A 71,164-nucleotide genomic window follows, 5' to 3' on the forward strand; every position below is an offset into this window, starting at 1 on the left:
GGCCACGCTACCGCCTCACCATTACCAGAAAGACTTGGCGATGGTTGGGGATGGCGAGCCGGCGGTTAACGAGGGTCGTTGGGCCTCGATCAGTGGTCGGCGACCCCCACCCAGATCTAGCCGTGCCCTCCGCCTGATCCTCGCCGACCGTTGGTCAGCCAACCCCAACCATCGCCGGCCTTTTCTGGCCGTGCCCTTCTTCTTCCTTTTTTTTTTTAATTTTTAATTTTTTTAATTTAGCTTATTTATTCATTTAATTTAAACAAAATAACTAATAAAAAATAGATTTTGATCAAAACGACGTTCTTTTAGCCTTATGTTTCATTTTTAGCCATGTCAGTGCTACGTAGGAGAGAGAAATAATTAAAAAAAACCCACAGTAACATTTTCTATTAGCCGAAATGGACGAAGTTAACAAAACAACTTAATTGCACAAATTTGACAAGTTTTAGGACTTGATTGCACTTGTTGAAAGTTTTAAAGTTTAATTGCACTTTCGTGACAAATTTTAGTACTTCCAGTGCACTTACCAAAAAAAAAGAGAGGTTATCACGTAACATTTTATAAATTTTATATATATTTATTTCGAGTAGCCGATAAATTATTAAAGTTCAATTCTTTAAAGAAAACTAGACTTAGGTATGCTTTTATTCTACGTGTCTTGTAGAATATCCGACTTTTTCCAGTACCCAGATTTGATCGGTGAGATCGAGTCTTCTTGTCGCTAATCGTCTTTTTACCCGACCGGCCGACGTGGCATGGATGATGGCACGAGGAAGTGCTCGATAAAATGGACATGTCGCCCCACGTCGGTAAGTCCCATAAAAAAAAAAAAAAGAAACTTGGGAGATCGAGATGTGTGTGGCCGACGCACGCGATCCGCAAGGGACACGAATCACGCCGGCCGTCGGTGTCGTTTGCGCTGGTTAACAGAGACACTAACGTTAATGGATGGTGAAAGTTTGCCTCAAAAGCGTCGCATCATGGACCACATACTTTACCTTTTACATGGAAAGTGTGGTTTGGTCCAAGTGAAATGAACCATGTGCTTTATTCCATCCATCCATTCATTTAATTAATATCTTTCTTCACATTATTCCACATTCCTCATCTATATTTTCTTTTTCCGTATTTGAATTACCCGACGGGAGATTGTCATGATATTAGGTGTACCGATCTTTTAAACCGTGTCTTTAGCATTTTGAATGATCGTATTTATGAGCAATCTCTCGACGTATGGGCATAAAGGAGGCAAAAATAATGACCTTTGGTCGAAGAAATATCCAATTTTTTCCGGCTTCCAATCTGTGATTGTAACTGCTTTTCCACTTTTTCACAAATATTCCCACAATACTGTTCGTAAATCTCGCCCGTTAATAGTAAAACCTTTAAAATTTTGTGTCATAGTTGGAATCAAAATAATAATGATAAAAATTTGTAATTTGGAATAAGGGCACGATTCGACCAAAAAAAAAAAAGAAGAATAAGGGCACAAAATTGGAGGGAGAAATTGTTCTTAGAATGCTTTTCCTTGGTTTCGATAGATATATACAACACCCACAACAGCTAAACACCTAAAATACATTTAATGACGAAGACAAACAGCCCACCCACTTCTAGTTCTTATCCTAAGGACAAAATGTCAACACAAAAAACACACGTTAATGAGCCAATAGGCATGAAAATCTTTCGAGCGGCTGCTTTTGACAATTGGTGAAACTTCACGTTCTTTGACAAAACCAACAAGAGGTCCTCTTTTCCTTACTAACAACCCAATATAGAACCCAGCAACCCACATGCTCAAAATCTTCAACAACCAATTTTATATTATTTTAACAAAATTACGACCCGTTATGACTCGAGAACGCATCTCTCAATGGACCACGGGAATGCCCCTTTTGAACTCCTTTCAATTGCTCGACCACGAAAAAAAACTCCTTTCAATTGAATTAAAGACAACAATGAAAATTGAAATAATCTTTCACTAAATAAAATACTGAAACAATGTTGCTATACTTTTACAGCAAACAATTTCCCTAGAGACTTTTTCATTGGACATTTACAGGAGACGATTCTAAACACTAACTGTACAAATTGTTTTCACTGTGCTACTGGATGCACCTCAACACTTGCTTCTCTCTCTCTCTGGCAAACCCTATGAAAATCCTAGGACTAACTCTGGTCTGTAGCCCCAAATGAGCAATTTGTCCAAGACAGAGATTGTCTTGAATGATCACCATGCAAGGTGGATCATGCAATTTCAATGTGAAGCAACCATGGTTCAGGCCACTATGTAAGGAAAATCCGACTTCTGCGTTCCTCAACGGACTCGTTCAAAATGGCTTCTGCAAGTACATGGACATGTCCTGAAGAGGCGCGAACTGATCCAACTGATACTGCCCTTGCGAGAACGCATCGTCCAAGAAGTCGTCGATTGAACCGAACTGGAAATCGAGGGCCCTCTCCCAATCGCCCCACTTCGCCTCGCTCTGCACTTCCTTCTCCCACGCCAAGTTCGGGGACACCACGTGCTCCGAGCAGCTAGAATCCGTGTGCAGCCTCGGCAACGACTCCGACGAGTCCATGTACATGTGATCTGTAGTCATTGGCGAATGCCCATATTGGGGAGGCGTGAATGGGTTCAGGGCCGCCGGCATAACAATCTGCGGTTTGGTCTCCATTTCGGGGAAGTCTTCCGTTTTACTGTGTGCGGAGGAGAAATGCTTCTCTATGGTGCCCTTCTTGTTGTATATCCGGCATAGAACCCAATCATCAAGCTGCAATAATGGCAAATATCGATGTTAATCGTTGAGTTTCGTTTACGAACTCGTCCAATTACATGTGCGGGAATACCAAAAACAGTGACAAGAAGGGAAAGAAAGTAATTACCCTCCTGTTGTTCTTCTTCTTGCCGGCGGATCGATCGACATTGGCGAGGCGATACTCGTGCATGATCCAATTGGTCTTTACTCCTCTCGGAGCTTTCCCGGCGTAAAACACTAGCGCCTTTTTTATGCCGAGCGTCTTCGGGCGGCCGATCGGCTTATCAGCCCCGGTTGCCTTCCAATACCCGGTTCCAGCTGCCCGGTTTGGCCGTGACCCGTTGGGATACTTGCGGTCCCTCGGAGAAAAGAAGTACCATTCTTTTTCGCCGTAGAGAGCCATTTCTGCAATTCCAAGCCAAACTCCATCAGAAATCATGACCCTCAGCAGACAACCAAATTGTTTCAAATTCACACGAGATCTTGAAAAGTAAAAAATCACAGTCAAAACCATCATGCTCGATCCGTGACAACGAGAAAGCAAATGAAGAAATCAACCCCCTTTTTTGACTAACATGTCAAAATGAAAAGTTCAAACTGCCAAACATCGGACCTCCCTAGAGGCATCAGATATGAACTAGAGGAATACAATTTCGTCTTACAGTGGCAAATCCAAATAAAGAACGAAATTTTCACAACAAAACCACCCAAAAGAGTGGCAATACTCGCCGACCCATTTCAGAGAATGGGATGATTCACCAAAATGAACACAAGCAGAAACGGAAACTGTTCAGGAACAGAGCCTGTAGAAGCAGAGGAAGGGAGGGAGCGTGTCAAAGTACCTGGAAGGTCCCAAGGGTCGAACTTGTAGAGATCGATCTCGGCGATGATGGAGACGGAGATGGGGTGGGAAGCGCACTTGCGGATCAAGTAATGGTTCACCAGCTCGTCGTCCGTGGGGTGGAACCTGAACCCCGCCGGCAACTCCAATTGCGCCGTCTTCATCTTCTCCCTCTTCTTCAACCCTGTCAAGACTCTGTTCCTGTTCACTTCCAAGCTTTGAACTCGTTCAACTTTTGAACTCGAATCCACACAGAAACACGAGCCGACCAGGGGTGTATATATAGAGGCACGAACTCTTTGAATTTCTTTTTTCGCTCTTGCTTTCTTTAAACGGGGGGGTGGTGGGAATTCAGACACGTGAGGACAACGACAGGTCGCAGTGTATCTGGATGGAAAACGTGGGGAGGAGGGCAGGCACGACAGGGCAACAACGACCTGAAGCTTCTTCAGCAACAGGTGGCGAGCGCAGCCGAGACAGTCAATCGGAGACCGACGCGTGCGCCGGGGGGGGAACTCTTGGGTTTTGTCATGGCGTCCGTCAGCTAACTTGTCTTTTACTCGACTAGTGTGTAGAGGAGGAGGGGGAGTAACAGTAATTATATGATCTCTTGCGACTCCTTGACCGTCGCTCCCCCTTGCCTTTTTTTTTTTTTTTTTTTGGTAAGGATTGGAGCAGAATCTCCCCCTTGCCTTTTTGCCCTTCATTGAGTCCAATCCTTAATTTCCTTTGGTAAAAAATCCAAAACAAATATATCATAGGGTGCGTTTAGTTCAGCATTCTCAATGAATTTTAGGAGAATGCAAATATATTTTAACTTAAAGCATTTCAGGAAAATGCAAATTGCGTTCGGTAAAAAATCATTTGTAAAGTTATTTTGAACCAAGTAGTGTTTGTCAAATCTTATTTTGCAAAAAGTTTTGAGATTTTTTTTATTAAGAAAAAAAAACTTACACTTTACCGGAGCCGGCGATATGCTATGGCCGCCGGCGAGGGGCTACGGCCGCCGGTGCCAGATCTGGCTCGCCGGCGGCTGTCACCAAGGTTGGTTGACCTCACCGGCACTTCGTCGTCCCGATTTGGCCTCGGGCGGTTCTGGCCAACCGCCCTCAGCCCAAAAAAGATGAACAGTCACGAGGGGCGAAATTGGAATATTAAAAAATCAGTGAGGGTAGTTTGAAAAGAAAAAAATTGGTTTTCAGCATTAGGCAAATGCCGAAAGCTCGAAGCTGGTCTGGCTAGCCTTGAGCTTTCAGCATTCTCAATCTAGCTTTCGGTCGAAAGCCCATTAGAAATGTTTACCAAACGCCTCAGCATTTCCCCAAGGGGCTTTCGAGGCCGAAAGCCCCTTGGGAATGCTGAACCAAACGTATCCGCAATACGATCTTGATCTCGACTTTTCGAGTGACCGTGTTCTAGTTTCCTAACCACATCAATCTACCTTTTAAGGCTCTCAGGTCTCAGAAACTTTCTCATCTATAGAATCCATAGAATGGCGAGCGAAGACCATGTCAAGGAAATCCTCTCTTTTTATCGAACATATTGTATTTTCATATCATGTCTATACTGGTATACCCAGTCGCAAACTTCGAAATAAAATCACATTTACTTTCATCGGCTGTTGTGATGATTTGTGAGTTAGTATTTAAATTTCGTTTTTTCGGCCAATCATCTCATTTGGTCTTTGCCAAATCGGCTATATGAGTATAGGTTATAGATCACTAAAACATATGTAGCTATATGAACTACCCCACTAGATAGCAAAGAAGTCAAAGAAAGCTGATATTCTAGTGTCTCCTGCGAATTAACTGGGGATGGTTTGATAACTTTCGGCCGCTTTACTTTGAAGCTCAAGCAACTTTAGAAGGTAGTGTGATTTTGACCACATTTGACAAGGGTTGCACATTAAAATATCTAATATATCAAGTATTTTTGGGGTAATGAAAGTATCAAATCACTCGTGCTATTAAGCAACGTAAATGGCATGATTACTGCTCGCTTTGAGAGTGGCTCGTTTAGGGGACACCAATCATATCTCAAAAGTCAACAAGTTACCAAAGCCAAGTACAAGGTCAAAAGTCAAACACTTTGGAAGGCTATGGGAAAATCTAAATTAGGGATCCATTGGGGATTAAAATCCCACGAGCAGAAAAAAGTTTTTCTCCTGAAAGATTTATATCTGGAGCTATATTTATATATTGGTACTTGGTAACACCGCATCCTTTTTCATGATATTAGCAAGGTAAGAAAAAATGCACGAGCCCGACGTGTTAGAAATATTTACCATTCATTGATTCCTCGAATATTTATATGGCCTGTGTTTTTCTTCATCTCTTATTGAAAAAATTCCTTCTCACAAATCTCTTAGTGGGTTATAAACATTAATATTGCCGTCATGCAAATTTAACTAAATATAAATAAAAGTGATTTCTTGTAACTCGCTCAATTAGAAAATTGGTTTGAGGAGATTTTCTCCGATCAGGGACAGAAGAAAATATGATTTTCTTGAGGATCAATGTTATCGCCATGAAAGACTTAACAAATTTAATAAGTTTATGTGTTAAGTTTTGTTTTGTTAAGTTTATGATCGATCACAAAAAATTTAATAAGTTTATGTAATCTGGCCTAACCTAAAAATGAATTGAATTCTATAAGAAATAAAACCACACTTTAGTTGAAGACGTACTTATGCCACGAGTGTTGGTCTAACCACCACAAATTCCAAATGATTCCATGTAGGGACTTTCATCCGAATTTTAACTCGAGTCTTAATTATCCATTTAATAAGGTTAGGACAGTTTTGTTTTATTGTGATATTAGTTCATCATTGTCTTAACCAACTTTTACTCGAGTCTCAAATATGGCTTCCGTGATGTAACATTTTCAAACTGTTCGGGTCAGATTTAGGATTTAACTAAAAATTGGTGATTTTTTATGAGATAAAATAAAGTTCGGATCAGAATTGTCACTCAGGGTAAAGTTGATGTTTTTTTTTGTGGAATTAGACCTAAAAAAATGCCGAATTTCATTTAATAAAAAAGGGAAAAGTGAAAGATAATAAAGACACGTGGCTCAATAGTCAATGCGTATATGGTGTGAGCATAAGCTTTAGTCTAATTAGGCTGACGCAACCGGGAGCAGCCGGTCTGGTCCCGCTCAAAATGGCAAGAAAAGTCGTTTTGCTTGGGCCTCACGTCATTAATAACAACAAACCCTTAATTAGATACAAAGGCAAGCTTATTTAATAATAAAAAGAAACATCCTCGTCTTGTCTTAGGTGACGTATTGCATGACGTTGATGACCCACGCACGTGACGTGGGCGTCCATTCGCCTACCGCAAGACAAGATGAACCTCGGATCCGTCTATTGACTCTTTGAATCTCCTTTCCCATTGACGTTACTTGCTACGTAGCACCAACACGCGACGCACGAAACGATATGATACGAGACACGTTATTTCTAAAAAATAGATAATTCCGACACACTGGAACATATTGTATAGTAAATGTATATATTTATATATATATGATAAATTAATTTAACTCAAATCCATAAATAAATAAATAATAAAAAAAGAGCCTAGAATAAATTGACACTAAAAACATTAATCCATCATTTCTTAATATCATTCATTGTTTTAATTTGACAAATTCATCTACATTCAATTCCAATAATCCATAAAACTTGGAGGAAAAAAAAATCAACTCAAATCCAATCCCACTTGATCCTTGCATATTAATCTCAATCTAAATAATATCAATGATATCGCATATCTTCCAACATTATCGCCATGAAAGACTTAACAAATTTAATAAGTTTATGTGTTAAGTTTTGTTTTGTTGAGTTTATGATCAATAAAAAAATAATAATAAGTTTATGTAATCCTGCCTAACCTAAAAAAGAATTGAATTCTATAAGAAAATAAAACCAACCTTTAGTTGAAGTCGTACTTATGCCACGAGTGTTGGTCTAACCACCACAAATTCCAAATGATTCCACGTCGGGCCATTCATCCAAACTTTAACTCGAGTCTTAATTATCCATTTAACAAGGCTAGGAGAGTACGTTTTATTGTGATATTAGTTCATCATTATCTTTCTTTATCGTGATTAATCCCAGCTTATCATATACACGAACTCATATTCATCAAACACACAGGCACATTCAAATAGATATATCGTGGCGATGAGGGCATGGAATAAGGCAGGAGACATTAATCCTCTCCTTCATTTTAGTAAATTGATATACCAAAGGTTATTGTAAATTGCAATTTCAGGTCATAATGATTCCGAGAAAGGGAACTAAAACAAGTAATTAAGGATGTGTTTGTTTTTGCGGAAAATGAATGAAAAATGTTTTTATTATCAACAACAATTTGTATTTAATCATTTTCATGAACAATGAAATGTTTTTTCGTTCATTCATTTTTATAAGCGATCAATTTTTAGAAAAATATTTTTCAAATCATTTATTTTTTACGAAACAAACGAACTTAAGAGGACCTCAATTTCGTCAGAATGATTATTGGGTCTTATTGGTTTAACGCATATGCAATTGGGCTTTAGTCAAAGTGACACTTAACGAGATGGCAAAGACAATGAGGTTGCTTGCTTGGGGCTCGCTAATAATTAAGTATGCTTGGCCAAACAAATTTATAATTAAGCATGATCCAATGTGGGTTTTATATAATCAAGTAATGTATCATTTTTTTCGGGTCAATCAATATTAAATATATCCAATGTAAGGGAGTAGATAAATAGAAAAATAGGGAAATACAGTGATGTTCAAGCTTGTGCTCTGACCAGTTATTTGTCGATGCTAGAAGAAGTGTTTGCTTCGGCCTCACATCATTGATAACAAAAATGAATGAGATTCCACCGTCCCGATATCATGCAAAAAACTAAAATGGGCGAAACCTAAATAATTTCTCTTGTGTCACATTCCAAATTGCCAGATTTAGGATTTAAATGAAAATCAGTGATTTTTTATGAAATAAAATAAAGTTCGGATCGGAATTATCACTTAGGATAAAGTTAATTTTTTTTTTTTCTGAAATTAGTCCTACAAAAATGCCGGATTTCGTTTAATAAAAAAGGGAAAAGCAAAAGATAATAAAGACACGTGGCTCAATAGTCAATGCGTGCATGGTGTGAGCATAAGCTTAAGTCTAATTAGGGTGTGCATGACAATGTTTCTATGCCGGGGAACTATTTCTACTCAGAAATGGTTCTTTTTTATTCTGTGCCCGGAAACAATTTCTAAGCATTTGAAGGCGTTTGGTAACTGTCTAAAATTTCTATTCCTGGAATAGAAAAGAACAAAAATGCGTTTGGTAACTACACAAAATTTCTTTTTATTAATAATATTTTAATAATATTTTGAATTGTTTAAATTTTTTTTTCTTTCTACCCACTCTCTTCCTTGGCCATGGCCGGTGACCGGCCACAGCCCAAGGCCAGCGAGGTCGTCATGGCCCTCGCCAGCCGCCGGCGGAGGCGAGGGTCCCCCTTGCCGGCGAGGGCGAGGGCTGGACCCTCGCCGCCTAGGCGAGGTGGCTCCCGTCGGTCATGGCGAGGTCGGCCTCGCCCAGATCGGGTGAGGCCGAGCCTCGCCATGGGTCGCGACGGCGAGGCTTGGCCTCGCCCAGATCTGGCGAGGCCGAGCCTCGCCGTCGCGACCCACGCGAAGCCGACCTAGGCGTGGGTCGCGATGGCGAGGCTCGGCCTCGCCAGATCGGGCGAGCCCGGCCTCGCCGTCGCGACCCACGGCGAGGCTCGGCCTCGCCCGGATCTGGGAAAGGCCGAGTCTCGCCGTCGCGACCCACGGCGAAGCCGACCTCCGGCGAGGCCGAGCCTCGCCGTCGCGACCCACGGCGAGTCGGCCGCCGTGGGTCGCGACGGCGAGGCTCGGCCTCACCAGATTTGGGAGAGGCCGAGCCTCACCGTCACGACCCACGGCGAGGCTCGACCTCACTCGATCCGGGCGAGGCCGACCTCGCCATGACCGACGGTGAGCCGCCTCGCCCGGGCGGCGAGGGTCCACCCTCGCCCCTTGCGGCAAGGGGACCCTCGGCGGCCGGCGAGGGCCGTGACGCCCTCACCGGCCCTGGGCTGTGGCCGGTCGCTGGTCGCCGGCCGCTAGCGACCGGCCACAACCCAAGAAGAGCAACACAAAAAGAAGAAAACAAAAAAAAGAAAAAGAAGAAAAAAACTGATTCTCAAAATTATGCCGAGAAACAAGAAACAACTTTTTTTTACTTCTTGTTTCTCTTCCAAAACTGTTTCTGGGCACAAATTTTTGCAAAAATGTGTCCGGGAACAAAAAGTTTACCAAACGCATTTCTGTTCCCAAACTATTTCTAGAAACAAAAAAACAGAAATTTTTACTGTTTGACACGTTACCAAATGGGCCCTTAGGCTGACGCAACCGGGAGCAGCCGTGTCGAGTCCCGGTCAAAATGGCAAGAAAAGGTCGTTTTGCTTGGGCCTCACGTCATTAATAACAACAAAAACCTTAATTAGATACAAAGGCAAGCTTATTTAATACTAAAAAAGAAACATCCTCGTCTTGTCTGAGGTGACGTATTGCATGACGTTGATTAACCATGCACGTGACGTGGGTGCCCATTCGCCTCCCGCAAGACAAGATGAACCTCGGATTCGTCGATTGACTCTTTCAATCTCCTTTCCCATTGACGTTTCTTGTTACGTATCACCAACACGCGACACGTCATTTCTTAAATAATAGAGAATTTTGACGCACTGAAATACGTTATATATTAGATGTATACTTTTATATATATATATGATAAATTAATTTATTTCAAATCTATAATAAATAAATAATTAAAAAAAAGAGCCTAGAATGAATTTACACTAAAAACATTAATCCACCATTTTTAAATAACATTCATTGTTTTAATTTGACAAATTCAACTACACTCAATTCTAATAATCCATAAAATTTGGAGAAAAACAACAAATAATCCACATTCCACCATTAAATTTAACATTTAACAATAAGTCGAAAAAAAAAATCCATATTCCACCAATAAATTTAACATTTAATAATAAATCGGAAAAAAAAGTCCATGCCTTAAACGTTCAGTTGACTCCCCCACACAAAAAACAACACAATTTACTCCTCCCCTATTTTAATACCACCAAACCCTACTCCCCCTCCCCCTCCCCCCGCTTTCTCTCTCTAGCCACCGAGCCCTAACTACGGCGATCCCTCCCCTCCCTTTTCTACGGCCGCCTGCCCCCGGCGATGCCCACCCTGCCCCCCGCCTTGCAGTCCCCAATCCGGCCCCACCGGGCCCGCCCCCGCCACCGCCATCTTCTTCGCCTCCCCTTAGCATGTGGCCGCCGAGGCCGTGATCTCGCTCCACCGGTGAGCTAGGGCGGGGAGAGGGGAGGGGGGAGAGAACGAGCCCGACGGTTGTAGGGGGAGAGGGGATCGGGGCGGCGAAAATGTATAAGAGCCAGCTGCAAAGGCTGGCGCAGAGGAGCTGCTTCAACTTGCCTTCTTACATTTGCAGTGTCGGAATAGCAGAGGAGCTGCTTCAATATGTTACGGTGGGTGCGTGTCGGATTCCGGACTCGCGTGTCGGCGACGTGTCCTGGACGTTGACCGCGTGTCAGATACCAACACTTGTCCGACACCGACACAGTGGCCGACTAAACATGTCGGTGCTTCATAGGTTTCTTGTACATTTGCATGGATTTAATTTTATAAAAAATCGTGGGCCCCCAAAAATCAAGACGATAATTTAGGAAAATAAAGTAAACAAAAAGGTACCTGCTATTTTCATTTCTTTATTGTCTCACGACATATCATATCAAATTGAATTGATTACATTTTTTCTTACTGATCCTAATCTTATCTAATCTTAATTACAATTATTTCTTACCTTTTTTCTTCTTCTTTTTTTTCACAAATTTACTGAAAGAAAAACTTGCCTTATCCCTTCCAAACAACTTTCCTTAACCCTAGCCGCCTCTTCCATACTTATTACATTTCAACATTTCCTTTATGTTTGTCTTTTTCTGAACTTATTCTCCATTATTATACTCTAAGCAAGCACTAATCATATATTGGAGTAAAGAATGCTAGTTTTATCTGCAAATTATTTACTTTATTTCCCTATATTATCCTCATGATCATGAATTTTCGACTTCGATTATTGGTACAAATTTACGAGAATTTACTCCAAGATTGAATATTGTGGTTGATGTGTTCGTTGTACACAATTTACTCAAAGATTATCCTCTTACTTGTGCTTAAGTTATTCTTTCAATAATAGTTTCCTAGTAAAAAAAAAAGAAATATACTACTCATTGACAAAATAATTAGTTTTTGTTTGTCAGAAACACAATAATTAGCCAGTAATCCACCAAATAAACTATTTTTTTGGAAAAGAGGTACACCAATTTTGTTGCAAATGGAGAAAGAAAAGGAAAAAACCGAAAAAAAAGGCAAGCATTAATGTTAAATCAAGAGTGAGCCCTACATTTACCCTTAATAAATGTTGTTTCAAAGGAGTATGGGTAATTTTGTCTCTAGAAAATTAAAACTTAAGAAAAAGAAGAAAAAAAATGTAAGAAATAATATGAAACCAAGAGTGGGACACGCAAAGAATAATTTAGTCAATTCAATATAAAAGGGGTATCATGAATCAATAAGGGGATGGAAATAGAGCGAGCCAAAAAAAAGTTGTTGCTTAACTTAAACTTTCACATCATCCGTAAAAGGGTTATATCACAAAAACCCCAAATTGATATATTTGTGAATTTACCCTAAAATAATTTTTTGACCATAAAATATCTCAAACTGGTATATTTGTGACAAATTTTACCCTTTGTTAGTTTCCGTTAAATTTGATTAATACAATGAAAAATCACAAACTGGTAGACTTGTGACAAATGGAGGTAAAATCCCAAACCGGTACACCTGTTAACTACTACATGTCATCCAACTCAGAAATTTAATGGTAAAATTTAATAAAAATTAACGGAGAGTAAATTTGTCACAAATATACCAATATGGGATTTTTTGTGGTTAAAAATTAGTTTAAGGCAAATTTATCATAGACATACCAGTTTGAGGCTTTTCGTGGTATTAACCATTCGTAAAATTAATTAGAGATTCCATAAATCTTGATATACCTATTTCAAATAGCCATACAAGATCTTGATTTGCATTACTGACCTTTCCACTAATAGAGTTTAGAAAGTTATTTTAGTATACGGTTGTTGACACCTAATTTTTAGTTTTTTTTTCATATTTTCAAAAATCTCAAAATTAGGACTAGGAATCTTGGCCAAGCTTAGAAACCTATTTCTAAACCAAAAATAAATTTTTTAGCATTTTCCTGCATTTTTCTTTAATTTCTTTTAGTCAAAATGGGTAAGAAAATCAAGAAAAATAGTAAATTGAATCAGAAAATTCCATAAAAATAGTCATTAGTCTTATTTTAAATTTAATTTCATTAATGGATCATCAATTTTGAAAAATCTTAATCGGGTATGTGTTTTTCCCAAAATTGGGCAAAATCAAACCCGAATTGAACCAAAAATGCAATTAAATCTTTTCTAGTCATTTTTAAGTCATAGTGTCTTCACAAAAAATGATTTTGGGACCTTTAATTACATAATGATCGGTCCAATTGCACAATTTGTTAAAGAAATCATAAAATCCCAAAATTCAATTGAAAATTAGGAATTTTGAACCCAAATTGGGAATTGTGTCCAATTCGAAATTGTCGAACCATGAGACCGTCATTTCTAGGGTTAATCAGATATGGGTAGTTCAATTTTGGCACCAATTTTTCCTAATCAGGTCATTAAGGTATTGAATCGAACAAAACCCTATTAACCCGAGTACAAAAATTTAAAAATCTTGGACATGATTATGACAAAAGTTGGGGAAAATCACATATTTGGGTTCAAAATGTGATGAGGAATTCAATTTTGGGGTTTAATTTTGAAAATTGGGTCAAAATCGAGCTTAATTTGCGAATTTAGACCAACCCGGGTCTGCCGAGTCGACCGGGTCAACCCGACCCGACCCGGGTCGGTCTCCTTCTTCGTCCGACTTGCCCAAGACTCAATAAACCCAGAAAAAACAGTTCAAACCCGCCACTTTGTCAATTAAAATCTCGATTTCCATCACGTGTTAAACAAGATGGACAGCTGGAGATTCTCCAGCTGTCCATCCTTATCATTCCTAACCGATTCTAAATTGGTTAGGAGTGATAAATCGACTCGAAAAAGAGGAATAAAAACAAGAAAAAACTGATCATTGTAGAGGGAAAGGTGTTCGACGAATTGCCAAAGAGAGAAAAGGGAGAGAAACAGAGAGAAAGAGCGTGGGGTTTAGAGAGGAGTGGGTAGAGGTTCCTAAGATCGAGCGATCGACGCTATTCCTACAGGAAAAGTGCCGGCAAATCGATCCTTGCAGTGAACCTCCTCACCGGGGGTGCCAAGGCGAGTTGACCGTGAAGCTCTGAAACCGAGCTCCGGTCGGCGAATCCAGACCTTTCCCGATGGAATTGAAGCCGTCAACTTGAATCCTGAGCATCAGAGAACAACTTCACGGGCGCCGATTAGTCCGGAAACTACGATTTGTACACATTCGAAGAAGGTAAAATCCTCTCCCAGTCACGGTTTTGTAGATTTGAGAAATAGTGAACTTGAGTTCAATCTCGCTGAACGTGTGTTCTCTTTCACAAATTTGAGTTCTTAGGTAGCGAATGATAACCATTCTGTTCCGGAATGAGTTCCTGAACCAGAAATAGATTTTTCTATTTCTGGTTCCTGGATGAGTTTCTGAGAAAAAAAATCCGTTTGATAATGACAAAAAATTTCTATTTCTAGAACAGAAACCCGTTTGATAACAGCACAAAATTTCTATTTCCTGAAATAAAAACCCGTTTGACAAACAACAGAAAATTCTATTTCCAGGAACAAAAATCCATTTTTTTAGAAATGGAATAAAAATAATAAAAAATCCGAAAAATTCATAAAAATCTTTAAAAAAATTCAGAAAATCCCAAAAAAATTGAAAAATTCCAGAAAAAATCATCAAAATGTCGAGAAAATAAAAAAATTTAGATTTCGGGAAAATAGGAAATTTGTTGAATTTTTTCAAAAAAATCAAGAAATCAAAAATTTCAAAACTTCATGAATTGCTTAGAATACCTGTGGCCACCCACTTTTAGTGAAATTTAAATTTTTTTAGGTGCCCAAAAAAAATCAAAAATTTCAAAACTTCACAGAATAGTTTAGAATACATGTGGCCACCCACTTTGAGTGAAATTTAAATTTTTTAAGGTGCCCAAAAAAATTCAAAAACTCAAAAATTTCAAAACTTTACAGAATGGCTTAGAATACCTGTGGCCACCCACTTTGAGTGAAATTTTAATTTTTGGAGGTGAAAAAAAAGCAAAAAATCAAAAATTTCAAAACTTCACAGAATGACTTAGAATACATGTGGCCATCCACTTTGAGTGAAATTTAAATTTTTTTAGGTGAAAAAAAACATAAAAAATCAAAAATTTCAAAACTTCACAGAATGACTTACAATACCTCTAGCCACCCACTTTGAGTAAAATTTAATTTTTTTTAGATGCCCAAATGGTATTTTTGATTTTTTTTTATTTTTTTTGGTTCCTAAAGAAAATTAAATTTCACTCAAAGTGGATGGCCACATGTATTCTAAGCCACTCTGTGAAGTTTTGAAAATTTTTCTTTTTTGCTTATTTTTATTTTTTTTTGACACCTAAAAAAAATTAAATTTCACTCAAAGTGGGTGGCCACAGGTATTCTAATTAATTATGTGAAGTTTTTTATTTTTTATTTTTTTATTTTTTTCGGCACCTAAAAAAATTTAAATTTCGCTTAAAGTGGATGGCCACAGGTATTCTAAGCCATTTTGTGAAGTTTTGAAATTTTTTCTTTTTTATTTTATTTTTTTCGACACCTAAAAAAATAAAATTTCGCTCAAAGTGGGTGGCCACAGGTATTTTAAGCCATTCTGTAAAGTTTTGAAATTTTTACTTTTTTGCTTATTTTTATTTTTTTTTGGCATATAAAAAATTTAAATTTCACTCAAAGTGGGTGGCCACAGGTATTTTAAGCATTCTGTAAAGTTTTGAAATTTTTACTTTTTTGCTTATTTTTATTTTTTTTGGCATATAAAAAAATTTAAATTTCACTCAAAGTGGATGGCCACAAGTATTCTAAGCCATTCTGTGAAGTTTTGAAATTTTTTCTTTTTTGCTTTTTTTTATTTTTTTCGGCAGCTAAAAAAATAAAATTTCGCTCAAATTGGGTGGCCACAGGTATTCTAAGATATTCTGTGAAGTTTTTAAATTTTAGAATTTTTTATTTTTTTTTGGCAACTAAAAAAATTAAATTTTGCTCAAAGTGGGTGGCCATAGATTTTCTAAGCCATTTTGTGAAATTTTGAAATTTTGAAATTTTTTATTTTTATTTATTTTTTTCGGTACCTAAAAAAATTTAAATTTCGCTGAAAGTGGGTAGCCACAGATTCTAAATCATTCTGTTAAGTTTTGAAATTTTTGATTTTTTGATTTTTTTTCTCACCTCAAAGATCGTGACTTCCATATGAATATGTGTGTTGAAGAAAATGAATTCCTCAGAAATGGTTCTCACTTTTGTTCCAGAAATGAAAAACCAACTTTTTTTTTGTTCTCATTTCTGGTTTCAGAATCAGTTTTGGAAGCAAACTTGTCCCGGAAATAGAAAAATGAAATTGCGTTACCAAACGGGTTCCTGGTCCAAAACTGATTCTGGGAACAAAAAACCAGTTTTGGACAGAACCAGAATGGTTTTCATGCAGCACCTTAGATGCCTAAAACGTGTTCTGATCTCATTTTCATCGTTTGTTTGCACTTTGAATGATTGAAAACGCATTAAAATCGAGTTGGCCATTTCTGGAAAATTTCGCCGGAGCTCCCGTGCCTCGCCGGAGAGTCGTCAAGGCCCTAGGCCATTCAAGTAGGCTTTCCTTTACCTTGTATAATGATTTGATGTTTGTTTTGAGCGATCTAGATGGCTAGGGCGATGTAGAATGATGATTTGAATTCTGGAATGCAAGTTTAGTTAAAAATGGTTTAGGCTTTTTCGGACTTGAATTTCACCTGCCGGTGGAGGTCCGGCGACGAATCTATAGGTTAGAGATGATAGTCAGTATAACGAAGTTGATACAAAATCTGAGAAAATGGCAAAAGGTCACCGGGACGTTCATCGTTGGTGAACTCGAACCGGCTGTCTTGAGAACAAAAATTCATAAATGTTGCACACCAGGTGCTCGGGGAAATGCCCCAAAGAAATCGAGTCAAAACGGTGCCCTTTTTGGGCACCGTAGGAGATGACCGGCACCGGTGCAATCTATCAATAATGACTAGTGGCGACTCCAAAATCGAAAACTTAGACTAAATAGAAATTATCATCCGCTGTCACGTGAGGTATGGTCTGGGAGAGACCCTTGCACGGAAATACTTTCTTAGCACGCAAATCCTGAAAGTCCCCAAAAAAGAAAAAAGAGAGCGCGGCGCGACAACGGTCAGATACGTTTTATTCTGTTTTTGACGAAACACCGATCGAGTTCCCTGATTCTTTTCCAGTACTCTCAAGTCTTTGAACCGATCTGACTGAAGCAATCGCATCTTATTGTTCTTGATCGCTAATTGTCCTTTTCGCTGATGCGGCAGGAGTAATAGAACACGGAAGTGCTTGATGAAACCTACTACGCCGCGCCGGTAACGTGCAGAAGAAATATAAATCGCAGATTGAGATGCTTGTAGCTGATGTGATACGTAAGGGGGACAAATTGAAACAATTAAAGATGGCCTCTTTCTATTAATGGCCTCTCTTTGTCCAATAAGTAGGTACGTGACTCGGTCAACAATAATACATGAGTCCATGCACGGTGGAAGAATCACTTGTTCAGGTCGGCCATCGTTGTTGTCTGGTATTGAATGGTGAAAGTGTAGTTTGGTCCAAGTGAAATGAACCATGTGCTTTATTTTATTTATGTATTCATTTCTTTGCTTTTTCTTTTCGCATTATTCCATCCTTATCTATTTCTTTTCCATATTTTAATTACCCAACTGGAGATTGTCATAATATTTGGTATACCGATATATAAATAGTATCTTTAGCATTTTTTTTGGGTCGAAATATCTTTATCTTTAGCCTTTTGGAATGATCATATTTATGAGCAATCTCTCGATGAATGGCATGAAACAAGAGAGGCAAAAATAAGGTAAAAAGTCACAAAAAACCTCAAATTATGTCCATCCGGATACATTTATCTTGAATATTTTTTTGTGACATAAAAAATCATAAACATTTACCCTAAATCTTTTTTTGTGACATAAAAAACTCTAAATTTGTACTTATATGATACATTTACTTTCCATTAAGGTTTCGTTAGATGATTTTCAACTAAAAACCACTTTGTTTTTATTTCATTTAAGCCACGTGACTTAAGTGAAATAGCATTTGCCTTTCGGCATCTATATATGTAGATTTTTAATAGTGCTCATTAATAGAACCTTGACCGTGTGTAAATTTGAGATTTTTTGTGTCCAACATTTAGGGTAAATGTGTTACAATGCCCGTAATTTAAGATTTTTTGTGACTTTTTCCCCAAAAATAATGACCTTAGTCAATAAATATTTAGCCTCCGACCGGTGAATGTGACTGGTCTCTCCATTTTTTGGCAACTACCCCCCGCGACTGCACAAATACTTTTGAGCAGGTGTTTTTAAGGATCCTAGAAAAGGAGATCCCCAACCCCTCAATAACTATCGATTTAATTAAAGAGTAAATCTCACCTGATGATCATAAAACCTTTAAAATTCTGCGTGCTATGATACTTCATACCGGAGTAACACAAAAAATAGCAGGAAATTACGACCCGAAAATCCGTCTCTCGGTAGAGCATAGAACCGAGATTAAATGAAATATTGAAACAATGTTGCTATATTCTTACAGCAAACAATTTCCCCACGGACTTTCATGAGCTATTTACAGGAGACGACAGGAGGTAACATGATTCTAAACACTAACTGTACTGACCAACGCAGACCATTAAGATCGTGGCACTTCTGCCGCGTCGTCGCTCAGCCAATTGGGAGCCAGGCAAATTGTTTTCACTGGATGCACCTCAACAATTGCTTGTCTCTCTGGCAAAACCTATAAAAATCCTAGGACTAACTCTAGTCTATAGCCCCACATGAGCATCAGTCCAAGACAGAGATTGTCTTGATTGATCACCATGCCAGTTGATCATGCAATTTCAATGGGAGCTATCAGGAATGGAATGCTTCAGGCCCCAATACAAGAAAACCCCGCTACCGTGTTTCTCTAATGGACTTGTTCAAAATGGCTTCTGCAAGTACATGGACGTGTCCTGAAGAGGCGAGAATTGATCCAACTGAAACTCTCCTTGCGCGAACGCATCGTCCAAGAAGTTATCCATTGAACCAAACTGGAAATCGAGGGCCTTCTCCCAATCATCCCACTTCGCCTCGCTCTGCACTTCCTTCTCACATGCCAAGTCCGGGGACACCACATGGTCCGAGCAGCTAGAATCCGTGTGCAGTTTCGGCATCGACTCCGACGAGTCCATGTACATGTTATCCATAGTCATTGATGAATGCCCATATTGGGGAGGTGTGTACTGGTTCAGCGCCGCCGGCATAACAATCTGCGGCTTGGTCTCCATTTCGGGGAACTCTACCGTTTTATTGTGCGAGGAGGGGAAATATTTCTCTATGGTGCCCTTCTTGTTGTATATCCGGCATAGAACCCAATCATCAAGCTGCAATAATAGCAAGGATCGATGTTAATCATTGAGTTTCGTTTATGTGCTTGTCCAATTTCATGTGCGGGAACACCAAAAACAGTGAAAAGAAGGGAAAGAGTGCAATTACCCTCGAGTTCTTCTTCTTGCCGGCGGATCGATCAACATTGGCAAGGCGATACTCGTGCATGATCCAATTGGTCTTCGCTCCTCTCGAAGCTTTCCCGGTGTAAAACACTAGTGCCTTTTTTATGCCGAGCGTCTTCGGGCGGCCAATCGGCTTATCAACCCCGGTCGCCTTCCAGTACCCAGTTCCAGCTGCCCGGTTCGGCCGTGACCCGTTAGGGTACTTGCGGTCTCTCGGAGAAAAGAAGTACCATTCTTTTTCGCCGTACAGAGCCATTTCTGCAATTCCAAGCCAAATTCCGTCAGAAATCATGACTCCCAGCAGACAATCAAATTCTTTCAAATTCGCACGAGATCTTGAAAAGTAAAAAATCACAGTCAAAACCATCATGCCCGATCCTTGACAACGTGAAAGCAAATGAAAAAGTCAACTACTTTTCTTGACCCACATGTCCAAATGAAAAGTTCAAACTGTCGAGCATTGGACCTCCCAGATAGCATCAGATAAGGATTTCAAACTGTCGAGCATTGGACCTCCCAGATAGCATCAGATAAGGACTAGAGAAATACATTTGGTATTACAGTGACAAACCCAAATAAAGAACGAAAGAGTGACAAAACTCGTCGACCCTTTTCCCAGAATGGGATGATTTACCAAAATGAACACAAGCAGAAACAGAAATTGTTCAGGAACAGAGCCTGAAGAAGCAGAGGAAGGGAGGTCGCGTCTCAAAGTACCTGGAAGGTCCCAAGGCTCGAACTTGTAGAGATCGATCTCAGCGATGATGGGGACGGAGATGGGGTGAGAAGCGCACTTGCGGATCAAGTAATGGTTCACCAGCTCGTCGTCCGTGGGGTGGAACCTGAAACCCGCTGGTAACTCCAACTGTGCCTTCTTCATCTTCTCTCTCTTCTTAACTCCGTTCGTCTTCTTCTGCGACTCTTTTGGTCCGTGCCCTTTTCTTCCAAGCTTTGAACTCCTTCTACTTCCGAACTCGAATCCACACAGAAACATGAGACGACCAGGGGTTTATATAGAGACACGAACTGTGCCGATTGGGGTAATTCACACACGTGAGGTGGACAGATCCCGCAGAACGACAGGTCGTCGTGTATCTGGATCGAAAACGTGGGGAGGAGGGCACAAAAGGGCAACAACCTGAAGCCGTCTTCAGCAAGTGGTGGTGAGCGCAGCCAAGACAGTCAATCAGAGGCCGACACGTGTGGGGGACTCTTGGGTTCTGTCATGGCGTCCGTCAGCTAATTTGTCTTTACTTGACGAACGGGTAGAGGGGAGTGGCAGTAACAGTGATTAGATGATCTCTTTGACCGTCGCTCCCCCTTGCCCTTTTGCCCCTTCATTGAGTCCAAACTATCGTGCCATGTTACCCCACAATAAAACCCAAAACAGATGTGTTATCCTATGGAACGGTCTTCATCTCGACTTTTCAAGCGACCATGTTTTAGTTTCTAAACCACGTCAATCTACATCTTAAGGCTCTCAGATTTAAGAAACTTTCTCATTCACAGGATCCATGGCATGACAAGTGGAGAGTGTATTGGAGAGATCCACTCATCTTATTAGACATATTTTGTATCCTCATATTATGTCCGTCCCAGTATATCCGGTCGCAAATTTCAAAAATCACATTTACTTTCATCAACTGTTGTTAGGCCTGTCAAATGAGTGAATCGAATTAGGTTTTGATCGGGTCGAAAATGGCCGACCCATATTGACCCACTTTTATGTAATGCAATTTTAGCAACCCAAACCGACCCAAACACGATCCGACCCATATTATTAAAACACATCCACATGCATACCAAAACATTTAACCTACTTTAAGCTCTTCATAATAATATCTTACTTGGATAGATTTTTTATCAAATTTTAAAAATAAATAAAATTTGTTAGTAAATAAAAGAAAAAAACATAAAAAAAACCTAAAGATTGAAATACACATAAAGAACAAGAAAATATGCATGTGTTGTGACAAAACACACAGGGAAATTACCAAAAAAAGTCCTAAAGCTATTGTGCTAATTTAATCCAAAACCTTTCAATGTTGTTTATTAAATCCTAAACCTATTGAAAGTTTGTCAATTTAGTCATTTTGACCAATTTTGACTGGAAATTGTTAACATGAATGTCAATCGTTCTACGTGGCACGGTCATCGTAAGATGGTCAACGCTGACGTGAATAATTTTTATAAGTTTTAAAAAAAATTCTAAATTTCTTTTATTTTTTTCTTTTCCTTTTTTTCTTCTAAACATGATGAGACCGGACCACGAAGTGAGGGTTGGAGCCCTCGCCTAGACCTAAAAAGGGCCGTGAAGCCGCCGGTAGCGGGCGAGGGTCATGGTCCTTGCCTAGTGACTGGGCCCTCACCTAGTGTTGACAAAGTCGGCCGGCTCTCGCCTGTGACCGGTGAGCTTGCCGAAATTTGTAGAAAAAATAAAATAAAATTAAAAATTAAAAAAATTGTCCTGACATCTCCAACTCCACTTAAAGCATTGTGAGCTTTACTTACTTTTAGAAGACAAGTGAAAAGGTTCTCTATTTTTCATATAGGCTTGAAATGGATTAGTCCTTAACCTATTTCAGACCCATTAAATTGTTAGGTATTTATTTTTTGGACCACTCAAGCCTGTTTTTAAAACTTAAGGCCACCCATTTACGACCCGCACCATTAAATTTGGGTTAAAATATGGGTTCTAGACCCATTTTACCACCACTTAACAAAACATATGTGGCTTAATATTTTAATTTCGTTTTTCGGCCAATCATCTCATTTGCATTGGGTCTTGCCAAATAGGCTATATGAGCATAGGTTATAGATCATTAAAGCATACGGGGGCTATATGAACAACCCCCACTAGATGGCAAAGAAGTCAAAGTATGTAGATATTCTAGTTTTCTCCTGTGAGTAAAACTGGGGATGGTTTGATAACTTTCGGCCGCTTTACTACGAAGGTCAAACAAGGCTGGAAGGTAGTGGGATTTTGATTATATTTGACAACGGTTGCACATTAAAATATCTAATCTATCAAGTATTTTTGGGGCTATGAAAGTATCAAATTACTCGTGCTATTAGGCAACATAAATGGCTATATGTCTGAGGTGAATGAATGCTAATATATTAGGACCACAAACAAACTAAAGCAAGAAAGACCGATCAATTCAAAGATAATAGTTGAATTAGATGAGATGGAACTCATGGAGTTCAATCGATAGTGAATTTGGGATTCAACATCTCTTATTATGATGTCAAGAAGAAATTAGTCGGTTCACCATCGATTTTGCAAATAAAAAGCAGAAAAAGGAATAAAGGCACTGTTTGTTTGGTACTAAGTAAAAGCAAAAATTTTGCTTTCTCGCCAAAATAAAAGATATATTACCCAAAATTCTAAAAATTACGAAAAAAAATCGTATGTGAATTTACATGTCAATATCTATATTTTGCGAAAGATTAAGTACTTTGAATTTATTTTAAAAAAGTAAAAATTCGTGGATCGTAAGATTTTGATTAAATAAAAACAAAAATAAAAGTGAATAAATACCGATGAATACATATTTTGTAAGCATATGCTTAGTCTATTTACTATTTAAGGATGACAACCGAGAGCAGCCGGTCTAGTCCTAAGTCAAAGCTGACAGATGAGGCGAAGCGAGGCAACAGTGTTTGCTTGGGCCTCACGTTTGTCTAATCAGATAAAATATCAAATGAGCTTTTTTTTATTTGAAAGATAAGATAACAGCCATGGAAGCTTCCGGTCTTGCTGGGAATGAAGTCGTTGTCTTGTCTTAGGTGACGTCTTGCATGACGTTGATGACCCATGCACGTCACGTGGACGCCCATTCGCCCCTGCAAGAGGAGAACCTCGTATTCGTGGATCGACTCTTTGAATCTCCTTTCCCATGGATGTTTCCGATACCTTTGGAGAAAATGTGGCATGACAAAATATTGCATGCCATAGCGATGTTATATATGACGTGCACTAGTTTATTTAGCGATGGACATGTGTTATCGTGGCCTTACTGTCGAAATTTTTTCAAACTCTTAACGAGCATTTATCTCCCTCTTCTTCACGTCCTCTTTCGCCCTCCCTTGTCCGAGGAAAGAGACGCGTTCTCCTCCGTCAAATTCGGGTCTGCAGCTCTCCTTAGTTCTCTCTCTCTCTCTCAAATCACATTCGGCTCTGCAGCTCTTCGTCCCTCTTGTCCGACTCCCGATTCGGCTCTGTAAGTCTCCATCCCTCCCACCTGACTCGCGACGAAGCCCTAAATCTACTCTCCCTCCTCCCCAGTCTCATGCGACGTCATAACGAGCTAGCAGAGAGCGACCGGCTAAGGAAGAAGATGAGAGTGAATTTTGTTCTGCTTTTGATTTAGAGATAGGCTAATTCTGTGGTGAATTTGTTCTGCCGTTAAAGGCATTAGCTTGATAATCTTGCATTTACAATGTGGCGAACTTGTTATGCTTGGAAAGGCCTTAGCATAACAAGTTCCATCGTTTACTGAATTACAATTTTCATCTCTAACTCTATTTCAGTCTCTTGTATATCAGTCCACTGGCTGAAATATAGCAAGACATATACACAAATGACATTATACCAACAAAGCAAAAACTCACTACAGGAGCAAAACTTGAGAAAGACAGTAAATAAATCCAACTTAGCTCATGAGGAACAGCTCTTCCAGAATCCTAAAACACCAACAAAAATTTTAATACCATTCAATCCGATTATATCAACAACCCAAATACTGTAGAGTCGGGTAGGAGCGACAGAGGGTTGCAGAGCTTCATTGCGAGTCGGGCAGGAGGGATGGAGAGTTGCAAAGCCCAATGCGAGTCGGGAGGGAGAGAGCGGAGCATGTTGAGAGAGGGAAGAGAGCGCGTCACTTTTCTCATACATGAGAGGGAGAGAGACCGTGAAGGAGAGAGAGAGAGAGAGAGAGAGAGAGAGAGAGAGTGAGAGAGAGAGGCACGCCTGCAACGAGTTTGAAATTTTTTTTGACAGTAGGCTCGTGATGACACGTGTCCACCGCTGAATGGACTAGTGCACGTCCTACACGGCATCACTATGGTATGCAATATTTTCTTGATACTTTGCATGAATTTATTACTAATCGTGGGACTCCCCAAAACTTTGTGGGCCCCCCCTTACATCAACAACCAACAAAAGTCGACTTCATAATCCTTACATTTTGGCCTAATGTATAATGCCGTTCCTGAACTTTTAGTCTATTCAATATGGTCCATAAATTTTTAATTTATTTAATGAAGTCTCCTAACTTTTGGTATATATTTAATTTAGTCCATAAATAATATTAAAATGTTCAAGGTAATCCTTTCACCATAAGTTCAAGTGCCACATTAAATAAACTAAAAGTTTAGAAATTACATTGAATAAATTAAAAATTTATGGACCATAATGTAGATTTTCCCCAAGCTTATGGACCACTCGTATAATTATCCCTAAAATTTATAAGACATTCCAAGTAGCTGTGCCAAATTTGAATTGCATTATTAACCTATATGTTAATAGATTCTAGAAAGTTATTCTAGCTTACAGTTATCTACGCTTTTATTTTGCTTCCAATGAAACACCTAATTGAGTCCCCTGATTCTTTTCCGATACTCTCAAGTCTTTTAACTGCGTGATTGAAGCAATCGAGTGCCATTATTTCTTGTCACTAATTGCCCTTTTTGTTTCATGTGGCGTGAAAGATAAAACGCGGAAGTGCTTAATAACACCAACGTGTTACGCTGCTTCAGGACACAGTCTAGAAAAGAAAATGTGAGATGCTCGTGGCTGATGTACTGTGTAAGGGGACCAATTGAGACAATTCAAGTACCTAACGAGCAAAAAACTAACGATGATCCAAATCAAAGATGGGGGTTCATTCTAATGACCTTTCTTTGTCCGGTAGGTATTGGGTACGTGAGTCGGTCCACAATACGTGAGCCGACCATGCACGGTGGAAGAATAGCTTGTTCATGTCGGCCGTCGGTGTTGTTTAGCGTTGGGCGACGAAAGTGGGGTGCATTCCAAGTGAAATGAACCACGTGCTTAATTAATTTTATTTATTTATTTTCACATCGTGCCACCTGTCTTATCTATTTTCTTTTTTGGATTAATACTACAAAAAAAATCCCAAATTAATACACCGATGACAAATTTACCTCAAACCACCAAAAACTCCAAACTGGTACACCTGTGACAATTTTACCCTCCGTTAATTTTCGTTAAATTTTAATGTCAAATTTTTTAATTGGATGACACGTGACAGTTGACTGGTGTACAAGTTTGGGATTTTACGCTCCGTATGTCATAGATATACCAATTTGTGATTTTTCGTGGTATTGATCCAATTTAATGGAGGGTAAATTTGTCATAAATGTACCAGTTTGGATTTTTTAGAAGTCAAAAAATTAGTTTGGAGTAAATTTGTTACATGTGTACTAATTTGTGATTTTTTGTGGTAAAAAAATTATTTTGGAGTAAATTTATCAGGGATGTACCAGTCTGGGGTTTCTTGAGGTAATAAATTTAATTTAAATATGAAAAAAAGGTTAATACCACGAAAAACCCCAAACTGGTACACTCGTAATAAATTTACATAAAACTAATTTTTTTTACCACAAAAAATTCCAAACTGGCATCATTGACAAATTTACCCAAAATTAATTTTTGACCATCAAAAACCCTAAATTGGTACACCTGTGACAAATTTACCTTCCGTTAGTTTCCATTAAATTGGATTAAAATCTCAAACTGATACACCTGTGGCACACCCGTCAACTACCGCGCGTCATCCAACTCAGCAAATTGATGTTAAAATTTAACGGAAACTAAGAGAGGGTAAATTTGTCACAGATGTATCAGTTTGGGATTTTTTGTAGTCAAAAAATTTATTCAGGGTAAATTTATTACATACGTATCAGTTTGAGGTTTTTCATGATATTAATCCTTTAAATTACCCAATGAGAGGCCGTTATTATATTCGGTAAAACCGATTTTATAAACCGTATCAGCAGCATTTTGAATAGTCATATTTATGAGCGATCTCTTTGACGTACAGACATGAACAAATTCCACGGGAATCCTAACAAGAGAGGCAAATGTAATGACCTTAGGTCAAGAAATATCCAATTTCTTTCCATCTTTTGACCAGCAAATGTAACCGGTTTCTCCTCTCCTTTTTGGCAAGTACCCCGGCGGCGACTGCAAGAGCACTTTTAAACAGGTGTTTCTAAGGAATCTTTAAAGAAGATTTCCCCAACTCCTTAATAATTTTGAATCAAATGAAGAGTGAATCTCGCATATTGGCAGTAAAACTTTGGGTTAATACCATGAAAACCCCAAACTGGTACATCTATGATAAATTTATCCTAAACTAGTTTTTTGACAACCAAAGATCCCAAACCGGTACACCTGTAACAATTTTACTCTCCATTAATTTTCGTTAAATTTTACCGTTAATTTGCTGAATTGGATGACACATGGCCGTTGACGGGTGTATCGGTTTGGGTTTTACCCTCCATTTGTCACATGTATATTAGTTTGTGATTTTTCATGATATTAATCCAATTTAACGGAAGCTAAATTTATAAAAAATGTACTAATTTTGGGTTTTTGGTGGTCAAAAAATTTGTTTAGGATAAATTTGTCATAAGTGTAATCAGTTTGGAGTTTTTGGTAGTTAAAAAATTAGTTTGGATTAAATTTATCGCTGGTGTATCAATTTAGAATTTTTTGTGATAATAACTTTAAAACTTTGAAAATTCCGCATTATGACACTTTGTACAAGACACTTACGGAAAAATACAAGAAATTATGACCTATCACGGCCCGAAAATCTCTCTCGATAGAACACGAAACTGCCCCTTTCGAACTCCTTTCAATTAGATTTACGACAGCATAGAATATTAAAACAATCTTCATGAATAAAAAATTGAAACAATTTTGCTACAATCTTACAGCAAACAGTTTCCCCAGAGACTTTCTATTTACAGGAGACATCAAGAGTTAACACGATTCTAAATTCTACCAGTATTGACCACCGCAGACCCACCAAGATTGTGGCACTTCTGCTTTCACTGTGCAACTGGATGCACCTCAACGCTTTGCTCCTCTCTTGGCAAAACCCGCAGAGCAAAATCCTAGGACTAACTCTTGTCTGTAGCCCTACATGAGCAATTTGTCCAAGACAGAGATTGTCTTGATTGATCACCATGCCAGTGGATCATGCAATTTCAATGAGAACCAACACGAATGGAATGGTTCAGGCCCCTATAAAAGAATATCCGACTTCTGTGTTCCTCAACGAACTCAATCAGAATGACTCCTGCAAGTACATGGACATGTCCTGAAGAGGCGAGAACTGATCCAACTGAAACTGTCCTTGCGCAAACACCTCGTCCAAGAAGTTATCCATTGAACCGAACTGGAAATCGAGGGCCTTCTCCCAATCGTCCCACTTCTCCTCGCTTTGCACTTCCTTCTCGCATGCCAAGTCTGGGGACACCGCGTGCTCCGAGCAGCTAGAATCCGTGTGCAGCCTCGGCATTGACTCCGACGAGTCCATGTACAAGTGATCCGTAGTCATTGGCGAATGCCCATATTGGGGAGGTGGGTACGGGTCTGGCGCCGCCGGCATGATAATCTGCGGCTTGGTCTCCATCTCCGGGAACACTTCCGGTTTAGTGTGTGCGGAGGGGAAATGCTTCTCTATGGCGCCCTTCTTGTTGTATATCCGGCATAGAACCCAATCATCAAGCTGCAATAATAGCAAGGATCGATGTTAATCATTGAGTTTTCTTTATGAACTCGTCATGTGCTGTAACACCAAAAACAGTGCCAAGAAGGGAACGAGAGTAATTACCCTCGAGTTCTTCTTCTTGCCGGCAGATCGATCGACATTGGCCAGGCGATACTCGTGCATGATCCAATTGGTCTTCACTCCTCTCGGAGCTTTTCCGGCGTAAAACACCAGCGCCTTTTTTATGCCAAGCGTCTTTGGGCGGCCGATCGGCTTGTCAGCCCCGGTTGCCTTCCAGTACCCAGTTCCGGCTGCCCGGTTCGGCCGTGATCCGTTGGGGTACTTGCGGTCCCTCGGAGAAAAGAAGTACCATTCTTTTTCGCCGTATAGAGCCATTTCTGCAATTTCAAGCCAAACTCCATCAGAAATCATGACCCTCAGCAGACAATCAAATTGTTTCAAATTCACAAGAGATCTTGAAAACTTTTAAATCACAGTCAAAATCATCATGCTTGATCCTTGACAATGAGAAAGCAAATGAAGAAATCATCCCTTTTTCTTGACCCACGTGTCAAAATGAAAAGTTCAAACTGTAGAGCGTGGACCTCCCAAAAGGCGGATGAGGACTAGAGAAATGCATTTCATATTATCCGACCCAAAAACAAATACATTTCGTCTTACAGTGACAAATCCAAATAAAGAATGAAAGTTTGACGACAAAATCACCCAAAAGAGAGGCATAACTCATCAACCCTTTTCCCAGAATGGGATGATTCACCAAAATGAACACAAGCAGAAACAGAAATTGTTCAGGAACAGAGCCTGGAGAAGCAGAGGAAGGGAGGGAGCGTGTCAAAGTACCTGGAAGTTCCCAAGGGTCGAACTTGTAGAGATCGATCTCGGCGATGATGGGGACGGAGATGGGGTGAGAAGCGCACTTGCGAATCAGGTAATGGTTCACCAGCTCGTCGTCCGTGGGGTGGAACCTGAACCCCGCTGGTAACTCCAATTGAGCCTTCTTCATCTTCTCTCTCTCTGCTTAGCTCTGTTCGTCTTCTTCTGCGACACTTTAGTCCGTGCCCTTTTCTTCCAAGCTTTGAACTCCTACTACTTCCGAACTCGAATCCACACATAAACATGAGACGACCAGGGGTTTATATAGAGACACGAACTGTGCCAATTGGGGTAATTCAGACACGTGAGGTACACAGATCCCACACACGACGACAGGTCGTCGTGTATCCGGATCGAAAACGTGGGGAGGAGGGCACAAAAGGGCAACAACCTGAAGCCTTCTTCAGCAAGTGGTGGTGAGCGCAGCCAAGACAGTCAATCAGAGGCCGACACGTGTGGGGGACTCTTGGGTTCTGTCATGACGTCCGTCAGCTAATTTGTCTTTACTCGACGAATGGTTAGACTGGAGTGGCTGTAACACTAATTAGATGGTCTCTTCCGACTCCTTGACCGTCGCTCCCCCTTGCCCTTTTGCCCCTTCATTGAGTCCAACCCTTACTCTTTTGGCAAAATAGTGCCATGTTTTTTTTTTTTTTTGCTAGAAACTATAGTGCCATGTTACCCAACAAGAAAACCCAAAACAGATGTGCTATCCTATGAAACGGTCTTAATCTCGACTTTTCAAGCGACTCTATTTTAGTTTTTAGACTACATCAATCTATATTTTAAGGCCCTCGAATCTCAGAAATTTTCTTATCTAGAGGATCTATAGCATCACAAGTAGAGAGTATATTGAGGATATCCACTCACCTTATCAGACATATCTTGTATTCTCATATCATGTTTGTACTAATATATTCAGTCACAAAGTTCTAAAATCACATTTACTTCATCAACTGTTGTTAGGCCTATCAAATGAGTGGATCAGATTATGTTTAGATCGGGTCGAAAATGGCCCGACTCATATTGACACATTTTTATGTAATACAATTTTGGTGACTCAAACCGACCCAAACCAACCCAAACACAATCCAATCCATATTACTAAAACACATCCATATGCATACCAAAACATTTAAGCTCTTCATAAGAATATCTTACTTGGATAGATTTTTTATCACATTAAAAAAATAAATTAACTAAATATAATTTGTTAGTAAATAAAAGAAAAAAAAACGTAAAGATTCAAATACACATAAAGAACCAAAAAGGTAGGGATGTGTTGTGACAAAACATACAGGGAAATCACTAAAAAAGTCCTAAAACTATTGCACTTATGCCAATTTAATTATAAACCTTTCAATTTTATCAATTAAGTTCTAAACCTTTTGAAAATTTGCTAATTTAGTCATTTCGACCATTTTTTATTAGAAATCGCTGACGTGGATAATTTTTAGGGTTCATACCACGAAAAATCCAAAACTGATACACTTGTAACAATTTTACTCCGAACTAATTTTTTTATTACAAAAAATCCTAAACTGGTACACCTGTGACAATTTTACCCCAAACTAATTTTTTAACTAATAAAAACCTTAAACTGGTACATTTATGACAAATTTACCATCCGTTAGTATCCATTAAATTGAATTAATATCACGAAAAATCACAAATTTGAAAAATTTTGACAAACAGTGGGGTAAACCCCAAACGGGTACACCCGTCAACTATTACATGTCATCAAACTTAGCAATTAACAATAAAATTTAACAGAAACTAATGGAGGGTAAATTTGTCACAAGTATACCAGTTTGGGGTGTTTGGTGGTCAAAAAATTAGTTCGGGGTAAAATTATCACAGGTGTATCAGTTTGGCGGTTTTTTGTGGTCAAAAAAATTGTTTTGGGTAAATTTGTCATAGGTATATCGGTTTGGGGTTTTTCGTGGTATTAACCCTAATTTTTATAAGTTTTAAAAAAATTATAAATTTCTTTTATTTTTGTCTTCTCTTTTTTTCTTTTTTCTTTTCCTTTTTTTTTCTTCTAAACTCGATGAGGGCCGGCCCATGAAGCCCTCGCTAATCGCGAGTGAGGGTCGCGGCCCTCGCCCAAACCTAAAAAGGGCCATGAAGCCGCCGGCAACAGCGACGGTTGCGACCCTTGCCTAGTGACCGGGCCCTCACCTGGTGTCAGTAGAGTCGGCCGACACTCGCCTGTGACTGGTGAGCTAGCCAAACTTTTTAGAAAAAATTTAAAAAAATTTAAAAAATTGTCCTGACATCTTCAACTCCACTTAACGCATTTGGAGCTTTACTTACTTTAAGTAGATAGGTGGAAAGGTTCTCTATTTTTCATATAGGCTTGAAATGGGTTAGTTCTTAACCAATTTCATACCCATTAAGTTGTTATGCATTTATTTTTTGGACCACTTAAGCCTGTTTTTAAAACTTAAGGCCACCCATTTATGATCTGCACCATTAAATATGGGTTAAAATATTGATTATAGACCCATTTTGCCACCTCTTAACGAAACATATGTGGCTTAATATTTTAATTTCGTTTTTCGGCTAACCATTTCATTTTCACTTGGTCTTGCCAAATCGGCCATATGAGCATAGGTTATAGATCATTAAAGCATATGTGGGCTATTTGAACTACCCCACTAGATAGCAAAGAAGTCAAAGTAGGTAGATATTCTAGTTTCTCCTGCGAATAAACTGGGGATGGTTTGATAACTTTCGGCCGCTTTACTATGAAGGTCAAACAAGGCTGGAAGGTAGTGGGCTTTTGACAATATTTGACGACGATTGCACATTAAAATATCTAATATATGAAGTATTTTTGGGGCTATGAAAGTATCAAATCATTCGTGCTATGAAGCAACATATGTGGCATGATTACTACTCGCTTTGAGAGTGGTTCTTTAGTGAAAACCAATATCAAAAGTCAACAAGTTACAAAAGCCAAATACAAGTAAAAAGTCAAACACTTTGAGGCAGTTGAAGCCAATGGGAAAATCTACATTATAGATCTATTGGGAATCCAAAATCACACGAGAAGAAAAATGTTTTTGTCCTAAAAAGGATTTATGTCAGGAACTATATGTAATGTTATGTCACCATTATATCGGTACGTAGTAACACCGCATCCTTTTTTATGATATTAACGAGGTTAGAAAAGATGCACAAGTTCGACGTGTTAGAAATATATACAAGTGATCGATTCCTTGATTGTTTAGATGACCTGTGTTTTCCTCCATCTTTTATAGAAGAAATTCCGTTTATTATATCTCTTGGTGGGTTATAAATGTTTATATTACCCTCATGCAAAATTAACTAAATATAATTAAAGTGATTTCTTGTAACCCACTCAATTAGAAAATTGGTTTGAGGTGATTTTCTCCAATCAAGGATGGAGAAAAGTATGGTTTTCTTGAGGATCAATTTTGTAACCATGAAAGACTTAACATATTTAATGAGTTTACGTAACCGGCCTAACCTAAAAAAGAATTGAATTCTATAAGTAAACAAAACCACACCTTAATTGAAGATGTACTTATGCCAACACAAACCTACAAGTGGAGTGAGTGTTGGTCTAACCACCGCAAATTCCAAATGATTCAATTTCAGGTCATTCATATGAACTTTAACTTGAGTCCTAATTATCAGGTCGATAAGGTTAGGAGAGTATGCTTTATTGTGATATTAGTTCATCATTATCTTTCTTTACCATAATTAATTCGTGCTTATCAAATACAAGAACTCATATTCATCAAATGGGCACACACATATAGATAGATAAATCGAGGCAATGAGGGCATGGAATAGGCAGGAGACATTAATGTGGATAGTGGATTTAGGAATTCAACATCTCTTATTATGGTGTCACGAAGAAATCAGTCCGATCACCATCGATTTTGCAAAAAAAAGTTGAAAAAGAAATAATGGGACTGTTTATTTGGTATTAAGTGAAAGCAAAACATGTAAATTTGCTTTCCCGCCAAAATAAAAAATATTACACAAAATTCCAAAAATTACGAAAAAAATCGTATGTGAATTTACATGTCAATATCCATATTTTGTGAAAGATTAAGTACTTTGAATTTTTTTTAAAAAGTAAAAATGCGTGGATCGAAGATTTGATTAAATAAATTTAAAAAATAAAAGTCTATTTACTATTTAAGAGTGACAACCGGAGGCAGCCGGTCTAGTCCTATGTCAAAGCTGACAGATGAGGCGAAGCGAGGCAACAGTGTTTGCTTGGGCCTCACTTTTATCTAATCAGATAAAATATCAAATGAGCTTTTTTTTCTTTGAAAGATAAGATAACAGCCATGATGGAAGCTTCCGGTCCTGCTGGGAATGAAGTCGTTGTCTTGTCTTAGGTGACGTCTTGCATGACGTTGATGACCCATGCACGTCACGTGGACGCCCATTCGCCCCCGCAAGAGGAGAACCTCGTATTCGTGGATTGACTCTTTGAATCTCCTTTCCCATGGATGTTTCCGATGCCTTTGGAGAAAATGTGGCATGACAAAATATTGCATGCCACGGCGATGTTATATAGGACATGCCCTAATTTATTTAGCGATGGACACGTGTCATCGCGGGCCATTGTCGAAATTTTTTCAAACTCTTAACTAGCATCTATCTCTCTCGCCTTCACGGCCTCCCTCTCCCTCTCCTGTCTGGGGAAAGAGACGCGCTCTCCTCCCTCTCTCTCCATGCTCTGCCCTCTCTCTCTCTCTCTCTCTCTCTCTCTCTCTCTCTCTCTCTCTCTCTCTCTCCCTTCCAACTCGCATTCGGCTCTGCAAGTCTCCGTTCCTCCTGCCCGACTCGCATCGAAGCTTTGCAACTCTCCGTAGTTCTCTCTCCCTCTCTCTCTACTCACATTCAGCTCTGCAGCTCTCCGTCCCTCCCGTCCGACTCGCAACGAAGCCCTAAATCTACTCTCCCTCCCCAGTCTCATGCGACGTCAGAATGAGCTAGCAGAGAGCGACCGGCTAAGGAAGAAGGTGAGAGTGAATTTTGTTCTGCTTTTGATTTAGAGATAGGCTGATTTTGTAGTGAATTTGTTCTGCTGTTAAAGGCATTAGCTTGATAATCTTGCATTTACAATGTGGCGAACTTGTTCTGCTTGGAAAGGCCTTAGCATAACAAGTTCCATCATTTACTGAATTGCCGTTTTCATCTCTGACTCTATTTCAGTCTCTTGTATATCAGTGTATTGGCTGAAATATAGCAAGACATATACACAAATGACATTCTGCCAACAAAGCAAAAACTCACTACAGGAACAAAGCTTGAGAAAAACAGTAAATAAATCCAACTTAGCTTATGAGGAACAACTCTTCAAGAATCCTGAAACACCAACAAAAATTTTAATACCATTCAATTCGATTCTATCAACAACCCAAATACTGTAGAGTCGGGCAGGAGTGACAGAGAGTTATAGAGCTTTGTTGCGAGTCGGGCAAGAGGGATGGAGAGTTGCAAAGCCGAATGCGAGTCGGGAGGGAGAGAGCGGAGCATGTTGAGAGAGGGAAGAAAGCACGTCAATTTTCTTAGACATGACAGGGAGAGAGGCCGTGAAGGAGAGAGAGAGAGAGAGAGAGAGAGAGACACGCCCGCAATGAGTTTGAAATTTTTTTTTACAATAGGCCCGCGATTACACGTGTCCACCGCTGAATGGACTAGTGCATGTCCTACATGACATCACTATGGTATGCAACATTTTCTTGATACTTTGCATGGATTTATTACTAATCGTGGGACCACCCGACCCCCCCCCCCCCCCCCCCAAAAAAAACTTTGTGGGCCCCCCTTATATCAACAACCAACAAAAGTCGACTTCATAATCCTTAAATTTTGGCCTAATGTATAATGCCGTCTCTGAACTTTTAGTTTATTCAATGTGATCCATAAACTTTTAACTTTTTTGATGTGGTCTCTTAACTTTTGGTACATATTCAATTTAGTTCATGAACTATATGAAAATATTCAATGTAACAAACTAAAAATTCAGGGACCACATTGAACAAATTAAAAATTCATGGACCATATTGTACATTTGGTCAAAGTTCATGGACCATTTGTATAATTATCCCTAAAACTAATAAGAGATTCCAAGTAGCCATGCTGAAGTTTGAATTGCATCATTAACCTATTTGTTAATAGATTCTAGAAAGTTATTTTTAATGTTGACATGGCAATTTTTTAATATTATTTTTATTTTTTCAAATATTTTTATTTTTTCTTTTCTTTTCTTCTTCCTTTCCTTTTTTTTTCCTCATCTTCAATCTCTGGCCGGTCGCTGGCGCCGGCGACCGGCTAGAGGCGGGGGCTGACAAGGTCAGTCCCGTCAGTCGCTGGCGAGGCTCGACCTCACTGTCGTTGGGCGAGGCCAACCTTGCCAGTTGTTGGCGAGGACGAGCCCTCACCCAGCGGTGGCGAGGTTGAACCTCACCAGGGTTGGCCTCGCCCGCCCCTGGAGAGGTTCTACCTCGCCGTTGCTGGGCGAGGCCGACCTCGTCCTCGCCGGCCCCTGCCTCTGGCTAGTCGTCGATGCCGGCAACTGACCAAAGGTTGAAGATGAAGATAAGGAAAAAAAAAGAAAGGGAAAAAGAAAAGAAAAGAAAAAATTTTAAAAAATTAACGAAAAAATTCGAAAAAATTTAAAATAATTTTAAAAAATTACCACATCAGCATTGGCCAACCAATCGGCATCCACGTCAGCGCCGGCCTGCCAAAAATGGCCGGATGGATTGAATTGACACAATTTAAAAAGGTTTAGGATTGAATTGGTACAAAAAAAAGGTTTAGGACTCAATTGGCACAATTGCAATAAGTTTAGGATTGTTTTGGTAATTTTCCCCATTTTCATCTCTAACTCCATTCCAGTCTCTTCTATATCAGTCCATTGGTTGAAATATAGCAAGACATATACATAAATGACTTTATGTCAACAAAGCAAAAACTCACTACAGGAGCAAAACTTGAGAAAAACAGTAAATAAATCCAACTTAGCTTTCGAGGAACAGCTCTTGCAGAATCCTAAAACACCAACAAAAATTTTAATACCATTCAATCCAACTCTATTAGCAACCCAAATATTGCAGAGTCAGGCAGGAGCAACAGAGAGTTGCGGAGCTTCGTCACGAGTCGGGCAGGAGGGACAGAGAGTTGCAGAGCCGAATGCGAGTCGAGAGGGAGGGAGGGAGGGAGAGAGCGGAGCATGGAAAGAGAGGGAGGAGAGCACGTCTCTTTCGTCAGATAGGGGAGGGAGAGAGAGGCCGTGAAGGAGAGAGAGACTTACAAGTTTAGGGATCACATTATCAACCATTGATGGAAAAAATTTTGACAGTAGGCTCGCATTGAACAAATTAAATAAATTAAAAGTTTAGGGATCACATTAAACAAATTAAAAATTCATAGATCATGTTGTACATTGGGTCAAAGCTCATGGACCATTTGTATAATTATCCCTAAAACTTCTAAGACATTCCAGGTAGCTGTGCCAAATTTTGATTTGCATTATCAACCTATCTGTTAATAGATTCTAGAAAGTTATTTTAGCTTACAGTTATGTACGTTTTTATTTTGCTTCCAACGAAACACCTAATTGAGTCCCTCGATTCTTTTCTTATACTCTCAAGTCTTTTAACCGCGTGATTAAAGCAATCGAGTGTTATTATTTCTTATCGCTAATTGCCCTTTCTGTTTGATGTGGCGTTAAAGATAAAACGCGGAAGTGCTTAATAACACCGAGGTGTTGCGCCGCGTCAGGACAGTCTAGAAAAGAAGATGTGAGATGCTTGTGGCTGATGTACTATGTAAGGGGACCAATTGAGACAATTCACGTACCTCACGAGCAAAAAACTAACGATGATCCAAATCAAAGATGGGGGTTCATTCTAATGACCTTTCTTTGTCCGGTAGGTATTGGGTACGTGAGTCGGTCAACAATACGTGAGCCCACCATGCACGGTGGAAGAATAGCTTGTTCATGTCGGCCGTCGGTGTTGTTTAGCGTTGGGTGATGAAAGTGGGGTGCATTCCAAGTGAAATGAACCACGTGCTTAATTAATTTTATTTATTTATTTTCACATTGCGTCATCTTTCTTATCTATTTTCGTTTTTTGGTTAATACTACAAAAAAATCCCAGACTAATACACCGATAATAAATTTACCTCAAACCACAAAAAACCCCAAACTGGTACACCTGTGACAATTTTACCTTCCGTTAATTTTCATTAAATTTTACTGTCAAATTTCTGAATTAGATGACACGTTGCAATTGACTGGTGTACCAGTTTGAGGTTTTACCCTCCGTTTGTCATATATATATACAAGTCTGTAATTTTTCGTGGTATTAATCTAATTGAACGGAGGATAAATTTGTCACAAATGTACCAGTTTGGATTTTTTACTGGAAAAAATTAGTTTTTGGTAAATTTGTCACATGTGTACCGGTTTAGGATTTTTCGTGGTAAAAAATTAGTTTTAGGTAAATTTATCACAAGTCTATCAGTTTGGGATTTTTTATAGTAGTAACTCTAATTTAAATATTAAAAAGGGGGTTAATACCGTGAAAAACCCTAAACTGGTGCGTCTGTGATAAATTTACCACAAACTAATTTTTTGATCACCTGTAACAAATTTACCCAAAACTAATTTTTTTACCACAAAAAATCTCAAACTAGTACACCTGTGACAAATTTACCTTTCGTTAGTTTCCATTAAATTGGATTAAAATCCCAAACTGATACAAACGAAGGGTAAAACCCTAAACTAATACACCCATCAACTGTTACGTGTCATCCAACTTAGCAAATTAAAGTTAAAATTTAACGGAAACTAAAGGAGAGTAAATTTGTCATTGATGTATCAGTTTTGAGTTTTTTATGGTCAAAAAATTAGTTTGGAATAAATTTGTCACAGGCTTATCAGTTTATGAGTTTTTTGTGGTATTAATCATTTATATTACGCAATGGGAGATTGTTATTATAATCGGTAAAACCGATTTCATAAACCGTATTTGTAGCATTTTGAATAATCATATTTATGAGCAATCTCTTGACGGACAGACATGAACCAATTCCAACAGAAATCCTAAACAAGATAGGCAAATATAATGATCTGTTCTTTTGACCTGCAAATGTAACTGGCAAGTACCCCGCGACTACAAGAGTACTTTTAAACAGGTGTTTCTAAGTACCTTTACAGAACAGATCCCCCAACTCCTTAATGATTGCCGAATCAAATAAAGAGTGAATCTCGGTCATCGATAGTAAAACTTTTAAAATTTCACGTTATGACATTTTGTACAAGACTTATGGAAAAAAAACAAGAAATTATGACCTGTCACGGCCTGAAAATCCGTCTCTCGATAGAACACGAAACTGCCCCTTTCGAACTCCTTTCAATTAGATTTACAACAGCATCGAATATTAAAACAATCTTCATGACAAAAAAATTGAAACAATTTTGCTACAATCTTACAGCAAACAGTTTCCCCAGAGACTTTCTATTTACAGGAGACATCAGGAGTTAACACGATTCTAAATTCTACCTGTATTGACCACCGCAGACCCACCAAGATTGTGGCACTTCTGCTTTCACTGTGCAACTGGATGCACCTCAACGCTTTGCTCCTCTCTTGGCAAAACCCGCAGAGCAAAATCCTAGGACTAACTCTTGTCTGTAGCCCTACATGAGCAATTTGTCCAAGACAGAGATTGTCTTGATTGATCACCATGCCAGTGGATCATGCAATTTCAATGAGAACCAACACGAATGGAATGGTTCAGGCTCCTATAAAAGAATATCCGACTTCTGTGTTCCTCAACGGACTTAATCAGAATGACTCCTGCAAGTACATGGACATGTCCTGAAGAGGCGAGAACTGATCCAACTGAAACTGCCCTTGCGCGAAAGCGTCGTCCAAGAAGTTATCCATTGAACCGAACTGGAAATCGAGGGCCTTCTCCCAATCGTCCCACTTCTCCTCACTCTGCACTTCCTTCTCGCATGCCAAGTCTGGGGACACCGCATGCTCCGAGCAGCTAGAATCTGTGTGCAGCCTCGGCATCGACTCCGACGAGTCCATGTACAAGTGATCCGTAGTCATTGGCGAATGCCCATATTGGGGAGGTGGGTACGGATTTGGCGCCACCGGCATGACAATCTGCGGCTTGGTCTCCATCTCCGGGAACACTGCCGGTCGTGCGGAGGGGAAATGCTTCTCTATGGTGCCCTTCTTGTTGTATATCCGGCATAGAACCCAATCATCAAGCTGCAATAATAGCAAGGATCGATGTTAATCATTGAGTTTTCTTTATGAACTCGTCCAATTACATGTGCTGTAACGCCAAAAACAGTGCCAATAAAGGAAATAGAGTAATTACCCTCGAGTTCTTCTTCTTGCCGGCAGATCGATCGACATTGGCGAGGCGATACTCGTGCATGATCCAATTGGTCTTCACTCCTCTTTGAGTTTTTCCGGCGTAAAACACCAGCGCCTTTTTTATGCCAAGCGTCTTTGGGCGGCCGATCAGCTTATCAGCCCCGGTCGCCTTCCAGTACCCAGTTCCGGCTGCCCGGTTCGGCCGTGATCCGTTGGGGTACTTGCGGTCCCTCGGAGAAAAGAAGCACCATTCTTTTTCGCCGTACAGAGCGATTTCTGCAATTCCAAGCCAAACTCCATCAGAAATCATGACCCTCAGCAGACAATCAAAGTGTTTCAAATTCACAAGAGATCTTGAAGACTTTTTCTTGATCCACATGTAAAAATGAAAAGTTCAAACTGAAGAGCATTGGACCTCCCAAAAGGCATCAGATGAGGACAAGAGAAATACATTTCATATTATCCAACCCAAAAACAAATACATTTCACATTACAGAGACAAATCCATATAAAGAACGAAATTTTGATGACAAAATCACCCAAAAGGGAGACAAAATTCGTCGACCCTTTTCCCAAAATGGGATGATTCACCAAAATGAACACAAGCAGAAACAGAAATTGTTCAGGAACAGAGCCTGGAGAAGCAGAGGAAGGGAGGCAGCGTGTCAAAGTACCTGGAAGGTCCCAAGGGTCGAACTTGTAGAGATCGATCTCGGCAATGATGGAGACGGAGATGGGGTGGGAAGCGCACTTGCGGATCAAGTAATGGTTCACCAGCTCGTCGTCGGTCGGGTGGAACCTGAACCCGGCTGGTAACTCCAATTGAGCCTTCTTCATCTTCTCAACCCCGTTCGTCTTCTTCCGCGACTCTTTTTGTCCGTGCCCTTTTCTTCCAAGCTTTGAACTCCTCCTACTTTTGGAACTCGAATCCACACAGCAGCATGAGACGACCAGGGGTTTATATACAAACACGAACTCTGCCGGTTGGGGTAATTCAGACACGTGCGGTAGACAGATCCCGCACAGCGACGGACGAGGGCACGAAAGGCAACGACCGAAGCTTCTTCAGCAACAGGTGGCGACGGCAGCCAAGACAGTTGAGTCGAATGGTCAACCTCAGGTCGACACGTGTTGGAGGGCTCTTCGGTTCGGTCATGGCGTACGTCAGCTAATTTGTCTGAACTCGGCGAATGGGCAGAGGGGAGGGGCAGCAACAGTATTTAAATGATCTCCTGCGACTCCTTGACCGTCGCTCCTCCTTTTTGCCCTTTTGCCCCTTCATTGAGTCCAACCCTCAATTCTTTTGGCAAAAACATCGTGCCCCATGCGCAAAAAAAATGTGCCGTCCCACGATACGGTCTTAGTCTCGACTGGACAACATCAATCTATGCCTTAACGCTCTCAAACCTCAGAAATCTTCTGTTCTACAAGATCCATGGAGAGGCAGGTGAAAAATGTATTAATAAAAGGGTTAATATTACGAAAAATTTCAAATTAGTATACGTGTGATAAATTTACCACTAACTAATTTTTTTTACTACAAAAAGCCTTAAACTGGTACATCTGTGATAAATTTATCTTAAACTAATTTTTTGACCACGAAAAATCCAAAACTAGTACACTTGTGACAAATTTACCCAAAACTAATTTTTTCACCACCAAAAACCCCATACTGGTATATTTGTGATAAATTTACCCTCCGTTAAATTTGATTAATAGAAAAAAAAATCATAAACTAGTACACATGTGATAAATGGAGGATAAAATCCCAAAGTGGTATATCCATAAATTGCCACGTGTCATTTAATTAAGTAATTTGTCAGTAAAATTTAACTAAAACTAACGGAGCGTAAATTTATTACAGGTGTATCAGTTTATGATTTTTTGTGGTCAAAAAATTAGTTTGGAGTAAATTTGTACAGGCGTACCAGTTTGAGATTTTTCGTGATATTAATCCTTAATGAAATAAATTCTTCTTATCGGACATCTTGTAATCTCATATCATTTCTATGCCAGTATACCCGAATCGTAAATTTCGAAAAACGAAATCACATTCATTTGCATCGAGAGTTGAGACGATTAAAACTTTTAGTGGCATAACTCACAATTATCCTTTTCGTTATTTCTTTCTCACCTAAATTTAATTTCGTTTTTCGGTGAATCATCTTATTTTCACTAGGTGTTGCCAAGTCAGCTATATGAGCAAAGGTTAAAGATGATCGAAGCATATATGGCTATATGACCTGCCCCACTGGATAGCAAAGAAGTCAAAAGAGATAGATATTTTAGTTCCTCCTGGGGAACCGGGGGCAGCTTTACTTTGAGTGTCAAACAACGCTTGTAGGTAGTGAGATTTTGATTATATTTGGCCAATGTTGCATATCAAATATACATATTGAACAATTGTTGGGCTATGAAAGTATCAATTAGTCATGAATATCTTGATTATTACTCGCTTTGAGATTGATTCTTTAGTGAAATCCATCAAATCTCAAAAGTCAAATATTACAAAAGCCAAATACGGGGTAAAAAGTCAAAACACTTGGTCTCAGTTGAAGCCAATGGAAAAATCAACGTTAGAGATCTACTGAGGATCACAATTCCACAAGAAAAAAGTTTTTGTCCTAAGGGTATTATGTCAGGAACTATATAAAATGTTATGTCACTTATATTTTGATATTTGGTCACACCATATCCTTTTTATGATGTTAATGATGTAAGAAAAGATACACCTATCTGACATGTTTGAAATATAAACAAGTCATCGATTTCTCAATTTTTGAGAAGGCTTATGTTTTCTTTGATTGAAGAAATTCCTCTTATCAAATCTCTAATTAGTGGATTGCAAATATTGATATTACTCTCATGCAAATTTAATTAAAAATAACTATTAGTGATTTTTGTAACCCGCCCAATCAGAAAATTGGTTTGAGAAGATTTCATTCAATTAGGAATGAAGGAAAATATGATTTTCTTGAGAATCAACATTGTTGCCATGAAAGACTTACCTAATAGGTCAAATAAGTTTATGTAACGATGCCAACCTAAAAATAAAATGATTCTCTAAGAAAATAAAACCATACTTTAGTTGAAGATGTACTTAAGCCAAACAATTTAGAGGGGATGAATAGGTTGTTTTAAAAGATATTACAAATTTTCGCGGAATATTTCAATCTGGACTGGGATATAACCAAAGATAGATTAATCGATACGTGACATGCTTATATCGGATGCCGTGTGCTTATATCTGGTGCGATATGCTTATATCCAATGCAATATGCTTCCATCATAAAATTATTGAAAAATGAGTGAAGAGATAGAAGATATTGTAAACAGAATTTATAGTGGTTCATCTTATATTAAGTCTATATCTACTCTCCCAAACTATCAACCACTAATAAAGTTGGATTCCACTAGTAATTTCAAGAGAAATTACAACAAAGCTTGAGTAGTTTTCTCCCTGAAACTTGATAGATCACATTATCAGCTCACACTTATAGCTCATACACCTGTACACCTCTCAACTCGTAGATTGTAAGTGGCAGCAAATCTGTACAAAGAGAGCCCAAACAATATGAAGGTTTTTTCAATAAATGCACCCTCTTTCTTCCTCTTGACTTCCAAATTGCCTTAAATTCTTTATATATACTTTCAATCTTCAATATGAACGCTTGAAAGTCTTCAAACTGCTTTAAGGAGCCATTGGTGACTTGATTAATGGCCGGAGATCACGCAACTTGACTTTCTAGCGAGAGCATCAATTTTGGTGTGCTGTCTCTTGACTTCTTGTCCACCAAGGCTTCCTCTATTCAAATTCATTGCCTTTATTTCGAATTTCAAACATCGTGGTCTCACATTAGACTTCAATTTTAGATTAAAATCAAATTGAAGATACATATGGGTCCTTTTTTCAGGTGATAGAGACATGACATAGGGCTGTTCGTCCAGTTGATATAGGCGACTACTTGTATCAGCAGTCCGGTGCCTCTATCAACAGAAACTGCCTCTATCAGCGATCCGCTGCTTTTATCAACATTACATGTTGAAAGTCAACTCTTGATCTACTATCTTCTGGTCCTTCCAAGCACATTGGCCAAGCACATTGGCCATGATGATTAGCTACTCACCTAACCGTGGTCCTTCCGAGTCTTCACACATTCCTTGCTTATATCAGACCTGTTCTCCTTCTACCAGGTCCATCCATCTTTCATCAACCTTTAAGCACAATACTTATTCACCATTGATAGTGGCAAGACATCCCTTACTTTCAAAGACCCATTTAGGACATCGTTAGTCTAGGTCATCTTCTTAGCACGCCATTTAATGAGTTCATGAGCAACTATCTATATTGATAGAAACTGGCTATATCAACAATTCAGTGACTCAACTTTTCACATTTTCCCGCCTCTGATCCTGATCACGCGGGTACTGTTCACTTTCTCTCCCGTTTTCTGATTTTCGCGGTACTGTTCACTCGCCCAGAAGGTGCGCCTCCTGGGGTGTTCCAGCCACCGTTTGTGGCTGTAACTTGGTGGCTAGACTCGCAAGGTTAGCCTTTCACTTTCTCCCGCTTGAATATAGAGATCATTGTGTCTGCTACTCGGGAGAACAGATCTGGAAATTTGGGTTTCTGGTTTTCTGGCTTGCTGTCGGTTTTGGGGGATTATCTGGGCGATACTTCCTGGTTCTCGGATCAATCCTCTGCATTCTGCTAGTCTGGGGGTGGGTTGAATCTTTAAGACGGGGGTAGAATCCTTACTTGACTTTACCCAGAATCTGAGCTGGGTGCTGCTCGACTGGGTTTGAAACGTACCCTCTGCTATATGGCTCCCCTCCTTCAAAGCTGACCATCACTGAAAAGCAAAGTTCTGGGGATCCCTTACCGCGTCTGAAGGGAAACATGGAGCAGGTTGTCCCGCTGAAGGGACCTTCTAAGCCTCCCACACACAATGCTGGCCCGTCTAGAGTCAGTGCCCTATCTGACCATTCTGGGAAAACAGAGCAACCTGCTGTTCAACCAAAGAAAAAGTCTGTATATGTGGCTCATCATGAGCAACGAAATTCTCGGGGTCGAAGTAGGGGCCGTTCCATGTCCAACAGACGCCCGTCTGATGCTGGGATCGCCTTAGTCCCTCCAAGTGACCGATCTCATCGAAGTCGAAGCAAAGGGGCAGCATCTTCCAAGGATCCCCCTCAGGGAATGAAGCAGCAAATAACCCAGAAATCATGGGCGATGGTTGCTAGAACGATGGAAAAGGGGTATGGCCTCTCCTTTATACCTCCAACTATTGTTGATGGCAAACATGTTGTTAGAATATCTGATCATATATTGGAAGAAGCTAATCCGAAATGGAAAGAATGTATCGTTGGATACTTTGTGGGGAAAAAACTCCCCTTCAAGTTGACAGAAACAGCAATCAAAAATGTCTGGGGGTCAAATGTTATTGAAGTCTTAGCTAATCCTGATGGTTTCTTTTTTTTTCCACATTCCGGACGAATTCTATCGTCGGAAAATTCTGGATGGGGGCCTATAACCATTCTCGGAGTCCCCATGATGTTACAAAGAATGGCATCCTACTCGAAACTAGTGAAAGACTGAGCATAAGTCTCTTCCGGTTTGGGTGAAGTTGAGGGACATGCCTGTTTCCTCCGGTCGCCATCGGTATTAGTCTTTGTTGCCGGTGCAATCGGAAAACCTCTTCATGTTGACCTTCAAACAGAGAAGATGAAGATGATATCATACGTTAGAGTGTGCATCGAAATTGGTGCTACACAAAATCTGGCTGACTCCATTGACATTTATATGAATGAGGAAATTTGGAAGATCAAGGTTGAATATGAATGGCGCCCAATCTCGTGCACGACTTGTGGCATCTTTGGGCACAAATGTCCTCCCACAAGTGTGATACCATCTGGGCCTTCTACAGAGCCTAGTCCTCCTATTAGTGCTGATAAAGCCCCTCACAACGCTGATTCATGGCAGACGGTGAGAAACAAAAAGGGCATTCCCCGCAATATTTCAGTAAATAATGCCTCCCCTGATAGTGGTGATCTCTCGGTCCCCCTCCAGATTTCTCAAAAAGGGGATCGCCAAACCCACCAGGTCAATGCAGGGACCTCTTTGGAATCCTCACCAGATTCCTCTGACTCGGAAGACCAGATAGGTGATCATGGTAGCAATGTTGGTGGTGAATCTGAGGATGAGTCTCCCTCCCCCCTCCCGACTATAACTCAACGCAAAGCTCCATTGAATCAAGCCGAAGTGCCAGCTAGCCGTCCCTCTACTTCTGGAATGGCCGACTCTTTGTCTGCAATCTCGACGGATGATGCTGATCTTGCTACCAAAGACCATCCTGTGCTTGTTACTAGGGGCCCAGTTCAAGAGAGCAGTCCCACAACTGCTAAGGCGGCCAGCCGTAAACCAAAAAAACAGGCTGGCACTAAAAGGAGGTAATTTCTCTAGACCCTTCCTTAATGTTTTTTGGCGTTTGGAATATTAGGGGTCTGGGCGACTCCATTAAACAGGCAGAAATAAGAGCCCTCGTTAGAGCTCACAATTTATCCTGTCTTGGCATCCTTGAGACAAAGATTAATCCGACCCTTTTTGAATCCCTCTCCGTTCGACTCGTGCCGGGTTGGGAGTGGAAGACCAATTATGATCTTTCGCCGCGTGGTAGAATATGGATTGGGTGGAATCCGCAAGAAATAGACCTCCAAGTCCTTTCTAGAACCACCCAAGTTATCCATGGTCGGGTTCGTTTGTTGGCACTAAATAAGACTTGTCTGTTTTCGGTTGTTTATGGAGAGCATACTTTTGTGGCTCGCCGTGCTCTTTGGGCGAGATCTTGTGCTTTCAAGTAGTCTGTTTGAAAATGAACCTTGGCTGGTTCTTTGGGGATTTTAATGCTATAAGGGACAACTCTGATAGAATGGGTAGTTCTAACGCATGGTTGCCAGCCTTTGATGATTTCGGCATTTGTTTGGACCAAGCTGGTCTTGATGACCTGAGATATACTGGCCACCGGTTCTCTTGGTCAACTGCAGTGGGAGTAAATCGCAAGCAAAGGAAGATTGATAGGGTGCTGATTAATGCTAACTGGACCAGCTCGTTCTCTTATTCCGAGGCAAACTTCTTGGCTTCCGGAGTTTCTGATCACTCCCCGATGATCATCAGAATTGAACATGCAGTCTCATCGAGAAAGCCATTCAAATTCTTCAATTTTTGGCTATCTCACCAGGCTTTTCCGGATATTGTTAAGCAAGTGTGGGAGTCTCAGATCACTGGAACTCCAATGTTCCGGCTGTGCCAAAAACTCAGAATTCTAAAAGGGAGACTGAAGCAGTTGAATAGAGACTCGTTCTCTGACATTTCGGCCCGCACAGCTCAAGCAAGAGAGATGCTTACGTCCACCCAAGATTCCTTAGCTTGTGATCCTTCTAATATGGATCTGGCGAACCTTGAAAAGGAGCAGCTTCTCATCTTTTCCAATCTACGTCTCCAGGAGGAAGCTTTTTACAAACAAAAATCGAGGATAAGATGGCTGAATGATGGGGACTTGAACACCAAATATTTCCATCATTTCGTCAACAAGCGACAGCATAGCAACCGTATCCTCTCCGTCTCGGACTCTAATGGTGTCCTCCTTTCAGACCCGACATTAGTCCATAACCATATTATCTCGCATTTTCAGACTCTATTATGCGCAAGAGATTCTGATGATGCAAGAGATTCTGATGATCGGCCTTCCTATGCTGACATCCAGCCTATGGTAGCTCGTACTCTCAGTAGTGAACAAATCAACCTGTTATCCAAGGAGGTCTCGGAGTCCGAAATTCGTAAGACTCTCTTCTCCCTTGCCAAAGGTAAGGCCCCGGGGCCGGATGGGTACAATGTTGACTTCTTTATCTCCTCTTGGCAAGTCGTTGGGCAGTCGGTTATATTGGCTATTAAGGATTTTTTTCGATCAGTGCATGCTAAAGGAGATCAATGCCACTATTATTACACTTGTCCCCAAGGTTTCAAATGCCACGGGAATGAACGACTTTAGACCAATTGCATGCTGTAATACAATTTACAAGTGTATAGCCAAAATCCTGGCTAACCGAATTGCTGCTGTGTTGCCATCAATTATAAGTCCTCAGCAGAATGCTTTTGTAAAGGGTAGGAGAATAGGAGACAATATACTCCTCGCACAGGAGTTATTTGCAGGCTTTCACCATGAACCCTATCTACCTAAGTGTGCCATCAAAGTTGATTTCCAGAAGGCTTATGACACTGTAGACTGGAATTTTTTGAAATCAGTTCTGGAAGTCTTTGGGTTCCCTACGATGATCACAAAACTTGTTATGGAATGTGTCACTTCTCCTAAATTCTCGATAGCTAATTATGGAGAATTACATGGTTTCTTTGCGAGTGGAAGAGGAATATGGCAAGGCGACCCCCTATCTCCATACCTGTTCACGCTGGTTATGGAAATATTCTCTGGAATTCTGAATTCACAAACTAGGCTCCCGGGTTTTAAATTCTACTGGAGATGTAAGCCCTCTTGCCTAACACACATGTTCTTTGCCGATGATGTCCTTCTATTTTTAGAGGGAAATATCACATCTGCCACCCTCCTTAAAGAAGGGATTCAGCTCTTCTCCAAATGGTCGGGTCTTTACCCGAACCCCAACAAAAGTGAAGTGTATTTTTCTGGTGGAGCTGCAGATACTAAGGATCGTATTCGGGCTACCTTGGGTTTTATTGAAGGCACTCTCCCTTTCCGTTACCCCGGGGTACCCATCCTCGCTTCGAGGATAACGAAAGCGGATTGTAACTCGCTTGTTAACTCCATAACGGCTCGGGCACGCTCTTGGTCCCATCGTTTTCTGTCTTTTGCTGGGCGTCTGCAACTAATCAGGTCTGTTCTCTATGCTATGCAAGTATATTGGACCAATGTCTTCACTATCCCCCAATCGGCCGCATAGAATAGAAATGATTCTTCGGCAATTTTTGTGGAAAGGTCCCGAATTGGGTATTGGGGGGCAAAAGTCCCATGGAATGAAGTCTGTTTGCCTAAGGAAGAAGGTGGGCTGGGCATTTGTAGGCTGTTCGATTGCAATAGAGCAGCGATGTTAAAACACATATGGATTCTATTTTCAAATAAAGAGTCCTTATGGTGCAAATGGATCCATTCTACCTTCCTCAAGAATAAAAACTTTTGGTTGGTACCGAAGCCCACCTTCTGCTCTTGGGCTTGGAAGAAAATCCTGGATCTACGGTCCCAATTTCGACTGCAATTTCGTTGGCATATAGGTGATGGCTCATCTGTATCATTTTGGTTTGATAATTGGCACCCTAAAGGCCCTCTTTATGAATTGTTCTCTAATAGAGAAATATATTCCTCTGGCATCCCGAGAAGTGCAACTGTCCAGGATTTCTTTTGCTCTTCATGGCATGCATCTTCATTCATGGGAAGTTTCAACTCATGGACTGACCCATTACCAATAATCGGTGACAGTCCCGATACCTTCATCTGGCAAAGCCATTCTACTGGGACATTTTCCACAGCATCGGCGTGGGAGTTCATCAGAACCAAGAGACCAAAAGTGTTCTGGAGCTCCTTTATTTGGGACCGTAGCATTGCACCAAGGTATGCCTTTTTTCTATGGCTTATCTCCAAAAATAGACTCCCAACTCAAGGTTGTGTTACTCAACTACAACAGAATTTCGGAAGCTGTTTATGCATTCTGTAAATGTAGACCGGATTCTAGAGACCACTTGTTTTTTGGTTGCCAATGCACGGGATCCCTTGCATTGTTCTGGGCAAACACTTGCAATCTCTCTTGGAGGAACAAACCGTGGGTAGATAATCTCCTTGGGCAAGCAAATACATTCGGTAACGACTTCCATCATCGGATAGCTCGGTTCTCTCTTGGTGCCTTGTGCCACATTATCGGTCCGAACGGAATCATATACTTTTCAGGAACAAGGCGATGTTCCTACCAGCCATGCGCAATCATCTTGTAAAGGTTGTTCGGGATAGAGGGTTATCTATGCATCCTGTTCAAGACACTCGCCGCAACAGGAAAATACAAACTAATTGGGGCATTTCCTCGTCCATATTCGCGTAACCTGCTGATGCGGTCTTTGTATGTATTTTTCTTAGTTAGTTGGCTGTCTTTTCAGCCTTCTTGCTTTGCTTCCGTACCTTGTTTAGCCTAACACCTTTGCACCTGTTGGGACACTTAGGTGTCGCTCTATGTCCGGGGTTTTTGTGTTTGGCTACAATCTTTGTAAGCTTCGGTTTGAAAAGTTAATACAATCCTTACCTTACCAAAAAAAAAAAAAAAAAAAAACAATTCAGTGACTCTATCCAAGATTTCTGCTGAGCATTGACTTTTGATCTTTTATCTTATGATCCATCCAAGCATATTGACCATCATTGTTCTATTTCAGTCGTTCACCTTTCCAAGGTCCTTCAAACTTTACTAAACATCCTCGTTCTAGGCTTGTTCATGTTTCCATGGTCCTTCCAAGTTTTACTGAACATCCCTGTTCTAGGCTTGTCCACCATTGGTCTATCCAAGCTTTGCCTGACTTCCCCATTCTAAGCTCGTTCACCATACATTGAGCTCATCTAGCTTCTAGATACCTTGATGCCTAATACCTTTGTCACCTTTGATAGAGACAAACTATTCCTTGCTTATAGACGATCCAATGAGTCTAATTGAATTTTCCCATTGGAAACTTGACTTATAAAGTGATATACATTGGTCTTTCTCGGTTTATTAATGATCAAGACTTCACTTGGCTGTCCACCTTATCATGGTATCTCTAAGTACTCATGAACATCCGTTTTTTCCGATTTGTTCTCAATATATTAGTGATCAAGGTCTACCCAACTTGTGTCTTTCCACTATATACTTTCGACATTGACAGCACGTTCCTGATTTGAATGTCACACCATCTATATATTGGCTCGTGCATCTTTTATCTGGTTCTACTCAATCAATAAACACACTAGTAATCTTGATTATTTTTTTATCTTCGGAACGACATAAGGGATTTTCCTAACAAAAGTAGGGTCAGTGTTGGTCCTGTGGTGGCTACACTATCACATAGGGGGTGAATAGGTGATTTTAAGAAACTTGACTAACTTATGTGGAATTGTAAGAGCCAAGTTTGATATAAGCAGAATAACAGTAACAAGTTGATATAAGTAGGAGCAGGTAATATTGTCTAGTGCAGTGCGCTTCTATCAAACAATAAAAAATATGAGTAGAGAGATAGAGAATGATGCACCCAGAGTTTTATAGTGGCTCAACTTGCTTACGTCCACTCTCCCAGATTAATAGCCTACTAGCTTAAATTCACTATTAATATTTTGAGTAGTTACAATAGTATGTGCCCCTTATACTCAAGCACTTCTTTTCGAATCTAGTTTTGCTTATACCCAAGCGAATAGATCACACTATCACACATATAAGCACTAACTATAACATTGATACATTTCTAAAGTGATTACACTTTTTAGTACACTCTGAAAATAATAAATATGTAAAGCTTTCTCTATTAATTAGATTGCTTGTGACTCTTGATCTCTTGCTTCTTTGGTGTCTATTGATCTCCTTTTATGCTCCTCAGTATCTAATCTTCCCAAGGATCAATCTCCAAACTATTTGTTGGATAATTGTTGAGCATATCAATTTAGCCATTGAATTCAATTAATCTGAGATTCCGGAGATTTGATCGCCCATAAAATCAACTTTCACTTTTCATAAACAAAGTAGCTCTAACTATGGAAATAAACTAATCTCCTAATGATTATCAATCAATTAAAATATTTTGCATAATTAAGATCCTCCCCACAATCATTTTGATTTTTCATGAGATTGATTATCAACCAACATCTTCGTTTAGGAATCCAAGCCAAATAACTAGCCGCTTCAAATGTTCAGTTAAAAATCATCTTGGGATATTTTTATCCAGATATCCAAAGCACGTGATAAGCTCTTGAGTATAGGTAATATAAGCGCCCCGCTTGTATCAACAGTTCCCAATTGTATCGGATTTCCTAGTTATATCAGTTCCCAGTTATATTGTATTGCACCATTTGGTCTTTCTTAGTATTTTAGTAAAAAAGACGATAGAAATTATTCACCTTGTCCGGTACTTCCAAGTCTCCACAAATTTTCCATTCTTCATGACTTGTTCACCTCCATAAAAGGTCAGTTCAGTTTTCGTTAGTTTTTCACTTCATACTTCGGATACCTTTGATATTGACAAAGCATATCAATGTCACTCTAGCTTCTATCTTCTAATCCTTCCAAGCATATTGGCAATCATAGCTCTACCTCGTTGTTCACTTAGTCATGGTACCTCCAAGTTTTATTGAAATCCCGTTATAGGCTTGTTCATCTTTTGCTCAAGAAGCTCCAGCTTGTAGACACCTCTATGCCCAATGCCTTGTTCACCATTGATAGAGAACTCATAAACTTTAGATGTCCTATTTGGACATTATCTGCATAACGGCTCGTGCGTCTTTCACTTGGTCTACTCAATTAATACACACATTAGTAGCCTTTAATTATTTTGTCATATTCAAAATATCATAAGGGATTTTCCCAACAGGTCTAACAATCCCAGTGTAAGTACTTCCATATTGTGAAGAAAGAACTCATGTATAGTCAAAATGCACATATTTCAATTTCAAATCATAATGATTTCGAGAGAGGGAACCAAAACAAGTAATTAGGAGGACCTCAATTTCGTCAAAATGATTATTTAACGCATATGCAACTGGGCTTAGTCAAAGTGATGCTTAAGGAGATGGTCAGGACAATGCGGTTGTTTGCTTGGGGCTTAATAATGTTTGGCCAAAAAAACAATTTATAATTAAGCGTGATCAAAGGTGCCTTTTATATAATCAAGAATTCTATCATTTTATCAAGTCAATCAATGTTAAAGGTATTCAATGTAGGGGAGTAGATAGATAAAGAAATAGGGAAAATAATAGTGATGTACAAGCTTCTTCTTTGACCTATTATTTGTCAATGCCAGAAAAAGACAAAGGAAGCCGTTGTCTGGTTGGGACATAAGGTTGATGTGAGTGACGTGTTCCATGAGCTAATCATACATGAAATGTGCAAATATAGTAAGGATAAACATAAGAGAAACTACTTAGATTGTGGCCATTTTAATTTTTGCTTTATATCGTGCAATGGAATCTCATTCTAAAAAGTTTGTTCAACTTACAAAAAGCGAATGAGGCATGACTTGATATTAATTGCGATGGCAAAACATTTGGGTTTATAAAAAGTAAGATGTTGTGAACCTCTTGGGATTAATTATTCCCAAAAAGAGTCATACTTAACTTAGAGATTTTTTTTTAAAACATGAACGAATGTTTGGAGCTCTTTTGGTACATGAGTAATTTTTATTGAGTGTGAAAATTCTTCTTCCCCGCACATTGAGTAATTACCGGAGACAAACAAATTTATGCTACTTTAGGTGACTCTAAGAGAATGTGCAAATGTTTTGATTTGAATCTAGAGGTTGAATGAGATAGATGGGCATACTTACCACTTAAGCAAAAAAACACGTGTCAATTGAACCCTTCGGGATTTGCACTGCTAATTGGGGACGCGGCTCATGAATTGGAGGTCACATGTTTAAATCCCACCACTTGCATGCAAAAATTTCTAAGTTGGGTCTCCCATGCAAGTCAAAAGCCTAAACTTACCAGTACATAAAACTTGCAGTTATTTTATGGGTCTCTAAGTAGTTGGGCCTTTGTGCTCATGCCTCTATATGGTACATCAAATTATAAATCAAGTTGCTAGCAGACAACCGTGATTTACGAAGTAGTGCACAAATTCTAGCTGAATATTCAAATTAGCAAGGCATTTTGAAGTGTACATTTCTAGCTCTGGAAAACATTCAACGCGGTGGGTTGACCCTCATCATGATGAAACGAAGTCCGATTTCGGCACAAATGCACACGTGTGCAAATCAACGTCATCTTTGTTGCTAGCTAGCGACAGTATGCGTAGCGTTATTAAGAAAAGTAAACAAAAACTGACATTTCCCTTCTTGGCCAAATTGGGGGAAAAAGGGTGGATCGGTTTCTAGTCCGGATCGATTCCCAAAATTGAAAATCGGGAATCGGATCGGTTGGTCCTAGAATCGGGAACCGAATTGGACGACCGTTCTGGTCCAATGGAACTAATCACCGTTTTTTTTTCTAACTACTTGATGATATCTCTTCATGTTTCCCATTACTTTTTAGAAAAACTTAGTAAAAAGATCATAACTATGTGCTCATATATCTATCACGATAAACAAAAATTAAAAAGCAGATTTATAAATTGCAGATCAAAAACAATAAACTAAACCCACAAATCATCGAAAGATAAGGATTATTTTGCAATCATGAATGATCAAACATCTATAATGATCCTCAAATTGAAAAGATAAACCAAAAAATGTACTTCACTCAAATTTAGTTCACATTTTACTAATTTTTTTAAGAAATAAAAAAATAAAAATATATATGTAGTCAGTCTAATCCGATCGGTTAGGTTCCCTTTGGAACCGGAAATCGGACCACTCGCCCAGACACCGATTCTACTTTTAGGAACTAGGAACCAAATCGACACTCTTGGGAATCGAACCAACCCGGTCAATCCAATCCAATTCGATCCAAGTGATTTCCAGTTTTGGTGATCCGTTTTGCACACCCTTTGGAGGAAACGTTAATTATCAGACAAAATGTCACATTCGAAATTGGGGAAAAGTGTTGAAAAAGTCTTAAACCTTTTGCATTGATGCCAATTCAGTCTTAAACTTTTTTTTTGTGCCAATTCAGTCATTTTAGTCAATTTTGGTCGGATTTTGGTGACATGGACGCCGGCCTACGTGGCTCCGTCGGCGCTGACATGGACAATTTTTAATAATATTTTAAAATTTTTTCTGATTTTTTTCTTCTTTTCTTTTTTTTCTTTTCCTTCTTCTTCTACCTTCGCCTGGTGACCGGTTCGGTCATAGGTCATGGCCAGCCGCCTGGGTGAGGTCGCCGTCGCCCTTTACGGGCAAGAGTTGGCTGACCCTCGCCTGGGCGAGGCCGTCCTCAGCAAGGGGAGCCCTCGCCGGGGCTTGCTCTTGCCCAGGAGAGGGTCGGCCTCATCGGGGCTCGCCCGCCCTTGCCCAGGCGAGGGTCGGCCGGGCCTCGCCTGTGGCGGGCGACAGCGACCTCGTCCGGGCGATGGCGGCCCTGGCCTCACCTAGGTGGCCGGCCATGGCCAATCACCGGCCATGAGGTAGAAGAAGAAGGAAAAGAAAAAAAATAAAAAAAGGAAAAAAATAAAAAATAAAAAAATCATAAAAAATATTTAAAAAAATAAAAAATTATTAAAAATTATTCACGTCAACGCCGGCAGTACCACGTAAGCTGGCCGGCGTCTATGTCGCCAAAATCCGGCCAAAATTAGCCGGAAGGATTAAATTTGTACAAAGACAAAAGGTTTATGACTGAATTGGCACCAAAAAAAGGTTTAAGACTAAATTTGCACAAATACAAAAGGTTTAAGACCTTTTCAACACTTTTCCCTCCGAAATTGCCTTGATTGAGAAACCACTTAAACAATCACGTCCAAAAAGTTCAGGGAATCAATCATCTTATCCCGCAATTGCATCATCATTGTTTTTGGAACCAAAAGATAGCCACGACTGTTGCTATTTATCTGAGGTGAAATAATGCTGATATATTAGGGCCTCTAATAAAATGAATCAAAAATAAAATAAAATAAAATGAATCAAGAAAGATCGATCTATTTAAAGATAATATTTAAATTAGGTGAGATGAAACACATCGAGTTCAATCGATAGTAAATTTGGGAATTCAAGATTTCTTATTACAATGTCACCAAGAAATTAGTTATATAGAAAAAGGAATAATGGGGATGTTAGGTGAAACCAAAACATATAACTTTTTTCTTTCTTGTCAAAATCAAATATATCATTCGAATTCTTAAAAGGGCCACACTTTTTTCACTCCCTCTTTAGCTAAAACATTCCTTAATATAGTTGTTATGCTAATATTGTCTTTAGTGGATCCCCCTTTTTAGCATCCTTTGTCCCTTTGTTATTGATTTCCTATTTCTTTTCTTATGGATCAAACATCCACTTTTCTTAATCTTGTTCTCCCTCTCTCTTTCTTTTTTTTGTCGGTGGATATTTTCAACGGCTATATGGTGAGAAGGCGAGGAAATTAATTGTTAGGCTTTGGAAGATAATGAAATGACAAGAGGATTTGCATGTGAATGACACTGCTTTTGCAAATTTCATTGATTCTTTATACAGAGAAGGGTTTTTCGATGAAGTGTTTTAGATTGTGGAGAGTATGCTTCAAGGCCGTCGCCCTCAACCTCCCCATCACCATTTCCAACTCCTCCTCTTCATTGGTGCAAATTACTCCATCTTCAACAAGTTCATCAAATGCATAATGCACAACCTCCTCATGCCCCACCAGTGTATGCACTCTCCGCGAACACCATCCATTTGCTACCATAAGACATGTGGCGTAGAACCTCCATTCAGGCGGCTCTAGAAGGTGCTGTCGTGAGTCATAAGAACCAATTCATTTGCCTCCGCCTACACAGGCATTGAAGTCTCAATTTCTTTACCTCTCTATTGCTGTGAATGGTTATACGAGAGAGAACGTAGAGAAGGAAGAAAACAAAGAAAATGAATGTGGGACCCTTAAGTAAAATAGAAATTTAATAAAAGAAAAGGAATACGACCAGAAAAAATGGAATAACACTTTCTTAAAATATTAGCATAAGAGAAATACTAAAAAGTGGGACCTATAAAGGGCAATACAATCATATTATTATGTTGAGGAGTGTTTTAGCCAAAGAGAGGGTGAAAAAAGCACAACCCTTCTTAAATTTATGAAAAAAAATGTATATAAATTTTACTTGTTAATATTTATATTTTGCAAAAAAAAAGTACTTTTGTCACGCCCCGCACCCTACGAGCGCGCGGTCATCCCTTGGTGGTCGATCATTGAACGCGACGTCCCAGGACGCGTCGCCGACCCAAATGAAACACCCAACAATAAAAGCAAGCGGAAGCGAAACTAATTAACCCAGACAATAAACAACGACAAAGGGATAGTGCGAAACAATAATTGCATACCATCATAAAATAGTCACTATACAAAACGATAACTCGGGCTATCAATTTAGAACCACAGTTTTCAAAAGGGGCGGTGGTTGACAAACTTATCTCCTCTACAAAAGGGTACTCAAAAGACAGGGTAAATGATCTATTCTTCAATCCCTGTGGTGCTCTGGCGGCGTCTCCGAATCGATTACGGTCGCGGATCTGAAATGGTTATATAATAACCGTGAGAACGAGTCTCAATAAGCAACCCCCTAAACCCCACGTAGGCCAATGCGTACCCAGACAAGTCATACATGCAATCTACCCCATAACATATAAAATTAGCATAATTGTACTTACCTCGTCATCAAGTCCATGCCAACTCTACACGTTAGTCGTCACGTGATAAGGCAATAATATTAATTAAATAACACATCACAAGTCGCTCAAACACCAACCACGCTTTCACTCAATCACTCCAACTAATTCAACCAGTCAATTCAATCACACTCAATTCGCATGCGTGGCCGAGCAACTTTCTCACGACCTCCCAGGTCCTTTCACACGGCCCGCGTCAACACGCCTCAGGCCAGCCCTCAGATCAAGCCGGGCTCAGTCCCGCGTAACCACGCCTCAGGACATTTCTCTCGACCCGCGTAACCACGCCTCAGGTCCTTACTTGCCTTTCTAGCCACACCCGCGTAACCACGCCTCAGGTTGGCAGCCCTCAGATCAAGCCGGGCTCAGTCCCGCGTAACCACGCCTCAGGACATTTCTCTCGACCCGCGTAACCACGCCTCAGGTCCTTACTTGCATTTCTAGCCACACCCGCGTAACCACGCCTCAGGTTGGCAGCCCTCAGATCAAGCCGGGCTTCGTCCCTCACTGGACATTTCACACTTTCCCACGACCCGCGCTACTGCGCCTCAGGTCAGCCCTCAGATCAAGCCGGGCTTTTCTCATGCACATGCACCACAATACAAAATTCACCATGCTCTTAGTCATATAAATCAATTTCAATCACCACCCATTCACCAATGTTAATCTAGCACGCCACATCAGTCAACTCAATTCATGCTCCCGACATCGGTCCACCGACCCGACATTCAAGTCAACACATTCAATAAATTCCAATTCACCCACAAGCGCCACGACAATTCAGTCATGCTATTTACCTCAGTCAATCACTAAATTAGCCACACAATTATCACCACAATAATTCATCAATTAGGCACACTCAATCTAATTAGCCCATGCCTAAATTAATTCCTAACCCGGTACTAATCACATCCTAAACAAGTCTAAAAATACCCAAAGTACTAGGTAGGATTTAGGAAGTCACTTACTTGGTTTTGGCCCGGAGAAAATCGGCTCGGGCCTAAAATGGCCCGGGTGAACAGTGCCGAACTAGGCGCGGGCACGGGCCAACGGGCGCGGTGGCCGGCCAACGCGGGCACAATGGCCGGACGGCGCGCCTGGCGCGCGGGCGCGGTGGCCGTGCGGCGTGCCAAGGGGCGCACGGGCGAACGGACGGGCGACGCGCCTAGTCGGACGGGCGACAGCGCCCGGTCGGACGGGCACGGCGCGGGCGAGCTCGGCCACGGCGCTCGGCCATGGGCACAGCCCTCGGCCACGGGCACAAGGCTCGGCCACGGGCTCGGGAACGGGCACGGCGACGGGCGCGCGGCTTGGTCGCGTGGGCGACGAGCCGGCACTACGGCTGGGCTGGCTGGTCGGGCTGGTGGCTAGGCAGTCGGGCGGTGACCGGCGGCGGCGGCGACTACGGCGACGGCGACGGCGGCGCGGTGGTGGCGAGCGGCGACGACGAGCTGCAGGAGGGTGGAGGTCGGCCGGGGTGGAGGTCGGCCGGGGTGGAGGCGAGAGAGAGAGAGAGAGAGAGAGGTGGGGGCGGAGAGGGTGGCGGACCAGCGGCGACAGCGGCGGCGGCATGGACAGGACGGGCGCTAGGCAGCGGGCAATGACGGCTGGCAAGCGGCAATAGCGACGGCAGCGGCGAGCGGCTGCGGCGACGCGGCAGCGGCGAGGTGGAGGAGAGATGGAGGTCGGCACAGGCGGTGAGGGCGAGGTGAGGAGAGAGAGAAGCGGGGCCGAGAAAGGGGGGCGGCGGCGATCTGGCCGGACAAGGCGCGACGGGCGAGCGCGGCAGCGACGGGGCGGCTAAGCGACACGGCGGCGGCTCGCGGCGGGCCTGGAACGACGGCGAGCCGAGCTCACGCGCTCGGGAGGAGGAGAAGGCAGAGTCGGTTGGGGCTACGGGCGACACGGCGGCTCAACGACGGCGCGGGGAGGACGGCGGCATCGGCGGGCCGGTGGGGCGGCATGGGCGGAGGCGAACGGCGGTCGAACGGCGGTCGGCGAGCGGGGGCACGGCGGAGCGTAACCCGGTCGGGGAAAAGAAGCCAACGAGGAAGAAGAAGCGGAGAAGAGAGAAAGAAAGGAAAAGAAAAGAAAAAGAAAGAGGAGAGAGAGAGTTGCATGGGGAAGGGGGGAAACGTGCGCATGGCGGGGGTGGGACGTGCGCGGAGGGGACGTGCTCAGCGCGGCAGAGGGGGAGAGAGAGAGAGAGAGAGAGAGAGAGAGAGAGAGAGAGAGAGAGACTCAAAGTCAAAGCTCTCACTCGAGTGCGATCCAACGGACACGGTTCAAATTCGAAAACGATCTAACGGTCCCCTATAATCCTAATTAATAATATAGGAAAATGGCCAAAATAAAATATGCCAAAACACACCACGAGGGAGGTCTACTAGTCCAAATCCGCACCCGGTCAAAAATCCACTTTTCACATACTCCGGGTAATACCGACGCTGGCCACAATAATATCGACACCGTCCAATTAAATTCGTCCCGGAACTCCGAGAAATTCGACACCAAAGTTTGGGCTCTAAATAACGGCCAAATTCGATCGAGTGCGATTCTAGCGAAATCTCAAATTTTAAAAATAATAAAAACCCAGGAGTGATCAGTTCCGGGTGAGATTTTATTATAAGCGCACTGACGAATTATACGTTTTATAAATCCCAAAAATGGGCCAAAATTCGGAATGTCACAACTCTTCCCCCCTTACAAAAATTTCGTCCTCGAAATTTACAATCCAACCCAACTATTCAAACAAATGGGGGTATTGGTGTCGCATCAACTCTTCACTTTCCCACGTCGCACCTTCAGTCCCATGGTGCTCCCAAATCACCTTGACCATCGGAATTTTCTTGTTCCGCAGCACTCTTTCTATTCTGTCCTCGATCCGTACTGGCTTTTCCACATATAACACTCTGTCGTCCATTTCTATCTCTTCGTAGTTCAGCACGTGGGTCGGGTCCGGTTCATACTTTCTTAACATTGACACGTGGAATACGTTGTGCACTTGAGACAAATTTGGTGGTAGCGCGAGACGATAGGCCAAGGTACCAATTCTCTCTAAGACCTCGAATGGGCCCACGTACCTCGGGCTCAACTTCCCTTTCTTACCAAACCGAGATAATCCTCTCATAGGCGATACCTTGAGGAAAACGTGGTCCCCCACTTGAAATTCCAAAGGCCTACGTCTCCGGTCCGCATAATTCTTTTGGCGGCTCTGAGCGGTCTTAAGCCTATCCCGAATTATCTTGACTGTTTCGACCGATTCTTGGACCAACTCGGGACTGTGATGCTCCTCTCACCAACTTCATCCCAACAAACCGGTGTTAGCAAGCCCCGCCATAAAGTGCCTCGAATGGTGCCATTCGATACTTTCTTTGGTAGCTATTGTTGTAGGCGAATTCCACCAAATGTAGCTGTTCCTCCCAACCACCCTTAAAATCCAAAACACATGCTCGCAGCATGTCTTCCAAGGTCTGAATCGTCCTTTCGGACCGGCCATCCGTCCGGGGATGATAGGCCGTGCTAAGCGCAACCGTTCCTAATGCCGCATGAAGACTTTTCCAAAAGGCGGCAGTAAACTTAGGATCCCGGTCTCAAGTGATTGTCACCGGCACTCCGTGCGACGAACTATTTGTCGCACGTAAATCTCGGCATACCTTTCCAAGGCAAAATCCTTTCGCACTGGTAGAAAATGTGCTGACTTTGTCAATCGGTCGACTACCACCCAAATTGAATCATGACCCCTTTGACTTCTCGGTAATCCCATTACAAAGTCCATCGTGATGTGTTCCCATTTCCACTCGGGAATTTCCAATGGCTGCAACATACCACCCGGCTTACAATGTTGTGCCTTCACTTGCTGACATGTTAAACACTTGGCCACGTGCTTGGCTACGTCCACTTTCATGCCGTTCCACCAATAATCTTGTCGCAAGTTCCGATACATTTTCGTACTACCCGGGTGAATACGTAATTGCTACGGTGTGCTTGAGACAAAATCTCTTCCTTCGATTACGTATCACTTGGGTACACATAACCGTCCACGGAACTTTAGAATTCCATCCTCGGATACCTGAAAATCCGATTTCCTTTTTGTGGCATCCATACTCAAAATCTTCTGAGTCTCCGGGTCCGTCGATTGTAAGGTCTTAATCTTAGTCGTATTTCGGTTCAATCCTCGTGCAAGTAGACTCGAGACATGACTCACTTCAAACTTAAATTCGAATCCCGAACTCCCTCCAACAGAGTCCACTCCTTGACCATCATATGCGCGATGCTCGATTTCCGACTCAGTGCATCCGCTACCTTATTAGCTTTTCCAGGGTGATACATAATCTCGCAGTCGTAATCCTTAAGGAGTTCCATCCAACGGCGCTGTCTCATATTTAATTCCTTTTGGGAGAACAAGTACCTTAAACTTTGATGGTCCGTATAAATCTGAAATTTCTCCCCACACAGGTAGTGTCTCCAAATCTTAAGAGCGAAAATAATCGCGGCCAATTCCAAGTCATGCGTCGGATAGTTCTGCTCGTGTGGCCTCAACTGTCGCGATGCGTATGCCACTACTTTCCCGTGTTGCATTAGCACGCATCCTAATCCTCTCAACGACGCGTCACTGTAAATCTCATATCCTCCCGGGCCTGACGGGATCGTTAACACTGGCGCGGTCGTCAATCTCTGTTTTAATTCTTGGAAGCTCCTTTCGCACTTATCCGTCCATTCAAACCTCATCTCCTTCTTTAGTAACCGCGTCAACGGCGTCGCTAATGCCGAAAACTTCTCCACGAAGCGTCTATAATAACCTGCTAGTCCGAGGAAGCTCCGAACCTCGGTTACTGTTGTCGGTCTCGGCCAATTCGTGACGACTTCAATCTTTGTCGGGTCCACTGCAATTCCTTCTCCGGATATCACATGTCCTAAGAACGCCACTTGGTGAAGCCAGAATTCGCACTTACTGAACTTAGCGTAGAGTGCGTGTTCCCTTAAGGTCCGTAGAACCTTTTCCAAATGTACCTCGTGCTCGGCGGAACTCTTTGAATACACCAGAATATCATCTATGAACACGATCACAAACTGATCTAAAAATTCCTTGAATACCCGATTCATTAAATCCATAAAGGCTGCAGGGGCGTTCGTCAGTCCAAACGGCATTACCGTAAACTCATAGTGTCCATACCTCGTCCTAAATGCCGACTTCGGCACGTCCTCCTTCTTGATCCTCAATTGGTGATAGCCAGTCCTCAGATCGATTTTTGAAAACACCGACGCCCCTTGCAACTGATCAAATAGGTCATCAATCCTTGGCAGCGGATACTTATTCTTAATGGTCACCTGGTTCAATTGTCTGTAGTCAATGCACAACCTCAAGGATCCATCCTTTTTCCTCACGAATAACACTGGCGCTCCCCATGGAGACGCACTAGGGCGAATGAAGCCTTTGTCCAACAACTCTTGCATTTGGACTTTTAATTCCTTCAATTCCGACAGTGACATCCTATAGGGTGCTTTCGAGATCGGTTCCGTCCCTGGGGCTAACTCAATCGCGAACTCCACTTCTCGATCAGGTGGCAGTCCCGGCAATTCCTGAGGAAAAACATCGAGAAAGTTGCACACCACGGCTATGTCTTCTAGTCTCGGCTCTCCAGCCGTCGAATCGATTACATTTGCCAGAAATCCTTGGCACCCTTCATCCAACAGCTTTGTTACCTCGAGCGATGAAATCCAGGGGATCGAGGTTCCTCCTCGGTTTCCCACAAACTCAAATCTAGGATGTCCGGTCGGATTAAACTGGATCACCACCTGCTACTACGATCCATAATGCTCTGCCGCTTGACTAGCCGATCCATACCAATAATCACATCGAAGTCATGCATACATAATACCGCCAAATCTATCCTTCCTTCTCTATCACCAATCACTATTTTACAATCGGGACACCCAAACGTAATCAGCACTTTATCATTCAGCGGAGTAGTCACACACAGCATAACATCAAGCAATTTTGGCTCAATCCCAGATAATTCAACGAACTGCTCAGATATAAATGAATGCGACGCCCCCGGATCAAACAAGGCATAAGCAGCATGATCACAGAGAGAGACCGTACCTGTGACCACGCCAGGCGCGTCCTGAGCCTCCCTCCTTGCCATTGCATATACCCGTCCTTGGGCCGGCGGCCGATTCTGAGTGGCCGGCTGGATAGCTCTAATTTGATTTCCATTCCGAGGCGGCGGCGGCGGCAGAAGTGCAGGTGACCCGGCCTGCTTGTTGTTTGGACATTCTCTCATCTTATGGCCCCTTCCACCACATGTAAAACATGCTCCGCCCCTATTTGGGCAAGGTCCATTCCCGTGTTTTCCACCACACAACCTACACGGGGCGTTCTGGTAACGGTTTGGCTTCCCGATATTCCTCCGAGCGGGTGGAACGAAGCGACTATTTCCCGTCATGGGTCCTTTCCCCAGTTGACGGTTGTCCCTAGCCGGGGCATACCGCGATCCCAGAAGCGGCAGCTCGATCCGTCTGATCTCGCTCAATTGCCTGAGCCCTTTCATATATCTCATTGTAGCCTCTCAAGTTCAACGAGATCATCTGGCTGCGAAGGTCCGGCTTCAGCCCATCCCGGAACCTCCTAGCTTTGTCCATCGGGTCCTCCACCATCCTAGGGGCAAATTTGGATAGTCTTGCGAACTCGGCCTCATACTGATCTACCGATCTCTGACCTTGGCGGAGCCCCATAAATTCAGCCAATTTCGTTTCTCGGGCACTTTCCGAGAAATACTTGCCATTGAAGGTCTCGGTAAAAACAATCCAATTCGGGGCGGTACCAGCGGGGAACACTTGACCCCTGGTGGCCCTCCACCAATCACTTGCATTATTCTGAAGCTGATAAACTGCTAGCGTCACTTTCTCTTCCTCAGTACACCCCAGCACCTCAAAAGCTTTCTCTAGCTCTTCTACCCATCTTGGTGCAGCCTCGGGGTCGCCTCTCCCATCAAACTTCGGGGGTTTCAACCTCAGAAATTGCTCAACTAGCTTGGACATCGGCCTGTTCGCATTTACTCGCACTATACCCGGATTTCCACTAATCACATTATTCCCCTGATTTCCATTATTCCCTATGATCTCACTGGCAGCTGCAGCAGCGACAGTCGCGCTCCTTTCTCCCGTCTGTCTACCCGATAATAATCCTGCTTCCTCAAGTACCCTCCACACTTCATCCAATCTGGGATCCCCCACAACTCCAGCTTGCGGGGCTATACGACCTCGACCTCGACCTCTACCTCGACCTCTACCTCGACCTCGACCGCTCATCTTACCGGTCCTCACAAGGCTCACCTGCTAAATTCCACGCAGGAATTAGAAACCTAGGCCAACTACACCAGCCTAAGCCCTAGGCAGTGCATCACAACACATTTCATTAAGCAGGCAGCCAACCACAACAACACCCAATCACAACCAACAGAGTTCATGCACTTACCTCAAGTCCTGACGCACCTGCACCTCACATAATATTGCATAAAAACCACTCAGCAATCACAATCATACAGTCTGGGGTACGCATGGCACACAAATCTCCTTAACTGTCTACCCCAAAGTCATCGCTCCTTATCACTCCAGGCTTCGACCATCTTGGTTCGAGCTGACATTGCTCTGATACCAAATCAACGGGGATGTCACGCCCCGCACCCTACGAGCGCGCGGTCATCCCTTGGTGGTCGATCATTGAACGCGACGTCCCAGGACGCGTCGCCGACCCAAATGAAACACCCAACAATAAAAGCAAGCGGAAGCGAAACTAATTAACCCAGACAATAAACAACGACAAAGGGATAGTGCGAAACAATAATTGCATACCATCATAAAATAGTCACTATACAAAACGATAACTCGGGCTATCAATTTAGAACCACAGTTTTCAAAAGGGGGCGGTGGTTGACAAACTTATCTCCTCTACAAAAGGGTACTCAAAAGACAGGGTAAATGATCTATTCTTCAATCCCTGTGGTGCTCTGGCGGCGTCTCTGAATCGATTACGGTCGCGGATCTGAAATGGTTATATAATAACCGTGAGAACGAGTCTCAATAAGCAACCCCCTAAACCCCACGTAGGCCAATGCGTACCCAGACAAGTCATACATGCAATCTACCCCATAACATATAAAATTAGCATAATTGTACTTACCTCGTCATCAAGTCCATGCCAACTCTACACGTTAGTCGTCACGTGATAAGGCAATAATATTAATTAAATAACACATCACAAGTCGCTCAAACACCAACCACGCTTTCACTCAATCACTCCAACTAATTCAACCAGTCAATTCAATCACACTCAATTCGCATGCGTGGCCGAGCAACTTTCTCACGACCTCCCGGAGTCCTTTCACACGGCCGCGTCAACACGCCCTCAGCCAGCCCTCGATCAAGCCGGGCTCGGCCCGCGTAACCACGCCTCGGGACATTTCTCTCGACCCGCGTAACCACGCCTCCAGTCCTTACTTGCCTTTCTAGCCACACCCGCGTAACCACGCCTCAGGTTGGCAGCCCTCAGATCAAGCCGGGCTCAGTCCCGCGTAACCACGCCTCAGGACATTTCTCTCGACCCGCGTAACCACGCCTCAGGTCCTTACTTGCATTTCTAGCCACACCCGCGTAACCACGCCTCAGGTTGGCAGCCCTCAGATCAAGCCGGGCTTCGTCCCTCACTGGACATTTCACACTTTCCCACGACCCGCGCTACTGCGCCTCAGGTCAGCCCTCAGATCAAGCCGGGCTTTTCTCATGCACATGCACCACAATACAAAATTCACCATGCTCTTAGTCATATAAATCAATTTCAATCACCACCCATTCACCAATGTTAATCTAGCACGCCACATCAGTCAACTCAATTCATGCTCCCGACATCGGTCCACCGACCCGACATTCAAGTCAACACATTCAATAAATTCCAATTCACCCACAAGGGCCACGACAATTCAGTCATGCTATTTACCTCAGTCAATCACTAAATTAGCCACACAATTATCACCACAATAATTCATCAATTAGGCACACTCAATCTAATTAGCCCATGCCTAAATTAATTCCTAACCCGGTACTAATCACATCCTAAACAAGTCTAAAAATACCCAAAGTACTAGGTAGGATTTAGGAAGTCACTTACTTGGTTTTGGCCCGGAGAAAATCGGCTCGGGCCTAAAATGGCCCGGGTGAACAGTCCGAACTAGGCGCGGGCACGGGCCAACGGGCGCGGTGGCCGGCCAACGCGGGCACAATGGCCGGACGGCGCGCCTGGCGCAGCGCGGCGCGTGGCCGTGCGGCGTGCCGGGGGCGCACGGCGAACGGACGGGCGACGCGCCTAGTCGGACGGGCGACGCGCGCCTGGTCGGACGGGCACGGCGCCGGGCGAGCTCGGCCACGGCGCTCGGCCATGGGCAGCCCTCGGCCACGGGCACAAGGCTCGGCCACGGGCTCGGGAACGGGCACGGCGACGGGCGCGCGGCTTGGTCGCGTGGGCGACGAGCCGGCTACGGCTGGGCGTTTGGGCTGGTCGGGCAGGCTAGGCTGGTCGGGGCGGTGACCGGCGGCGGCGGCACTACGGCGACGGCGACGGCGGCGCGGTGGTGGCGAGCGGCGACGACGAGCTGCGGGAGGTGGAGGTCGGCCGGGGTGGAGGTCGGCCGGGGTGGGAGCGAGAGAGAGAGAGAGAGAGAGAGGAGGCCAGAGGGTGAGGGGGTGGCGGGCCGGCGGCGAGCAGCGGCGGCACAGCAAGCAGCGGCGCGGCGGCTGCGGCAGCGACAGCGGCAGCGCGGCCTGTGGCAGCGGCAGCAGCTGGCGGGCTGCGGACGGCCCCGACAGCGGCGGCGGCGAGCTGGAGGAGAGATGGAGGTCGGCACAGGCGGTGAGGGCGAGGGTGAGAGAGAGAAGGCAGGGCCGAGGAAGGGGGGGCGGCGGCGGCGATCCGGCCGGACAAGGCGCGACGGGCGGCGGCGGCGACGGGGGCGGCTAGGCGACACGGCGGCGGCTCGCGGCGGGTTTGGAGCGACGGCGAGCCGAGCTCACGCGCTCGGGAGGAGGAGAAGGCAGAGTCGGTTGGGGCTACCGGGCGACACGGCGGCTCAACGACGGCGCGGGGAGGATGGCGGCATCGGGCGGTGGGCGGCGTTGGGCGGAGGCGGGCAGCGGTCGAACGGCGGTCGGCGAGCGGGGCACGGCGGAGCGGAACCCGGTCGGGGGAAAAGAAGCCAACGAGGAAGAAGAAGCGGAGAAGAGAGAAAGAAAGGAAAAGAAAAGAAAAAGAAAGAGGAGAGAGAGAGTTGCATGGGGAAGGGGGGGAAACGTGCGCATGGCAGGGGGTGGGACGTGCGCGGAGGGGACGTGCTCAGCGCGGCAGAGGGAGGAGAGAGAGAGAGAGAGAGAGAGAGAGAGAGAGAGAGAGAGAGAGAGAGAGACTCAAAGTCAAAGCTCTCACTCGAGTGCGATCCAACGGACACGGTTCAAATCCGAAAACGATCTAACGGTCCCCTATAATCCTAATTAATAATATAGGAAAATGGCCAAAATAAAATATGCCAAAACACACCACGAGGGAGGTCTACCAGTCCAAATCCGCACCCGGTCAAAAATCCACTTTTCACATACTCCGGGTAATACCGACGCTGGCCACAATAATATCGACACCGTCCAATTAAATTCGTCCCGGAACTCCGAGAAATTCGACACCAAAGTTTGGGCTCTAAATAACGGCCAAATTCGATCGAGTGCGATTCTAGCGAAATCTCAAATTTTAAAAATAATAAAAACCCAGGAGTGATCAGTTCCGGGTGAGATTTTATTATAAGCGCACTGACGAATTATACGTTTTATAAATCCCAAAAATGGGCCAAAATTCGGAATGTCACAACTTTGGCTTAAAAAAAAAGTAAAATTGCGTGGATCATAAGATTTTGATTGATGAAAAAGGAAAAGTAAAAGATAATAAAGTCATAATGCGTGTGGGTTCAATACATACGTTGTAAGGATAAGTCTTTAAAGATTAATTAAGGCTGAAGCAACCGGGAGCAGCCAGTGTTGTCCCGGTCAAAAATTGCAAAAATGAAGGTGCGATGCTTGGGCCTCACGTCATCGCTAGCGACAAGCCAATTGATCAAAGAGAGTGAGAGACATAGCCATGGAAGAAGCTTCGGGTTCTGCTGCTAAGGAACGAAGACCTTCTGTCTTGTCCGAGTGACGTCGTGCATGACCTCAATCGGCCATGCACGTGACGTGGGGGCACGCACTCCCTTGGGATATTCGGAAGCTGCGTCGATGCTGCGCACCCCCGCAGGACAAGAAGAACGTCGTACTAGTCGATCGACTCTCGAATCTCCTTTCCCACTGACGTTTCCTGATACTTGTGTCTCCACCGCCCTTATTTCAACATCCAGCGAAGAAAAAGAAGAAGAAGAGAAAAAAAGTGGTCACTCAAAAGAATTAGGCTGGTTTGGGAATTACTTTCCCAAGGAGGCTTTGGACTCCAAAGTTCTTTGAACAAAGGTGGACACCCTTTAGCTAATTCTTTTAGAGAGCTTTAAGAAGATACAACTGCATTTTAGGTATTTTGAGGCTTAAGCATTTTTGAAATGTAAATACATTTTTCTCTCTTAAACTTTCGTAATTCTGGAAATGTCCATACCTCACGCAACGTCACCAGTGAGGCCAGATCTGACTATCAACAAGCCAATCTGGCACCGGCAAACCTCGCCTAAGGTCGCGCGGCCCTTCCCAAGGGTCGTTGGCGGCCACTTGATGTCGTGCAACCTCAGGCGATGGCCGCCGGCGAACTGAGCCCTTCGTCGGAGCCGACAAAGGGTTTGAGTTTTTCTTCCTTTTCTTTAATTAAAAAAAAAAGGAAAAGCCCGTTGTAAGAATAATTTTTTCTAAACACTATGTAACTCAAAGTTGCTTTTCAATGGACTTTTAAATTACAATTTAACAAATATAATTTACATTTCGGAAAACCTCTTTAATTTAAAATCCTTTGCATTTCCTAACGGCTTTCCCTAAAAGTCCAACCAAAAGCAACCTAAGTTTCTTCCATAAAACTAATTAGAGATTTCGCAAATTATGGTATTTCTATTTCAAGTAGTTGTACCAAAATTCGAATTGCTTTATTAACTTTTCTAGTTAATAGATTCTAGAGAGTTATTTCAACTTACAGTTAGATATGCTTTTATTCTAATTATGGCAAAACACTCTATCGAGTGCCCTGATTCTTTTTTGGTGCTCTCAAATCTTTTTAACTGATCTGATCGAAGTAATTGCGTCGTAGTGTTCCCGTCTCTAATTGTCCATTTCGCTGACTTGGCATGAATGATAGAATGCGGAAGTACTTAATAAAACCGACATGTTACGCCTCATCAATGAAGTCTTGAAAAAAGTAAATCGGGGATTGAGATGCTCGAAGTGATCTGTAAGGTACGAATCGGGACAAATTTGTACCTCACGAGTGAAAACCAGGAAAATCCCTATCCTTATCTTGTAACATAAAAGATGGGGCTCATTCTAATGACCTTTCTTTGCCCAATAGGTAGGTATGCGTCTCGGTCAACAATACGACAGTCCATGCACGGTGGAAAAGTCACTTGTTCATGTCGGCCGTCGGTACTGTTTTATATGGAAAGTGGGGTTTGGTCCAAGTGAAATGAACCATGTGTTTTATTCTAATTATTTATTTCTTTTCTTTTCTTTTCTTTTCTTTTCTTACATTTTTCCACCTTCCTTATCCATTTTCTTTTTTCATATTTTAATTATCCAACAGGAGATTGTCATTAATATTTGATAAACCGATTTTGTAAACCGACAAAGTATCTTCAGCATTTTGAATAATTATATTTATGAGCAATCTCTTGATGTAATGGCATGAAACAGTTCCGCAGGAAGTCGAAACAAGAAAGGCAAATATCCCACTTTTCCAGTCTGCACGAATGCTTTGAACATGTACTCTTAAAAATCCTTAGAAGATAGATCCCCAATCACTCGATAAATGTCAAATAAAAAATGATAATTAAATCTCGCCCTTTGATCATAAAATCCTTAAAATGTGTCTTATGACATTTTGTATAGCAGTTACGAAAAAATACAAAACATTATGACTTGTTACGACACGAAGATCCGTCTCTCCATGGACCATAAAATTGTTGTTTTTGAACTCTATTAAGTTAAATTAACAACATTCTAGCAAAAAAAAAAGTTAAATTAACAACAAGAATAAAAGCTGAAATAATCTTTCACTAAATAAAATATGGAAACACTTTTGCTGCAATCTTAGAGCAAACAATTTCCCTAGAGACTTTCATCAGATATTTACAGGTCAGAACGGCAGGTATCACCGTTCTAAACACCAGCTATACGGACCACCACAGAACCAACAAGATCGCTTCTCTCTCTGGCAAAACCTATGAAAAATCCTAGGACTAACTCTAGTCTGTAGCCCCACAAAGAGCAATTAGTCCAAGACAGAGATGGTCTTGATTGATCACCATGCCAGTGGATCACGCCATTTCAATGAGAACCAACACGAATGGAATGATTCAGGCCCCTGTAAGAGAATCCGACTTCTGTGTTCCTCAACGGACCTGTTCAAAATGGCTTGTGCAAGTACATGGACATGTCCTGAAGAGGCGAGAACAGATCCAACTGAACCTGTCCTTGCGTGAAAGCATCATCCAAGAAGTTATCCATCGAACTGAATTGGAAATCGAGGTCCTTCTCCCAATCCTCCCACTTCGCCTCGCTCTGCACTTCCTTCTCGCACGCCAAGTCCGGGGACACCACGTGCTCCGAGCAGCTAGAATCCGTGTGCAGCCTCGGCACTGAATCTGACGAGTCCATGTACATGTGATCCGTAGCCGTCGGCGAATGCCCATATTGGGGAGGTGTGTACGGGTTCAGTGCCGCCGGCATATCAATCTGCGGCTTGGTCTCCATCTCGGGGAACTCTACCGTTTCATTGTGCGAG

At 41.9% G+C, this 71,164-nt stretch overlaps 6 protein-coding genes across 6 annotated transcripts in view; 1 reads left to right on the forward strand and 5 right to left on the reverse strand.

Annotated features, from left to right (window-relative positions):
* Nucleotides 1–1,962: 1,962 nt before the first annotated feature.
* Nucleotides 1,963–3,880, reverse strand: LOC115682607 (NAC domain-containing protein 2-like). The gene is made up of 3 exons (XM_030606877.2): nt 3,605–3,880; nt 2,890–3,167; nt 1,963–2,777 (listed from the first exon to the last, which is right to left on the reverse strand). The coding sequence occupies exons 1-3, from the start codon at nt 3,765–3,767 to the stop codon at nt 2,334–2,336; spliced, it is 885 nt and encodes a 294-aa protein (XP_030462737.1). The 5' UTR covers nt 3,768–3,880; the 3' UTR covers nt 1,963–2,333.
* A 14,692-nt stretch (nt 3,881–18,572) lies between these two features.
* On the reverse strand, nt 18,573–20,597 carry LOC130134372 (NAC domain-containing protein 2-like). The gene is made up of 3 exons (XM_030606871.2): nt 20,306–20,597; nt 19,572–19,846; nt 18,573–19,459 (listed from the first exon to the last, which is right to left on the reverse strand). Exons 1-3 carry the CDS (start codon nt 20,580–20,582, stop codon nt 19,016–19,018), a joined length of 996 nt encoding a protein of 331 aa, XP_030462731.1. The 5' UTR covers nt 20,583–20,597; the 3' UTR covers nt 18,573–19,015.
* Nucleotides 20,598–27,497: 6,900 nt separating this feature from the next.
* Nucleotides 27,498–29,456, reverse strand: LOC115682606 (NAC domain-containing protein 2-like). The gene is made up of 3 exons (XM_056303212.1): nt 29,197–29,456; nt 28,459–28,733; nt 27,498–28,353 (listed from the first exon to the last, which is right to left on the reverse strand). Exons 1-3 carry the CDS (start codon nt 29,357–29,359, stop codon nt 27,910–27,912), a joined length of 882 nt encoding a protein of 293 aa, XP_056159187.1. The 5' UTR covers nt 29,360–29,456; the 3' UTR covers nt 27,498–27,909.
* A 9,215-nt stretch (nt 29,457–38,671) lies between these two features.
* LOC115682608 (NAC domain-containing protein 2-like) lies at nt 38,672–40,573 on the reverse strand. The gene is made up of 3 exons (XM_030606878.2): nt 40,307–40,573; nt 39,634–39,908; nt 38,672–39,521 (listed from the first exon to the last, which is right to left on the reverse strand). Exons 1-3 carry the CDS (start codon nt 40,467–40,469, stop codon nt 39,084–39,086), a joined length of 876 nt encoding a protein of 291 aa, XP_030462738.1. The 5' UTR covers nt 40,470–40,573; the 3' UTR covers nt 38,672–39,083.
* Nucleotides 40,574–46,504: 5,931 nt separating this feature from the next.
* Nucleotides 46,505–47,680, forward strand: LOC115682637 (uncharacterized). The gene has a single exon (XM_056303121.1). It carries the CDS (start codon nt 46,505–46,507, stop codon nt 47,678–47,680), a length of 1,176 nt encoding a protein of 391 aa, XP_056159096.1.
* Nucleotides 47,681–70,761: 23,081 nt separating this feature from the next.
* Nucleotides 70,762–71,164, reverse strand: part of LOC115673996 (NAC domain-containing protein 2-like) — a 1,578-nt gene continuing 1,175 nt past the window's right edge. Inside the window, exon 3 of the mRNA XM_030596277.2 lies at nt 70,762–71,164. This exon is cut by the window's right edge and continues 65 nt beyond it. Within this exon, the coding sequence (XP_030452137.1) occupies nt 70,786–71,164 (379 nt within the window). The 3' untranslated portion in view covers nt 70,762–70,785.

The sequence above is a fragment of the Syzygium oleosum genome, unplaced genomic scaffold (genome assembly GCF_021117445.2).
Source record: "Syzygium oleosum isolate NSW1041296 unplaced genomic scaffold, Sole_v2.1 Sole_v2.26, whole genome shotgun sequence".
NCBI classification, from domain to species: Eukaryota; Viridiplantae; Streptophyta; class Magnoliopsida; order Myrtales; family Myrtaceae; genus Syzygium; species Syzygium oleosum.

Bases quoted from the DNA above. Each gene is read 5' to 3' on its own strand.
- LOC115682607 (XM_030606877.2), bottom strand. From the start codon at position 3,767: ATGAAGACGGCGCAATTGGAGTTGCCGGCGGGGTTCAGGTTCCACCCC. The intron at 3,168-3,604 runs GTACTTTGACAC...TTGGAATTGCAG, and splicing joins CGACCCTTGGGACCTTCCAG to AAATGGCTCTCTACGGCGAA. The intron at 2,778-2,889 runs GTAATTACTTTC...CCATTATTGCAG, and splicing joins AGAAGAAGAACAACAGGAGG to CTTGATGATTGGGTTCTATG.
- LOC130134372 (XM_030606871.2), bottom strand. From the start codon at position 20,582: ATGTTTCTGTGTGGATTCGAGTTCGGAAGTAGAAGGAGTTCAAAGCTT. The intron at 19,847-20,305 runs GTACTTTGAGAC...TTGGAATTGCAG, and splicing joins CGAGCCTTGGGACCTTCCAG to AAATGGCTCTGTACGGCGAA. The intron at 19,460-19,571 runs GTAATTGCACTC...CTATTATTGCAG, and splicing joins GCAAGAAGAAGAACTCGAGG to CTTGATGATTGGGTTCTATG.
- LOC115682606 (XM_056303212.1), bottom strand. From the start codon at position 29,359: ATGAAGAAGGCTCAATTGGAGTTACCAGCGGGGTTCAGGTTCCACCCC. The intron at 28,734-29,196 runs GTACTTTGACAC...TTGAAATTGCAG, and splicing joins CGACCCTTGGGAACTTCCAG to AAATGGCTCTATACGGCGAA. The intron at 28,354-28,458 runs GTAATTACTCTC...CTATTATTGCAG, and splicing joins GCAAGAAGAAGAACTCGAGG to CTTGATGATTGGGTTCTATG.
- LOC115682608 (XM_030606878.2), bottom strand. From the start codon at position 40,469: ATGAAGAAGGCTCAATTGGAGTTACCAGCCGGGTTCAGGTTCCACCCG. The intron at 39,909-40,306 runs GTACTTTGACAC...TTGGAATTGCAG, and splicing joins CGACCCTTGGGACCTTCCAG to AAATCGCTCTGTACGGCGAA. The intron at 39,522-39,633 runs GTAATTACTCTA...CTATTATTGCAG, and splicing joins GCAAGAAGAAGAACTCGAGG to CTTGATGATTGGGTTCTATG.
- LOC115682637 (XM_056303121.1), top strand. From the start codon at position 46,505: ATGAACCTTGGCTGGTTCTTTGGGGATTTTAATGCTATAAGGGACAAC.